Source organism: Engystomops pustulosus, chromosome 5, assembly GCF_040894005.1.
Source record: "Engystomops pustulosus chromosome 5, aEngPut4.maternal, whole genome shotgun sequence".
In the NCBI taxonomy this organism is placed as follows: Eukaryota; Metazoa; Chordata; class Amphibia; order Anura; family Leptodactylidae; genus Engystomops; species Engystomops pustulosus.
The window spans coordinates 174,297,738-174,369,826 of NC_092415.1; the positions used below are offsets into that span (position 1 = coordinate 174,297,738).

At 40.5% G+C, this 72,089-nt stretch overlaps 2 protein-coding genes across 5 annotated transcripts; one reads left to right on the forward strand and one right to left on the reverse strand.

Moving 5' to 3' along the window:
• The first annotated feature begins 393 nt into the window (after positions 1–393).
• LOC140133551 (solute carrier family 22 member 13-like) lies at positions 394–18,182 on the forward strand. 3 transcript variants are annotated; one of them, XM_072153858.1, is made up of 11 exons: positions 394–489; positions 2,214–2,667; positions 4,827–4,930; positions 6,055–6,209; positions 8,128–8,296; positions 10,159–10,279; positions 10,591–10,685; positions 12,763–12,977; positions 15,125–15,233; positions 15,883–16,092; positions 17,953–18,182. In XM_072153858.1, the coding sequence occupies exons 2-11, from the start codon at positions 2,287–2,289 to the stop codon at positions 18,035–18,037; spliced, it is 1,644 nt and encodes a 547-aa protein (XP_072009959.1). In that variant the 5' UTR covers positions 394–489; positions 2,214–2,286; the 3' UTR covers positions 18,038–18,182. The 3 variants fall into 3 exon arrangements, with proteins under 3 accessions (XP_072009959.1, XP_072009961.1, XP_072009960.1); XM_072153860.1 differs by having other exon boundaries at positions 425–489; positions 2,448–2,667; XM_072153859.1 differs by lacking the exon at positions 394–489 and having other exon boundaries at positions 2,194–2,667.
• An 889-nt stretch (positions 18,183–19,071) lies between these two features.
• On the reverse strand, positions 19,072–40,194 carry XIRP1 (xin actin binding repeat containing 1). 2 transcript variants are annotated; one of them, XM_072153856.1, is made up of 4 exons: positions 40,070–40,194; positions 29,799–29,940; positions 28,000–28,039; positions 19,072–26,793 (listed from the first exon to the last, which is right to left on the reverse strand). In XM_072153856.1, the coding sequence occupies exon 4, from the start codon at positions 26,791–26,793 to the stop codon at positions 19,861–19,863; it is 6,933 nt and encodes a 2,310-aa protein (XP_072009957.1). In that variant the 5' UTR covers positions 28,000–28,039; positions 29,799–29,940; positions 40,070–40,194; the 3' UTR covers positions 19,072–19,860. The 2 variants fall into 2 exon arrangements, with proteins under 2 accessions (XP_072009957.1, XP_072009958.1); XM_072153857.1 differs by lacking the exon at positions 40,070–40,194 and adding an exon at positions 35,101–35,204.
• Between the last annotated feature and the right edge of the window lie 31,895 nt (positions 40,195–72,089).

Consider the following 72,089-nt stretch of genomic DNA (forward strand, 5'->3'; position numbering starts at 1 on the left):
GCTGCAGTTGGAGAACTGGGGGAATCTCTTCAATCTGATGTGCTCTTTAACCCCTTCAAGACCAAGTTTTTAAAGTTTTTTGCATTTCTATTTTACACTCCCCTCCTTCCATAAGCCATATCTTATTGATTTTTACAATAGCTACATGTAAAGATGAGTGGATGCGACACCCCATGCGACACCCACATTACATTGACTAGCCATGGCTAGGATTGGCCATTTGACTGCCAATGCAGCATTATGTCGCATGGCAGACCCCGAATGCGGACGTCGGGTTCACTCATCTCTGGCTACATGTTTATATCTTTAAACACAAAATAAACAATAGGGGCACTGTCCCTTTAAACCATTGGTCAGGAGCTACACAAAGAACCTGTATAATGCAAAACAGGATGTAGCTCCTGGTGCTTTCCCACTGCTCCTACTCCACCTGATCGGCTGCTGTTTTTTATGAAGGACTTTTGAATAAAGATTATGGACTTTTATTTGGTGAGTGGTGCAGTTTTAATCATGCTTCAAATGTATATATCTTTGCAAAGCTATATGGGGGCTTGTTATTTATAGGACAAACTGTACTTTCTAGTGACACCATTTAGTATTCAGTGCTATGTACTAAGAAGCTGAAAAAAAATGTCAAATGTAGTGGAATTAGCGAAAATAAATGTATTCTGATGGGTTTCATTTTAACGTCTTTCACTGTGCAGCCCAGATGACACATCCCTTATATCCTTTGGGTTAGTATGATCGCAAAAATACCAAATTTACTTACTATGTTTATGTCTTTCATACTTGAATGGGTCATTTTTTGCCAGGATGAGATAAAGTTTTCGTTGATGTTATTTGTACTGCTGTATGAGGTTGTGCGCATTTTTCATTCAAAATTGTTTTGGGGGTGAAACATAGAAAAAGTGTAAATTTTGGTGTTTTTTTCAGTTATGGCATTGACTCCATGGGATAATAGTTTTTATATTTTGCTAGGTCTGACGATAAAAAATGTTTATTATTTTCTTTATTTTTATATGTGTTCTAGGAAAAGAGGGGTCATTTGAATCTAATATTTTTAAAACTTACTTTCATTATTATCTCAGGCCCCCCTGGGTACATGAACCATAAGGGGGTCTGATTACTTATACAATATACAGCAATACAACTGTGCTGTGTTCAGTGAAGAGATCTCACAAACCAGTGTAACAGAGTGATCCAACTCCAGCTACTATCCTGGAATATAAATGTATTTTTTACAGTCTTTCTGCTACCAACGCCAAACACTATGGTATTGTTACACAGCTCCCACTACTTTTAAGCATTTTATCATCATTTAAAAAGCAAATATGCTTAGATCCTTCTCCACTGTCAGGTGGGGGTTCCTAAATTGAAGAAGACAGCCTGGTAACACCCCCCTGACGCAAGAGAGCGTAGTTAGCATATTGGGGCTCATATACTAAGGGTCCGAATTGTGCACTTTCGTAGGGTTTCCCGACGATTTCCGATTTGCACCGAATTGCCCCGGGATTTTGGCGCACGCGATCGGACTTTCACCGGCTTTCACGCGACAGAAATCGGGGGGCGTCGGATAACCCGACGGATTCAGAAAAAACGCTGAATTTAAAAAAGAATTTGTGTCGCAAGATCAGCACTTACATGCACCAGGACGAAGACAGTGAACTCCGGCGGTCCACGGCACAGCAGTGACATCTGGTGGATATCGGGCGCAAAGACCTTAGTGAATCCCGGCAGACCCGAATCCTCGTCGGAGAATGCGCCGCTGGATCGCGACTGGACCGGGTAAGTAAATGAGCCCCATTATGTTCAGAAACGTATGAGTTTCCTTGCTTAGGAATGGTGAGGGCCAGAGAGAAAATTCCAACTAGAATCAGTGGTGACACCTAATAAAGGATTGGAGTTTTTGGAGAAAGTCCACTTTTACATTAAATTGATGTATATAATCTATGCAGCAGCTCCCATATGATGGCACAAATACACCGTGTACTTTGTCATTGACCAATACGTTATAGTAGCAAAAATGTAATGCTTTGCTGGTAAGGTATTTTCTCCAAAAAAGTCTGGACATTCAGTTACGTTAGACTTAGCTCTACGTATACTATAGAGAGAACATAAAGAAGAATAAATGAATATCTATACAGTGTAGCCATACAATGTTTACAGGTAAATATGTACATGGATTATAAATATGAGACTTTGCCTTGTTACAGGTGTCTTCTGGACAAGGGTTAAACATTAATTTCTATCTGCCTGTCTTGTGTGTTACATGACTACACGAATCAGATGACAATGACGGACTTTGGAGAAATCCTAAAAAATGTTGGGGAATTTGGACGTTTTCAGAAATCTTTAGTCTTTATGTTGTGTTTTCTTAGTTTTTTCAATGCCTTTCACATGTTTGGGCAAGTGTTTATGGAGATCTCTGTACCTCACCACTGTAATAGCAGCTGGATCCTGGAGATAAGCCCAAATCTAACAGAAGAGGAGCAGGTGAATCTAACCATCCCCCGTAATGAACATGGAAGCTACGAGCAATGCCTCATGTACACTCCAGTGGATTGGGATATTGAATCCATTCGGAGGTATGGACTTAATGACACGGAGGATTGCCGGAGTGGATGGGTGTACGATACGTCACAGCAGAAGTCCACACTGGTCACAGAGGTCTGTAAATATTTAATTCATTTGCCATTAAAATGCTAAATCACATGTAATAAATAACAAGATTTGGGATAATGACAAACTACTGGACTAGAAGACACAATGTATGGACAGACAACCTTTGTCACGTAAAGTGCTGAGTAATATCTGACAAACTGAAAGACTGACAAAAAGCAAAATGCACAATAGTGGCAACTAGAAATATGGGGAATTAGCAGTTTTATTGAATTCTTCCTAAATACATGTTGTATTTCTTTAAAAATATTAGGGAAGGCATAAAGCAACCCAATGGGGGAGATTTTTGTCACATATTAGAACAGATTCATCACTGTTTCTGATTCTGGATGCTGTTCGGTGCACTGACTTTCAGAGGCAACAACGACCCATTTGTCAGAACATTTAGAAAAAGTGTCCAAAAAAAAGTTGAAAAACCTTGATTAACGTGGACAGTGTGACCGGCAATAATGTCACAATTCTGGCGCAAGTAGATTGATAGATCTCCCCCATATTATCAAGTATTTGTAAAGTGGGAATAAAATGACAAAAGTTTTTCCAATTTTTTTGTAATTTAAAAAAATAAAAGTGTAACATGCATATGTATTCAATCCCCCTCAGTCGGTATTTTGTATTGCCACCTTGAGCTGACATGACAGGTTTGTGTCAGTTTTGCTCTTCTAGAGGCTGGAATTTTTGCCCATTCTTTCCAGCATCTCTCTAGCTCAGTCAGATTGGTTAAATAATGTTTTTGACAGTAATATTCAAGCCATAGATTCTCAATGTTATACATTGAATCTGCCTTGATGTATGATCTGCCTCGTAAATACATGAATCTGACATGATGTAAACCATTCCATTGTAGCGTTGGTAGTATGTTTAGGGTCGTTGTCCTGCTGGAAGGTGGACCTACGTCCCAGTCACAATTCCACTGAAGCCTCTTACAAGATATGGCTCCATCTATCTTGCTGTCAACTCTGATTAGGTTCCCCGCATAAAGCCTCCCCGCATCATGTTGCTGCTACCACCGTGTTTCATGGTGTGGACGGCATGCTTTGGGTAATGCACAATGTTGTCTTTCCTCTACACTCAGTATTTCGCATTTTGGTCACAAATTTTGATTGTGGAGCCCCTTCTTACATATTCTTGCTCTTTCGTCTACATAGGACTTCTTTTGGTTTGCTTTCAAAAATGTCTTTCTTCTTGCCAGACTTGTAGAGACAAAACTAATATTTGTCCCGTGGACAGATCCTCCCACTTCAGCTGTGGATCTCTCCAGAGTGACGCTGTTCCCTAGGCTGCTTCTCCTTATCATGGCTGTCGGTTTGGGTTGACGCCAATGTCTTGGTAGGTTAGCAGTTGTACCATACTACTTCCATTTACAGATGATGGATTGAACAGTCCTCACATGTTTAGAGCTTGGGTTATTTTTTGAAACCTAATCCTGCAATCCATTTTATAGACTTTTGTTTGGTGTGTTTATTGGTTTTCATGATGCTGTTTGTATACTGATGTTCTCTAAAAACCTCATTGGCCTTCACAAAAAAGCTGCAGTTATATTGAGAATAAATGACATAAATAGTTGGATCCATTGTTAGGATGTTTAGGCTTGATGTACATAGGGTCTGTATACCCACATTGGGTTATAAGTGCACACTTAATTTTTAGGGTGAGCAATTTTCATTGGGTCTCCACCGGAGTATATGCCTTGGGCCAGGTACTACTATTCAATGCATCTCTCTCCTGTTTTCTTCTTTATTTTTCTATACAACATTCTTAAGCAAGGAGGCCTCTCGGGAACCTCTGTGAACTGTAGCATTTCTTCTTCATGTCATGTCAAACTACCATGGACACTATGACAGGAGGCATGGAAAGGGTAGCCGTGCAGGTGAGAAGTATCTGCCATTCTTAACGCATATTACTGAGAATATCCATCTCATTTATTAAATACACTGTACATCTGTTAGAGATTTGGAGAAGTCTGGAGAGTGAGGGAAGCGATCACTGCCTGACTGCTTCTCCATAAATTCTTCAAACATAAGAGATTCACTTACTGGAGATTTTTCATACTAACCTAACACTATGAATGACAATAATACCAATACTTTATACATATGTGCAGCTATTATTACAACTATAAAATAATTTTATCTTGTCTTTGTTTTAAGTTTGACCTGGTTTGTAACAGAAAAGAGCAGACAGACATATGTCAGTCTATTTATATGCTTGGAATCCTTATCGGATCCGTCATTTTTGGCCCCTTAGGAGACAGGTAAGAAGAAACATTTAATATTTATTTAAAACTTTCCATATGTCAGATCATTTACTATTCTGCAGCTTTCAATCGTCAATCATAAAAATCTATCACCTGTATTCATTTACTTAGTGTTAGATAAAGCAGCCCATACTGCATATAAGGTCAACAATTCCCAAAAATTCCCAGAAATTATTACTTTCAAGTAGTCAAGCTTAACAGACCATCCATGAGTAATGAACAACATAGGCTCTGTAGGTTTGTTTTTCAGTTGAATGTGTATGTAAGTTGGAACAAGTATATTTGTCCCTGTTGGATTTTCAAATTTTCATCATGGATTAACAATAAAGCTTCATTGCGACACCTTTGATAACTCTTATTAAAGGTTGCAGCCTGGGCTAAAGTTCTGTAAATTATTGGCATCCAGAGAGCTTTACCAGAGGACACATTGGGCATAGATGTCGTCTGTAAGTCAAGTGCCCTTAAAGGGCATCTAAACAAATGGAAGGGTAGGACAGCAATCCGTCTCTAATGAGGAGCAGTTTATGGTGGTGCCCGCGGCCGAAGTTTCTGATGCCGGAAACCAGGAGTCAATATACTTGAAGGAGGGAGCCACAGCACCAAAGATGAAGTTCAAGAAGATTTATTTACATGTGCAACCAAACATGTTCAGCGCGACGTTTCGATTCGCAATGAATCTTTATCAAGCTTGATAAAGATTCATTGCGAATCGAAACGTCGCGCTGAACATGTTTGGTTGCACATGTAAATAAATCTTCTTGAACTTCATCTTTGGTGCTGTGGCTCCCTCCTTCACTTAAAGGGCATCTACCACCAGGATGAAGGATTGTAAACTAAGCACACTGACATACTAGCATGTGCCCCCTCTGGCAGGATCTGCTCTTCATTTATCTTCTTCTTCCCTTGTTTTTAAGAATAAAAGGCTTAAAAAATTATCCTAAGGGGCTCCAGTCTCTATTAAAACCTATGCAACCCGGAGCAACCTCAGGATCATTTGCATAATTTTAAAATCCTTTTTATGTAAAATGGTTATTTATATGTCTTATAAGTAAGTTATTGTTTATTTTACAGATCTTCAACCTTACAAATGCAATAATTATATCTTTTGTTAATTTTTGAAGGATCGGAAGACGTCCAGTTATATTAATCTCCATTTTATTGATGTTTTCTTTTGGTTTTGGAGCGGCATTTGTCGAAGATTTCTACGTATTTATGGTGCTGAGATGTTTGGTGGGATTCGCTACTGCAGGGATTCTGATAAACAATCTAGTTCTAGGTAAAAAAAAATGTTCAGTGCCTTTTTTTTTTACAGTTTTTTAAAATGAAAATTGTGTTATCAAATAAAAAATAATTTTATGGAGTTATAACCTCCAGATTACTTTTGTTATCCCAACCTCGAGACTATGGTCCCATACTGTAATTATAGTTTCCACTCCTTACACAACGGATTATGTATAGAGATTGTGGGGCACATTTACTTACCCGGTCCCTCTGAGTTCCCGAAACTGCAGTGCCTGTCTACAATGCACTGTGCGCCCGATATCCTGCATCTGTCGCTTCCCCGCTCAGGTCCGCCGGAGTTCACCATCTTCTTCCTGGTGCATGTAAGTGCATTGGTTGTGACATAATTTTAATCTTAAATCCTGCACTCAGTCCAAATCAGTCGGATCGTCTGACGGAACCCCCCCTCTGTTTATGTCCCATGAAAGCCGGCGCCGCTTACTATAATCTGGTTCCATTCGACACAAAACCAGGCACATGTTAAAAAAGCCCCCAGAACCCTATCACAATATACAACAACTGATAACACCCTCACACAATATCACTGGTTCACAGTTGGAAGACTTGGCCGGCTGACTTACTGGTAATGACACTTGCTGAGGGTTGACTTCGAATTTATCATACCATGGAATTTATCATAAATATGATGGAAGCCCTGTCCCCCTCTTTTACACCAGTGGGTGGTTGCCTCTCACTGGGTCAGGCGCAGATTTGCGCAAAAAACTTTGAAAGTTCAATGGTAAATGTTTTCGGGCTATGGAAAGAACGCCCATACCTCCCCACTCTATCACCGTCTATGCCCCCCTTCATGCCCTATCTTGTCTTGGAGGTGGCGTGAAGGGAAAATAATCACAATTAATAGTGGTAAGCAAGTAATCCTGAATATTTCATGGCTTGTATGCCCTAAAACCTGTCCTTAGTTGTCGATACTGCTCTATTTTTAACCTCCTTGTTCATCACAATCACGTTTAATACTACAACTGATGTCACTATGATGTCCCTCATACTGTATATGAAACATAATCTCAATACCAAAATTTACCACATTGTGACCCCCAACATATAAACACCCCTCTCGGTATACTATATAGTATACTGTACTATGCCACCTTATTCTATTTAATTGTATTAATAAGCTGTAAGTATGCAGCATGTACAGTACTATGAAGCCGGAGGAGCATCATTGAAGAGGAGGTGCCAAGAGCTATATAAGGGCCTGTGGGCTGTCAAGTGTCCCAAATCCACCGGACAGGTTTTCTTTAACCCATCCAAGATCCTGCTGGTAGAAGTCAGAGCATCACTGATCATAAGAGACAGGAAATGTGTATGAGTACAGATATTTCTCCTATAAGTCACTAACTACATTGTTATATACTCTAATTATTAATAAGTAACTAGTATCTACCACTACATGGTCACTGTATGGTGGAATACTGGTTGACCTGGGTTAGAGGCCCACTGGGATGGGTTTTGTTCCCCCCCCCCTCATGCTGAACCCCTAGCTATGCTTCTGGGTAGGATAGATGTTGAGTCTCACAGTAAATGTTTCCAAAGGGCAGACCCCAGGATATATTCCAACATGCTGGTCACATTCTAATTTAATAATAAGAAAAATTCCTTTATTTATATAGCACTCACAGATTACACAGCGCTGCATAGAGTTTGCCAAATCAGCCGGTGTCTCCATGGGGCTCACAATTTAATCAACCTTCAAGTATGTTTTGGGGTATGGGAGGAAACCCACACAAACACGGAGAGAACATACAAACTCTTTGCAGATGTTGACCTGGATGAGACTTGAAACCAGGACCCCAGCGCAGCAAGGCTGTAGTGTGAACCCCTGAGCCACCGTGCTGGCCTGTGCTCAGAAAGCATTAGGAAGACCATATAAATGTATCATTTTTCTTTTTCAGTTGCTGAATGGGTGGGACCATCACAGCGGGCCTATGCCACAATCACTGGTCATGTATGTTTCGCAGTAGGACTAATGGTGCTAGCTGGAATGGGATATGCTTTGAGGAACTGGAGGTTGCTGCAGATTGCTTGCTCTGCACCATCTGCTTTGTTAGTCTTCTATATTTGGTAAGATATCCTTATCACATGGTGTATTATGCAATACCCATATTATACAGTCACACAGTCTGGCTGATAAAAGCTCAAGGAGAAATAGTTTACTGAACAGAACTTCAGTCTTGATGACTCAGTTTGTAGGGGAATAAGTGTTGGTGGTTATGTGACCATAGTGCCTCATAAGTGGTCTCCGTCACAGGAGTAAGAAGAGGAACATTAAACTGTTCTTGGTGTCCTCAAAGGACCAAAGGGTCACACCTTAATGGTGGCAGTCAGAGAGAGGTTTCTGTCTTATTTTAACATAACCCTCCTTGGTCTAATCCCTTTTAATATTTAATATTAAAGGACAACTGGTATTCATCAGTTGATAAGAAATAATTATTCTTCTGCTCACTGTCCATAATCTTAAGACCAGAAACAGGTGAATAACAGCTCTTGACACATGTCCAGGGCAAGGATACGATAGTCCAACAGTAGGTCAATGAAGACGAGGGCCAAAATGTAATGGCAAGAGATCAGTGATTAGCACCTGCTAAAAGTGGTCCAAGTTTGAAAAACTATTGAACCGACAGGGACATGGTTGTCTTAGGCTCATGAGTGCACACAGGGAGTGAAGACATGCCCATTCTCTTAAATCACTCCTGTTGTACAAACTACTGCAAATGTTAAAGGGGTTTACTAATGAAGGACATCTACCCCCTTACTACGGATAAATACTGTATATACTCGAGTATAAGCCGGCCCGAGTATAAGCCGAGGCTCCTAATTTTACTACAAAAAACTGGCAAAACCTATTGACTTGATTATAAGCCGAGGGTGGGAAATGCATTGGTCACTGTCTCCCCCCAGAACATAGCTATTTAGCCCCTTGCGCACCAGTATATAGCCAGCTAGCCCCTTGCCCCCAGTAAATAGCTAGCAAACCCCCTGCCCCTCAGTAGATAGCCAGCCCTTTACCACAGTATATAGCTAGCCAAACCCCAGCCCATCAGTTTATAGCCAGCCGGCCCCCTGTATATAAAAAGCCCCTGCCCCTGTATATAGCCAGCCTCCTGCCCCGAGTATATAGCCAGCCTCCTGCCCCCAATATATAGCCAGTCCCCTGTATGTAGCCAACCCCTTGCCCCCAGTATATAGCCAGGCAGCAAGTCCCATGTATATAGCCAGTCCCCTGTCCGCAGTATATAGCCAGTCCTCTACCCCAATATATAGCCTGCCTGCCCAAGATTATAACCAGTCCCTTTCCCTCAGTGTATAGCCAGCCCCTGTCCCAGTATATAGACAGCCAGTTTCCTGTATATAGCCAGCCAGTCCCCTGTATATAGCCAGCTAGCCCCTTTATATAGCTAGCTAGACCCTGTATATAGCCAACCGATCCCCTGTATACAGCCAGCCAGTACCCTACATTTAGCCAGCCAGTATCCTGTATATAGCCAGTCAGTCCCCTGTATATAACCAGCCCTTGTACATAGCTAGCCAGTCCCCTTTATTTAGCCAGCTAGTATATATAGCCAGCCAGCCCCTGTATATAGCCAGCCAGCCATGAGCCTGGGGATCATGAAGAGGACCTTCTAGGGGGGGGGGGGTCAGAAAGGTGAGTGCAGCGTTTGTTTATTTATTTATATAACCAAGTATAAGCCAGGTAGTGCTTTTTCAGCACAAAAATTTTGTTGAAAAACTCGCTTTATACTTGAGTATATACGGTATCTAATCTCAACTGTCAGACTATGCCCCCCATCAGCTATGTGACGAGCTTGTCCTGCACTCCGTAGACAGCTATCCCTGGCTTCCAATACAATGCAAGACATGAGTCAATGGTGGATTTGCCTATTTTTTTAAACTTGTTTATTATCAATTCTTACAATACGACATAGGTTGCTTCCAGAATCTCCCCGCTGGCTTCTGGCTAAAGGCAAAAATGAAAAAGCTAAAGAACTTCTCCAGAAGGCAGCACATATGAACAAACGGGTGTTATCTGAAGATGTACTGCAGCAGGTAAAAATATAAAGATATAGAGGGGAATTCAATATGGGTTGTGCACCACAATAATCTATTACAGTGTGGAAGCTGACAGCTAGTTGGAAAAACCACAGTCATATCCTATGACACTTTGTAGAATTAATATGCCTATCATTTAGGTAGAACAAAACTGTTTTTTTACTCTAAGACCTAACTACGGCGTATAAACTATTGTATAATATGGCAGGCATACAGAAAGGAAGCAACTACTTACCATAGACACAAATGAGCATAAGAGAATGAAAAATTATACAAATTTTATTATTATTTCCTATTTTAATTTTAAGCTTCAGGAAGAAAAACAGACGAAATCTGGCAACATGATAGATCTCTTTAGGACTCCAACTCTTAGAAAACATACCCTCATTATGTGTTTGGTGTGGTAAGTTCTGGACAAAACTGAAATATAATTGTGAAAGGTATAAAGTGACTACACAAATACCCTTTAATCAAAAACTGTGGTGGATATCCAGAAGAAAGCCAAGGTTGTTGCTTAGGTTTCTGGATTTTCATATCTATACAATGGAGATTATCTACACTTTGTCATCTGTCGCGGTTTCAATGGTGATTCCCACGCTGCCACCACTGTAAGATAGAGCAGGAAATTCATTGATTATTACTGGAAAGCTGAGACATTTTTGTAGGATGATTTTAAGACCACCTCAAAATACAATCCAAATTCCTCATTGTGAACAGGACCTAACAACACGAATTCTAGTGTATTTAGTATTTTAGACACCATCATGGCAAATACTTATCCATAAGTACACGCAGAGTCTTAACTACTACTGAAATCTGAAAAGGGAGATTTAGCTTTTTAAATGACAATGTTGTTAGTTGAGAATATGTGAACATGAGTTTGGATTTATTAAACAAGGGAAATTGCTGGAAGGAGCCTTTGACAACAATTCCAATGATACCTGTATCATGCTGCTGGCTACCTCCTAGCCTGAGATATATCTGGCATAACATAATTTCTTATTATATAATCGAGTAGATGCCAACCCGAGTATAAGCCGAGACCCCTAATTTTACCACCAAAAAGTGGGAAAACCTATTGACTCAAGTATAAGCCGAGGGTGAGGTTTTTCAGCACATTTTTCGTGCTGAAAAACTCTGCTTATAGATGAGTATACACGGTAAATCAGATTCAGCTATTCCTGATGTGGGTGGGTACTTCCAGCTCAGGACACTGAAGCCAAAACAGGACAGCATGTTTATAATTGTCTCATCTGAAGCATGTGATTAGTCACATGCTTCAGACATCACTAAAGGTCCTCAGCCCCTCTTAACAAGCCTCCTGTCATCTCTAGCTGTTCTATATGGTTTCCCATGGTTACTAGAAAGCATGGCAAATGGAGATTAGCCTAGGGGGCAAGGTAAAACCTCTGCTAGCTGCTAACTCCTGCAGATAGCTAATTAGAGTAAATTAGAGAACTAATTATTTTTGCTTAGTGCAGAGTTAGGCAAAAGTTTTTATACTTTACAGTTGTACTTTAAGTAGTAATATCTACTGGAGTCTGTTTTGCCTCCAAAACTCTGGGATTTCTTTCAGGGGGAAATTTTGAAGGTCAAATTCTGCCATCAAACAGTTACAAACTTTTTGGATTTATTTGTGTACAGTTGTGGTTTCCCAAGTGATGTGACCACTACAGGAGAAAACTAGAATTACATAGACATTGAAATACAAGTTCTAATCTAAATCTAAAGCTGTCCATACATATTAGCTTTGGGCCAAGTGGCTTACCATCTAATGTGCATGTCCAGCGTAGCCAAAATTAATTTAGTACAGGCGGTCCCCTACTTAAGAACACTCGACTTACATACGACCCCTAGTTACAAACGGACCACTGGATATTGGTAATTTACTGTACTTTAGCCCTAGGCTACAATGATCAGCTATAACAGTTATCGAAGGTGTCTGTAATGAAGCTTTATTGTTAATCCTGATTCTTATGACAACCCAACATTTTTAAAATCCAAGTGTCACAGAGACCAAAAAAGTTCTGTCTGGGGTTACAATGATAAAATATACAGTTCTGACTTACATACAAATTCAATTTAAGAACAAACCTACAGACCCTATCTTGTATGTAACCCGGACACTGCCTGTATATCATCATTTATTATTATTATCATGTCATGCCAGATGCTTTGTTTCCCTAAGATACCACTTTTCCCAATTGAACACCCAAAAGAACTAGACAGAAATCAGTTGCATGTGTGTAGTTCATTAGGAATAGCAGTGAACTAAATTAACAGCCGGCCACCAATAATTAACGATGAAAGGTCAGTGCTTGGAAAAAGTTCTCCCTCTGGTTAACAGAAGAAGGTTGCAAAATGAGGACCCTACTATGAAAGAGCAAACAGCTTCGATTTACTGAATGCACCACCTCAGATTATTCTTATTGATTTACTTGACTATGTAACAAGTAACAATGGTCTTTTCAATTTTCTAGGTTTGTGAATGCTTTAGTGTATTATGGCCTTAGTTTGAGTGTGGGAAACTTTGGGTTTGACATTTATCTCACCCAACTAATATTTGGAGCTGTTGAAATCCCTGCTCGACTTGGATCCATGTTCTCAGTGCAATTCTTTGGAAGAAAGTTGAGTCAGGCAATATATTTATTGCTGGGAGGAACTGCTTGTCTCATCATCATTGCAATACCAGAAAGTAAGTAATGTAAAGACTCATATAGGCCTAAGCATATAGCAGAATGTACCAGTCACGCTACAAATCAAGACAAAACATGTACCACCACAATATCTGGTACATCCTCTCTCCTCGATCACCCTGGTGGAACAGTGTACAGCATTGGGGGCTTAACATTTTCTACTTGACCTAGGGAATGTGGCTCTAGAGCTTTAAATGGACCTTGAAAGAACAATCCCTTTAAATTTATCTTTAGCCCGACCCCCACCTCTTCATGCAGGCAGGTTTCGGTAGCAGGATGGCTACTATTATTGCTATTTCCCTTGTTACCTTGTAGTTAGTGCTTAAGTTGCATCTATGATGTATGCTCTTGCTTAATAGAAAAAATATTATGCCCATAGCTGATCATATTCTATATATTCATACATGACAGGTACAAAGGTATGGATATTACTTCCAAATAAACACATGGAACACTTTAAATTTCAGAAGACTAGACGTGCCAAAGCTATGACAAAGATGAGCGGACCCAAACTTTATAAATAGAAAAAAAGACAATAGGGGCACTTCTCTGTGGCCACTTCAGGGACCTTGAGCAAACAAATAGGTGGTGCTCTAACTTGTAGGTAAAGTCTTTTTCACAGTGACTGGATTGCCACAAGAAAGGAAAAATTCACCACTAAAAATGTCCACTTTTTATTTTATGTCTTCTTAAAAAAGGTACATTAACGGTCCAGGGGGGTGTACGAGCAGGGGGATTCGGGATCGCCGAGTGTGACAGATGTGTCACGCTTGGAGACTTTGTCAATTAGGCTCATGGAGATTTATAGCCATTGACGCTCCTCTAGGGGATTCTGGGGATGCTGATGTTAAGGGGACTGGCTTTCAAGGTAGCAAAAAAAGGCATTGTTTTCCTGGTCCCACCATGAAAAATACATTTGCATATTTCCTCTGAGAGATCTGTCACGGCCTGTAATACACCTCCAATCATCTCCAATATTGCCATTTACAAAAATATAGTATAATGATACATGGCAGGCATATTCAGACTCCGTAGGGTTAAAGTTCCCATTTGGTGTCTATAAATACAGTATAAGGCCACATGCACACTGCCGTTACCCGCTGTACCGTAGCACGGCAGCGCGCGTGGAGAGGAGGAGGAGGTGAACGCTGCCCCTCTCCATAGGAACATATGGTGCACGGTGCCATAATACGTGAAAAGATAGGACATGTCCTATCTTTTCCCGGGTTACGGAGCAGTATGGTGCCAGAAGTGGGAGGCAGCGTACCGCTCCTGTAGGGCGCCATGTACCCATTGCCGTCTATAGAGGACGTATATCGCCCGTATATATGTCGGGCGTATATACAGCCCCCATGTGGCAGTGTGAATGCAGCCTAAAAATGGAAAAAAAACCCTAAAAATTCAAATCACCCCCCTATCCCTAGAATACATAAAAATAATAAACACGTTAGGTATTGCCGTGTCGCAAATGTCCCAATCTATCAAAATAAAACTATTTATAAAAACTGTTGTTTCTGGTGTTAAATCCCATAACAGCAAATAGTGCTCAACCTATTTGCTTCTTTCTTGCTGCTTTGTAATTCATAAAAATAATATTAAAAAGTTGTACAATTCAAAAATTCATCATGTCCCACAAAAAATAACACTTTCTACAGTTCCATACACCAAAGTTATTTGCATCAGCTTATGGCAATACATAGGAATTTTTTTTAATAAATTAAAAACTGATAGAAATTTGGTATCCAGGGGATTAAGGGGTGGTGTCATTTAGAGCGCACACTAAAAGCCGTACAAACATTGTCCCCAAAACTGGTGCAAATACATTTTTGTCAATTTTATTTGGAATGTTATTCCTGTCTTCCGGTACGCGACATGGAATATTCAATTATAGGAAGTACAATTATAGGAAGAAAACAGGCCTAGATAAAGCTTCGTAAATAAAAAACTAAAAAAAAGTTAAAGACATTTAAAAGAGGATAGTGACAAATGGAAATTCAATACTAAAAAAGGGATTATAGAAATATGGCAGTAGAATTGGACCCTTAATACTTTGCACATTCTTATTAATGTATCTGCCCCTTATATTTTACTTAAACAATCTCCTCATATAAAACCGATGTGTAAAATATAACTGTGTCGTTTTTAGAATTGTCTATCGTGATCACGGTGCTGGCAGTAATTGGAAAATTTGCAACTGCATCTTCCTATTCAGTTTGTTATATATACGCAGCGGAGCTGTTCCCCACTGTCATCAGGTAAGCTGTATATAGGCAAACATATCCATGGTCTCTTACCTTCTAAAATCAACTTTTAAAATTATGCTAATGAAACAGAAGGGTGTTACTCCCTGCGTGCTGCAGCTCCAAAGGCTGTTTCACTGTCTTCCCTCTGCCTGTACTCTCACACATTGAGCAGGGGGGACGTGCATGCTGTAACACCCACAGTACCCCATTTGGCTCATAAGCATAATTCAAAAAGTTGATTTTAGAAGAGAGGTGACCATGGATAACAAATATAAGAAGATTACCACAGTCATGGTGTCTGGATCTATGAGTAAGTGTCCAGGGTTTATCATGATGGATTTTGATGGTAGATTTCCTTTAATAAAGGTTATTAGAAAATGTACTATTTTTAGTAAATATTATTATGGTACATTAATATTATACATTTACTATCAGCTGTATTATTGATTAGTACAATTATGTTAAAGGCCTTGTTATCATTTATGGAAAATCCACACATATTATCTGCTCATCTTGTATGAATTCCCCAGACATCAATCTGTGGCTCAAGAGCTCAGGGAAACATTGCGGAGCTACATTATTAGTGTTCACTGTAGATGTATTCTTGACTATGGTTTACACATATTTTGTATTACCTTTACAACAACTCTCCATATTCCAGGCAAAATGGAGTAGGACTTTGCTCTATGACATCCCGATTAGCTGGAATAATGGCTCCACTTATTAGTATTTTGGAAAAATATCACCCAGCTATACCGATGGCCGTTTATGGAAGTGGTCCCATCATCGGAGGTCTTCTTTGCTTCTTTTTACCAGAAACACAGGGCAGAGATCTTCAGGACCATACATTTGAAGACAATGATATTCCAAGGTAATAAAATTTTTATGTTTCTAACCTTCTAAAAGACTTCCCATGTTCAAGGAGTTGTCCACATTCTTCAAATAATTGATATGTTTTGTTTAAGGAATAGTTGACAATATACTCTCTGTATCAATCCCTCACGGTTTTCTAGATCCCTGCTTGCTGTTGTTCTATAGAAAGCTTTTAAGTTTACTTTCAGTTGACAGAAATCTGTCCATGATCATGTGATGGGCATACAGGTGCACAAGCCATTAGTATCACACAGCTCTGATTACTTACTGTGATATTAATGGCTCATGAACCTGTCCATCCATGACCAAGGACAGATCTCTATAGACTGGACGTAAACATAGAAGCTTTCTATAGTAGGTCAGCAAGCAGAGATCTAGAAGACTGTAAGGAATTGATGCAGAATGTATATTGGAAAGTTGAATAACAATATTAATTGCCAATCACATATTATCAAGGGAGGTTAAAGGTAACCTATCAAGCCCATTACACCTGCATTGCAAAGATGCCTTACTATGAGTATTTTTTTTTATTACAATATAACTGTGTATTTTAACTTACCGGGCTTCCTGCCAGAATCTTTGGCTGAGTCTCGGGGAAGTTTTTGGTTTAGATGCATTTAAAAAAAAACACTTTGTGCTCAATCCCTTCTCCCTCCATTCAGCCTCCTCAGCTCTCAGCCCCCTACTTTCTGCTCATTTACAGCCTTCCCTATACCACTAATGTCAGCTCACCACACGGCGAGCTCCGTCCCTGTATGAGCAGGGGAGAGGATTTAAGCGTGAGCAGAAAGGATGGAGCTTAGGAGTGTGGATGAGGGAGGAGGGATTGAGCAGAGACAAGATAAGTGTTTTTTAAATGTATCCAAACCAAAAACCCCTGGGACTCACCACAGGATGCTGGCAGGGAGCCAGGGAAGTTAAAGTACACAATTATATTGTCATGAAAATGTTTAGAGAGGGGACAAATGCATCATTGAAATGTAGGTGTAATGGGCATTTGAAAACTGTGTTTAGTGAAAATGAGGTCCCTTTAAGGATTGAGATCTGGAAACCTCAGGCCTATCCTTCACTTTGCTGTGGAATTGTATTTTTTACTTTGAACCTTCCAGAGTTCCTTCCTGGATTCATATCAGTGAAATACATCATCTAAGCCTAGCCCTGGAAACAAAAATGTACTGTTTATTCATTTAAAATATGTACAAAACTCTACAGAAAGACTAACATGCAAAAGCCGGATGATGCTCCAACGGATGGGATGTTCTTCACAAATCTTGTAGATACCCAACTTGGCATAACTCGTTTAATAGTGATACGGTGCATTTATTGCAAGTACACTTAAGGGAGGAGATTTATCAGGCTTGATGTTAACCCTGCCCCTTTGCTCGTGCCTTGGCCTCTTGATATATCTGGTGCCCAACTGGGTGGCCATACAATTCTACGCCAGATCCTTCCCAATGTAGAATTGCACTATAACCTTCGCCAGGTTAAAGCTTGTGCGCAGGTGCAGGAAACCCCCTCCTCCCATTGCCCAACTGTGTGGCCAGGAAGGGCTCAATCGGTGTTGAGGTGGTGCATAGGGGGGAAATAGTTGCAACTCCTGGTGATTCGCCAGGAATTGTGACTATATCAGGGTTTGAACTCCAGTAGAAGGCGTGATAAAGCCCCCATTAAGGGCTGTAAATAGTTTCTAGTCTTATTTGATCAATAACTATCATTCTATTATTACAGGCTCTTAATTGTAATATTGGGAGCCCATCTATATCACTGTAATAATTTAACATTAATATACTGTCATTTATAAGGAAAGATAATTTGATTTCTTTCACCAATGTATAAAAAATGTTTTACTTTCTTTTAGGTCAAATGGCTTGCCAAAGAGTCAATTATTAAGTGATTCACAGACACTTCATGAGGGACCGGATGAAAAGAGCACTCGGCTATAAGCTGGATGACGGACAGCCATCTTCATAATTCTTCTTCTGAGTCTCAATAAATCCACTCCAGAAACCTAGGAAAAGGAAACCATTCATTGACACATTTTTTTGCTGCAATATCCTCTTTAAGCCCTTCTGTTCAGCTCTGCTACATTTGTTGGACATTTATAAAATTTTATTGTAAATAAATATTTACATCAACCTTTTAATTTGCCCAGTTGGAGTTAAAAATTTGTTGGAGTTTGGATTTTGTTTATAGAAGAGGACCTGTCCTTTACTAAAGTAAGCAGCTCCTAGCGCTACCGCATTTTTAGCAGTGTTAATACGGCAGTCACCACCTCCTTGTACCGCCCCTTCATGAATACGCCAGACCACTGTGAGCTTGGCCCGATGTTCCTATGGTACGGGGGCTGCAGTGTCTGCTAGATTTATCAGAGGGTTCCAATAAAGCCAGCAGTTTATCATTGCTACATCTGGGGTAGCGCTAGGAGCTGCTTACTTCAGTAAGCAGCTCCTAGTGCTTTTCTTTTTAGTGTGTCGCAGCTTCTTACTCCCTGACTCAACACAAAATTCTGCTGATAAAGGAGCGTGTTCACATCAACATGAGGCCCAATGAGTGGAGAAATGGCCTTCATTTGTCTGCAATATAATACAGGTGGTCCACTATTTAAGGACACCTGACTTAAAGGCGACTCCTAGATACAGATGGACCCCTCTGCCTACTGTGACCTTTGGTGAAGTTCTCGGGTTTCTACTTTAGTCCCAGGCTGCAATGATTAGCTGTAAGGCATCTGTAATGAAGGTTTATTGATAATACTTGTTCCCATTACGGCAAAAAAATTTGAAAATCGAATTGTCACTGGGACAAAAAAAATTTGTCTGGAGAAAGAATTATGAAATATAGAGTTTTGACAAACAAATTCAACTTAAAGAACCTATTTTGTATGTAAGCTGGGGAACTGCCTGTATACTCAGATACCATACAATTCCCTTTCTATATTCACTCCATTCATGGTATACCTCTCCAAAACATGAAATACCAATTTAATGCAAATACATATTTTATTAGGCAACATGAAAAACAAATGCCGTGTCACAGACAGTGGTGTATAAGGTTTATAAAAGAATTTAATGACAACTAATATACAAAGGTAACATTTCTAAAAAATGCCCCATTTTAACTATCGACTAAAAAAATCTTATAAATAATAAATAGAATCTCAAATATTTTAACATTCTAAAATCTGATCATTTTTAAGAAAAGCATACAAAATTGTGTAGCTATGGTAGATTTAACAAAGAAATATAATCAGTGCCACATCTTCTTCAGGATTGTCTTCAAGATTCATCAGATATAAGACTCCCCCAATGAGACCCATCATCGAGCTGGATTTTTGAGGCAATAAATATATGCCTAGCACTAACCAATGTATAAAAATAGATGGCCAAGAAGACAATTGCTTGAGGTCCCTTAATGCATCATGTAGATATATCTATATTATGATGTCCTTCTACCCAGTTAAGTTGAAACCTGTGTAAGTTAAGTGTATGCTGGGTCAAGCTGACCAAAGGTTCCTCAACAGCAGATTTCACAAGCCTCTGACATACTATTGCCACAGAGGTTCTGTACAATTGATACAGTTTGTTTGTTGACTTGCACTTGTTTCAGATGCTTAAGAAGAGTACAATGTCTATACTCAGACAGTCATGGAATAATACAGTATTTTGTGAAGAACTAGGATGTATTTGAATTATTAGCATTGTTCATTGAGATTACAATGATCCATGTTGTTGGTCTTGTTGTTATTTCTTGACTTAGCCTTACATGATCATCATTTTTGGGATGGCTTTGAATTTCCAAAAGTAACAAATACCACACCAGTCTCATTTCCTTTGGTGTCTGCAGATGAGTTTACGTGTCTTTTAAGACGAGGAGAAGCAGTCACCTCATATCGAGGAGGAGCAGATACAAACTCGAATGTTGAGGAACTATGAGTATCTGATTGTTTTGTGACTGTTGTAGATGTCTTGGACCTTACAATTTTGTTTCCATACTGATCAGACTCTTCATATTTTTCAGTAACTATTGTTGTTCCAATGACTTTAGGAACATCTGCCCCAGTTTTTAACTCTAAGATACTTTTTTGCCTTTGAGAACTGGGACTTGATGGTGAGATAGAGTCTTCATAAACTGCTGGAAGGGCAAGTGATCCAGATGATTGTCCATTGTCACTTGCACTCCACTGATGAAAAGGATCTACAGACTCAAGAGAATTTATCCCATTTTGGTCTTTACCACTAACACCTTTGTTCGAATCTTTGGATATGCCTCCATTCTGGTTTGAAACTGCAGCTGCTGGTAGAGAACTGTTATTCTGCTCGGAAGTCTTTCGGGCTGCAGACTCTATGGTAATGTAAGAGGGAGATGTAGGAGAAAGTCGACTGGAGACTCCAGCAGTCACCTCAAGTTCTGATTTTGTATTCCCTGTTTTTGTGTTTTGATTTGGTTCAAAAAGTTGTATTGGTTTTTCTGGTTTTGCTTTACTAGAAACAATACTAATTTTTCTTATATTGTTTGAAGTAATAGTAGATGTTCCTAAAGATTCACGAAATAGACTTGAAAGACTTACAATATCAGAATCTGATTTTAAGTTGGAAACAGCATAAAGGGCTTTTTTAACAGTTTCTTCAATGTCTAAAATTTTTGCTAAGGTCTGCTCTTTTAAATGTCTGATTTCAGAACTTGCCCTTTCAAGGTCCTCAAAGGCAAGTTCCACTGATGAGACACTTTCAGTTTCATCCTTTTGCATCTCAACAATTTCATCTTTACGGCTTTCTTCTTGAGTCGGAAGAGTGCATTCTTTTTCTTTTGAGCTTACTACCCAATCTGGAACTGTCTCAAATAGACCTTTAACAGACTTCACATCAACAGTGCTAGTCTTTTCTTCCAACTCTTCAACTTTTTTCAAAATCTTCTCCAACTCATCTTGCTTTTTCAAATTCTCAAAAATATCTGTTGCTGTCTTTATATTGTCCTTCATGATTTCATCCATATGAATTGATAATCGTTGGCGTCTTGCATCTTCTGACTCCCTTTTCTGCTTGACCCTCATGACTACATTCTTTGTATCGGCATGATTGGTATTTGTCAAACCAGGTGACATTTTTAATGATACTTGTTCACTTTCTAAGTTTCCAGATAATTTATTTACTGAGTCATTTCCTGAAATGTGTGTTAAATTGTCTTCTGCCACTGTATATGCAGTTGGACTGGAATCTAAAGACAATGTTTGATCAATGTTGAGCACTCTTTCTTTTTGGAAGGTCTGATTTTTACTGGAAGATGCATAGCTTTGGCTACATAACTTATGTTCTTGGTGAAGAAGTATTTCCTTCTCAGATTCAGAATTCATACTTGTAGATGGGGTCGTGCAAGCATTTGTCACTTTGCTTGGGGGTTGGACTTGCATTGTCACAGGATTAGGAGTTGGAGGATTAGAAGTTGGAGATGAGGGTGTAGTTGTTGAGGCTTTGTTTTTGGGTCTTTGTGGTGGACGCACACCTGGTAACAAATGCTTCGGTTTTGGTGGAAGTGCTGGCTTTTTCCTTTGTACTATTTGGCTTGTTTGGGAGGCATTAGCATTTTCATCTACTTTATTTCCACTTGGGTTTGCAATGAAATCTTGACTATTTGGTAGAAGATTGTTAACCTTTTCGGAGTCATCTTTTGTTGCTTCTACATTACTTGGGTTGAGAGCTTGGCACCTTTCTTGTTCAGTCACAGGAGCTGGAGAAGGAGGAGAGTCATTATCAGTTGGTTGCATTGACTTTGCTATAGCCTGATCTTTCATGTGCTGATCAGAATTCCTTTTACATGTAGCATAAGATTGCCCTGCGTTTCTGTATATCATAGCTGCTTTAAAGTCACCCTTTGATACATTTACATTAGATTTTTGAAGGGATTCAAGGGCAGATGTTAAATTACCTTTTATAACTTCCTCCTTTTCTATTTCTCTCTGCTCTTTGGAAGCATTCTGCAATGCTCTGATGGCTGCCTTCACATCTCCCCTGACAATCTCTTGGTCCCTTTCTTCTTGTTCTATCTGTGTCTCAAAGTCACAATCGCTAAAGGGGTTTAAGTATTTTTTTGCTTGTTTGGGGGTCTCATCATGGTCTTTAATGTTGCTAGTTTCTGCCCTACTGATTTCTTTATTTCCTTGTGTTGTTTTCTCATCCTCAGAAACACTGACCTTTTTGGTAGATGAAGAAGATGCCTGGAGACTTGCATACGATGTCCTTGCATTCTTAACAGTGGTCATGACACTTGCTGTCTGCTTTACTGTTGCGTGTTCTTGATGTAATTTAGCTTGAACTGGTTGGCTTATGGATGTCTTTCTTTCTGCTTCCTTGCTGGAAACCTGGATTTCTTGAATACAATGCTGTTTCTTGCTTTGTACGTGTTTTTGGATCGTTCTAGCTTCAGCTGTTGCCTGTCTCAGATCTGACATTGCAGTTTGTAGTTCAATGCTCATGGTGCTGTCCAGCATAGAGTTGTTCTGTTCCATAGAAGTCTTCTTGGCGTCTGTGCTTTTCTGTAATGTGATATTACTATCCATTGCATTACTTAGACAGATGTTCTTTTTTTCTATTTTGCATCCAGATGAAGCTTTTGGGGCTTCGGCATTTAGTCCTTTCATTGATGTATCCATGGCACTTTCTGTGTTGTGAAGTTGTACAGGCTGAAACACAGGAGTAGAAGTAACATACACACATGCTGAACCTTCTTGGCTGTGATCGGTTGACTCCTTACATTGCTTGTTATTTACCTCTTTCTGCATAGATTCACCCTGAGAGCATGTAAGAGCATCTAATTCTGATTCTGCTTGGAGATTTTTTAGGTGTTCAAAATCACCTTTTTCAATGCAGCTTGTGAACAACTGGACATTTCCTTTTTCGTTTTGCTCCCGACTGACTGCATTTCTTGCTTTATTTTCGTGGCTACACGCAAGGAGATTCCCAATTGTGGATTTGACATTTCCTCTAAGAATATCCCCTTGAGCCATATTAAATTTGCAATATAATGACAAAGCATAGATGATAATTTTTACTGAACCACTTTCTGATTCTTCCATGATTATACCAGTCTTCAGAGAAGTTTCTTCATTAAGTAATATTTTAAGGGCTTTGGATACATCATCTCTCACATGTTCTTCATCTTGTTCTGTTGACTGGACAAGATTCAGAAGACTCAGTTTTGTTGCAGTGATTTGTCCGCTGCTATTTTCTTCAACCAGTAGACCATGAGGCTCTACATCAGTTCTGTGGAGAAGCTGTAAGAGAATTCTTTGCAAGTTACCTCCAACAATTTCCTCCTTCTGAATTTTGGTCTCTGTCTGTGTTGATAACTGATATTTTATCATCTTCACATTTCCTCTGTTATTGTTTTCGATGACTATCCCTTTATGCTGAATAATATTATGGGAAAGGAAAGCATCAAGTGTATCTTTTACATCTATTTGTTTCTGTTCAACACTAGTTGAGTTTTGAACATCAAATCCATCTAGCGGTGTACTCTCAAACAGCCAGGTCGTACTTTTCACATTGGCTTTGGGTATTCCTTCTGTGGTTTGAGGTGATACTGGGCTTTCATTATCTTTAAGGCTGTCTAAGGGTTGAGACTCAAATAACCATGTACATCGCTTAACATCACCTTTTTGATTGTCTTCTCTTTGTACTTTTATGATGCCACTGTGTTCTTGATCATTTCCTTTCAAGGAATCAATAGGTTGGTTTTCAAAGAGCCATGTGGAAGTCCTGACATTTCCCTTCTGCACATCACTGACACTAACCAATCTAACATACTTCTTCTGGTTAACTTGTTGTGACTCAAATAGTTGCTTATTTAATTGAACATCCCCCTTCTCTACATTGTCTACTGTCCTAGCTTTATGTTTTTCAGTGTCAGTAATGGAATCCAAGGGTTCGGTTTCAAATCTCCACCGGGCAGCCTTGACACAGCCTTTTTCAATATCTTCCTGGGTCACTGCTCTAATAACAAAAACTTCTTCATCCTTATTAATCTTATCAAGAGGTTTTGTTTCAAACAGCCATTTTGCTCCCCTCACATCCCCCCTTTGGATTTCTTCTTTCTTTACTGATGTCACCTCATGGTATCTCCCTCCTTTGTCCTGGATTGCATATAATGGTTTGGTTTCGAAAAGCATAGTACAGGACTTAACATCTCCTCTCGTAACAGCTTCTTGTATTTTGTTTATCTCTCTCTCATCGAAATCATGGTGGATCTGATCTAAAGAATATGTCTCAAAGATGAATTTTTTCCCACCAACATCTCCACCCCCTATATCTTTTTCAGAAGGTAATTCTTGAATTTCATCTTTTTCAGTGGTTATTGAATCCATTGGACAATTTTCAAAAAGCCAGGTGAATTTATTTACTGAACCAGATGGTATATTTCCTTCTACTGGAATATCTGCCTTCTCTATTGGGACAAACTCATGTGGCGTTGACTCAAAAATCTCCTTCACCCTGGAGACTTCACCTGACTGGATTTCCACACGGCTAGAATACCTTATAATTTTTTTATGTTCTTTTGTAGAGGAAAGACAGTCTAGAGGTTCAGTCTCAAATAGATGCTTGGTTGTTTTTACATTAACACCTTCTGTTTTTTCAGGAGAAGTCATAGTTACTTTTATATAACGCTCTTCAGAGTCCTTTATGGAGTCAAGTGGTTGAGTTTCAAACATCCAAGTGCAGGATTTAACATCACCTTGAATCGGAGTTTCCTTCTCTTGTTTTTGCTCTGATTTATCATATAGAACATCCATAGGTTGGGTCTCAAAGAGCCATCGACATTTATTAACATCACCTTTTTGGGAGTCGTCTCTTTGAGTTGTGCATTGTGTATCTCTTACATTCTTATCAGGATGAATGACGTCAACTGGTTGTGTCTCAAACATCCATCTGGCCGTTCCCACATTACCTGACATTATTTCTTGCTTTGTGATTCCTTTAATGATATCTACTTTTTGAATACTTTCATTGAATTGGTCCAATGGTTTTGTTTCAAACATCCATTTGAAATTTTTAACATCACCACTTACTACTTGCTCCCGACTGACGGATGTAACTTCATGGTAATTGCCCAAACTATCTTCTATGGCATACAGAGGTGTGCTTTCATACAAAGCTTGATTTGCTTTTACATTCCCCAACTTTACTTCATCCTGATTGGAGACTTGAACACTTCTACGGCTCTCAGTGCTCTCTTGTGGAAATGCTTCGAATAAATTTTTGAATGACTTTACATCTCCCTTTATAATTTCTTCTGTGCCTGTTACATATTGTCCTGTTGAATCATCCTCCTTGTTGGTAATTTTGTCTAAAGAGCATGTCTCAAAAACATGTTTCCTTTGCTGAACATCTCCTCTTTCCTCATTTAATAGCTCAACTTTTTTTAATTGTCCGACTTCTAAACTTCCTTTCAGTGTTTCCATTGGTTGTGTTTCGAAAAGCCACAGAGTTGACTTCACATCTCCAGGCAAAATTTCTTCTGTTCCAGCAAATTTACCATCAACATTATCATTTATGGAGTCAAGTGGTTGCTTCTCAAAAATACTGCACTGCTTGCTGACATCAATAGACTGAACAGGATCTAAAGAGGGTTGAAACAATCCTTCATCTGTGTTTTCTTTAATGGTGTCTAAGGGTTGAGTTTCAAATATCCATTTGGTTGCATTTACACCTCCTTTTGCTATCTCTTCCAATGAAATTCCTCTAATAATCTGCACTTTAGATGTATCTTTATGAATAGTGTCCAAAGGCTGAGTTTCAAACAACCATCGTGCCGTTTTTACATCGTTGCTCTGAGTTTCTTCCCTACAAATAGATTTGATCTCATGGACATTTCCAGTTTTATCTCTTAAGGCACACAGTGGCTCGGTCTGAAAATATTTTACTGTTTTGTTCACGTCTCCTTTCACTTCTTGTATTTCAGATTTGAGCTGAAGAATGCTATGTTCTTCTACTGAGTTGCAACGACCAACTTCATCTAGTGACTGTGTCTCAAAGAGAATTTTGGTTCCCTTCACGTCACCTTTTTCAAAAGGGTCTTTTAAAACTGCTTGTTGTACATCAGCATCTTCAGGATAGATTTTATTTAATGAATCAAGTGGTTGTGTTTCAAATAACCACAAAGCTGTCTTCACATCACCCTTCGTCTGACCTTCAGTATGTAGGTCAGAAGAAGACCTTTCACCAACATTACATTTTTGGCTTTGAAATATCATAGAAGTGTTTTTAACATTGCCGCCAAGTACAGTTTCTTCTTCTGTGAGTTTTCGGTTACCCTGGTGTTCTCCAATGGTGTCCAAGTTCCAATTTTCGAAGATCCAACGCATGGACTGTACCTCTCCAGGCAAAACTGCATCTAGACTAACTGATGCTTGTGGATTGGGCTCGTCATTGCTTAATAGGTCCGAAATGTCTCTGGACACAGCATGCTCCAAGTTCTTTCTTAGCTCTGGGTGCATATGGCGATAAAGTCTTTTTAACTCATTTACTTGTCTCTGCTCATAGAATTTGGAAAATGACTCTTTTGGTGGTGGTGGAGGCATAAAACACTGCTCTGGTACTCCAGTTACTGTTACAGAAGGTTGTCCTGCCTCGGGAGGAGGTGGTAAAGGTAGCTCAGCCTCATGTTTCTCCTCTGTGATGACAACCTTTGATGATTTCTTGATGTCTGCCATCTTAAAAGAAGTAAATAAAAAATATAAAAAAACATGCAGATATATGGTAAATTTTATTTATCTTTAATAAGAATAAAATGAGGCTCTGAGCAAAAATTGAAATTTTCCACAGTGACCTGATATGAACGTGTGTCCACAGTAATGTTTTGTGCTCTGCTTTCGAGATTCCCATTAGGCCAGCAGTACACGACTATACTCATTCTATGGAAAATGGACTGTGCGCTGGCCAGATTTCCTGGCTCAACTACAGTATCCTAGATGGGATCTGTGCATCATATCGAAATTTTTATGAAAAAATAAATAAAAAAACAAGTTTAAAGAAATATGAAGCAGGGATCCCCTTCTTCTCTGCAAAAAAGCAGTTCCAACTTGATATCACTATAATGAACACAGTCCTGTCGCAAGCACTGTGGTTGGTCCATGAGATATGGCCATTGTACAATGCTAATTCTGGGGAAACATGAAGGTTTTTTTTTTTTTACCTAGACCACAAATTACACATTTATATCCCAGAAATCAGTATAGTTTATTTTTTGTGCCATGACACATTAAAAACCCATTGAATCTCCACATCAATGTGACCCGGATAAATGTGAGGCATTTCTACTCAGGGAAAGTATGAATTTTATCTTCTGTCTGGAGGATCACTTTATTTAAAGTTTATCATATTACGGTATATAATATGCTATGCTTAAAAACACTAAAAATATAACAAATAAAACTAAAACTGGTGAATCCAATTAATTAGGTTATTGTATAGGCAACACAACATAAAAGAGTTAGGCCTCATGCACACAAGCGTAGCACTCCCGGGATAGCATACAGTTGGCTGGAGAACGTGGACCAATCCTCACCTCTCCCCTCTCCATAGGGAGGCGTGTAGCCGGTCCGTACATACGTTGAAAGATAGAGCAGGCTTTTATCTCTTTTCCGACTATGGTACGGTATGGTGGCCGCATGCTAGCTGCGGTTTGTACGGCTAGCATATGGGCCTTCATATACATTTGTGTGCATGGGGCCTTATACTGTATATTTATGTGATTCTGTTAATAACATTGAAATTGTGGTCCATATGGTTCCAGGTTAAATATGTCCCTAGAATAAGTGAGCAACTTCTTGTACTATAAAATTTTAACATTTTATTAGATGTTCTTAGCCAACGTCACCAACATTGGTTAAGAAAATAAGGATAAAAGGAAACCCTACCTTCTTGTGTGTATCAGGATATCTTCTTCTGCCTTCTCGCCTGTAAAAACATGAATGTTAAATTTAGAACTAAGAAATTCGAGCTTAAATTGTATGCATCTGTTTTACCTCCAGTTAAGATGTATAAACTACTAGAGAAGATACATATTTCTGGAACAAAAAAATCTTGTATCTAATATTAGACAATAGCCCATATTTATCAAAAACAATGCAGTTTGTACTATGTGCAATTTGCCTGTGTAGTTTGCAGGGGGCGCCAGATTCAAGATTTCTGACACCTGTTCTTCATGAATCTGGCTTCCCCTGCACTGATCTGGAAAAATGCACCAACTTTTTTTGGTGCATCTTTAACATTTCACATTTCTCCCGGCCACTGCATGATGAATGTGTGTACTGGAATGCCCCTTTTAGTGCAGAATTTTGTGTTATGACGGGTATAGTGCAGCCGCGATACAAATGAGTCGTGGACACTTTACAAATACATGTACAAGCGGTTTGCACTCTTCTCGGACCGCCAGCTGACTTTAGAAGACCACTGCTCCTGGGCTAGCCGCGGTAGCAGGACCAGGTCTTCAGGTGTCAGAGACTCCCTAGGGAGAAGGGAATTAGACCCAGTACAGCTCTGATCAGAATCCACAGTCACAGGTGGTGGTTTTCCTCTGTAACTGAGGCCCTTACAGTTAAAACTTGTAAAGTAAAGTAAAATTAATAGAAAAAAAAGTGAAAATGTCCCCCATTGGTCTTTTATGACCTCATGGGGGACATATAAAGTAAAAACACACACACAAAAATATTAATAAATATTCATAAAAATACACGCTTACCCATATAAAAAAAAAAACCCCGTTACAAAAAGCATCGCCATAGTTGCCCCGTTTGCCCAACACTTTACATATAAATCAAAATGACGGAAACAAAATAGGGAATTGATTAATAATGTTAATTTTGCCACTTTTAACCCCAAATAAGAATATAAATGAAAAAAAAAAATTTAAACTTTTATTCCACTAGTAGTAAACATAGAAGCTTTCTATAGAAGGACAACAAGTAGAGATCTAGGAAACTTGGAGGAATTGATATATAAAGTATATTGGAAAATTGTATACATTTTTATAATAAGAAGAATGACATTAATTTGCTGTAATGAGAATACTCCTTTAAGGAAATGAATTTTTGTTCCAAAATCACAATTTTAACACTCATATTTTGTTGGCCAGAAGCGATAGCTGTGTAAATTAGCTTTTTTTCCCCTTTCTGTCCTCTTTTTTCCAGATTCAGGGTGTTGCCAGGGCACTAGGGCTGGAGTTGATACTTAGAATACAGGCAGTCCCCGGGTTATTAGGTTGGTTCTTTAGGTTTGTTCTTAAGTTGAATTTGTATGTAAGTCAGAACTGTATATTTTAAAATTGTGGCTTCAAAGAAAATTCAGTGGCAATTGGATTTTCAAAATTTTTTGCTGTAATGGGACCAAAGATTATCAATAAAGCTTCATTACAGACACCTTACAGCTGATCATTGCAGTCTGGGACTATAGTAACATCCAGAGGTCACAGTGGGCAGTGGGGTCCGGCTGTAAATAGGGAGTTGTCTGTAAGTCGGGTGTCCTTAAGTAGGGGGCTGCCTTTATATGCTTGAATGGATAATAATTTATTCTTATTTCACTCACAGATAAATCATAGATTACACATAAAGAGACAACCCCTGAATAAATGACGTTCTGTATGTCCTCTCATGGGTGAGTCACATTAGTATTAGATGAAAATAACAGGTTGCAGGAATTTGGGGAATGAAATACATACTGTTTTATATTTGTGGTACTGTCCGCAGTGGGCTGCAGCTGTCTCCTCAAAGTGTAGCTCCCTCACGGAGGGTAAGATCCACTTGTCCTTGATAAAACTTTCCAGTGACGTATCCTCTGCTATCAGTGACAGCTTTCCTCATCTGAAAGAGACAAGCACATTACTTATTAGAAGTTATCATTAGTCTGTTTTTATTCTTTCTTTTTTTTATCTATAATTACTCTTTCCTGAGTTGTAAAAGAGATCATTTAAACCCTGGCCTTTTTTAGTTTTTTCACTTCCATTTTTCACTCACCAACTTCAAAAACTTTATTATTTTTCTACATAAAGAGCTGTGTGATGGATTGTTTTCTGCGTAACAAATTGCACATCATAGTGACGGTATTTAATATTCCATGGCGTGTTCTGGGAAGCGGGAAAAAAAATTCCAAATGCAGTGAAAATGGTGAAAAACCACATTTGCAACGTTTTCTTGTGGGCTTGGATTTTACAGCTTTCACTCTGCGTCCCAAATGACATGTCTACTTGATTCTTTGGGTCGGTACGATCACGGGGATACCAAATTTGTATAGGTTTTATAATGTTTTCATACATTTAAAAAAATTAAAACCTCCTGTACAAAATATATATTTTTTATTTTGCCATCTTCTGGCACCAATAACTTTTTCAGACTTTGGTGTACGGAGCTGTGGGTAGTGTCATTTTTTTGCAAATTTTGATGGTGTTTTCATTGCTATAATTTTTGGAACTGTGCGACCTTTTGATCACTTTTTATGAATTTTTTTTATATACGCTATCTTTGGACGCTATTTTCCGTTATGGAGTTAAACACAGTGAAATACCTAAAGTGTTTATGATTTTTACTGTTTATTTATATTTTTTTTTAAACTTTTTTTATTTTTACTTTTACTATTTTTCAGACTCCCTAGGGTACTCTAACCCTAGGTAGTCTGATTCATCCTATCATATACTGCCATACTACTGTATGGCAGTATATGTGGATTTTACTCCCCATTCATTACAATTTGCAATTAGCACATTGTAAAGCATGGGTTAAAACGAAGTAGCCTCGGGTATTTGGAACACCCGAGGCTATCATGGCGACAGATCGCCCATGCAGCGCCATCTCTTTGAAGCTGCCGGCAGCATTGCCAGCGGCGTTCGAGGTGAAAGCACCCGCGATCGGTGCTAGCAATATGCAGCAAAGACTTACCGGCTATGGAGAGGGCTCGACCCGCGAGCCCTCTCCATGCACCGCGACCCGGCGGGAAGGGGTTAAAGGGAGCAAAACAAGCAAATGTTAATTTTACTTTTGTTTGTAAACTGTATTGTGGGACATGACCCATAATTTGGTTATATTATGTTTTATTTTATTGTATTTTGGGTTGGCTATAGTCTAAATTATTTATGTTTACCCAGGGCAAAGTGATTGTTATTATAGCACTGGACTATTTGGGGGTAATTTATTATCGCCTTTCAAATGGAAAACTGGGGTGTTTTTTTCCCCTTTCTCCGCCTCTCATGCCTTAATTTATGAAGTGCTGGTGTCACAATATTGGTGTTTTCCGACACTCCCAACTTGTCCTATTTCTGGCATTTCTATTTTTCCGCCTCTTTTTGTGGCACAATTTGTGGCACAAAATACAAGTAGCTAAAAGCAAGTCTTGGGAGTTCTAAACCTTTTATTTTGTGCGCCAATTCATTAATCCCTTGCACCACAAAGTTACATCCCACTGAAAAATATAGCACGGTTCATGAATCACCCTGCACCCAAATTAATAAATGCTCCTTTGTGTGTAGAAAAGACAATTAATAGACTCCTGGACCAGGATGCAACTTCACTCTTTGTACATCCTCAAATATTAGTGATTTCACATTTTCCGCTATGAATTAGCAGAGGAAATACCAGAAAAATATTAGGAAATATTAGCAGGAATATCACCATTTATAAGCCGCCATATGTAAAAATCCCTATTATGTGGACACTTTGTTGAGGTCTCTGCTTCCCTTAACCATGTTTACCCTTAAATCTGGAACCTTTTTTGGCTCTGTGTTGTATTAAATCTGGGTATATCCACTTGGAAAGTGTTGGGCTGAAATGAGGACAGCCACATTTTCCTTTGACTGATGTGGTGGATGATCCTTACATCATTCTCAATCTGCTCAATCGTGTTTCACTGAACAGAATAGAACCAGCTCATAACAATTTATTTTCAGGTTTTGGGCATGTGCCAGTCCTAATGTTTGTTGTCCTGCCGCAGCGGTGCAGTTGAAATACAGGCAGTCCCAAGATAGGTTCTGTAAGTTTGTTCTTAAGTTGAATTTGTATTTAAGTCGAAACTTTATGCATTATAACTGTGACCTCAGTATAAAATTGGGTTGTCATAAGAACAAGGATTAACAATAAAACTTAATTACAGATACCATTGATAACTATTATAGCTGATAGGGTTAAAATACAGTAAATTACCAACATCCAGAGGTCCTTTTGTAACTAGGGGTCGTCTGTAAGTCGGGTGTTCTTAATTAAGAGACTGCCTGTACAAAATTATTCCTGTTCTCAGAATAGAAAAAAATACAGTATTGGGGTTGTTTCTTTGGTAAGATACCCTTATGCAGATTTAACAAATTCAACTGTAACATGGCTTGGACTCCGTTGAGAGTTGAGATGGGTGCGTTCTCCTAAAAACAGCTCCACTGTTGACCATGGGTGCAGGTGGTACTGCAGTGAAGCTTCAGTCGTATAAAAGAATTAAGATTATTTACGGTGCTCAAGAAGGTTTAGATTTACCTGGAGTTCTTTTCTATAGCTATGCTATGGACAAATAATTAATTTATTAATGATTTTTTTCCCACTAGGAACCTCCATTTTCCCTTAATCCGCATACAAATCCTGCACCAGCTGAAGCAGTCAAAAATACTAGTGATAGAAATTATTTATAGACCATCTATAGTATAAGAATGCAGAAAAATGTAGCTCTGTGGAGCTCATGGTGTTTGATACAATCTTTACTATATTTTACATGTCCTAGCTTAGTTTGTGCCTTTATGTTATCACTGGGTGGTCTGATTCTTTTTGGTTTATCAGCTTGTCCTACATAACATTCTTCCAGTTGGAAAAACACATTTAGAATGGCTTCTTATCTCCATTCATAAGATAAGTATACCTAAAATAAGCAGCATGTGCCTTTAAAATATTCTAAATATGCATTTCCCCGGCCAGGATAGCAATGGGAAGCTCTAAAACAACAGAATTAACTCAACTGAATCGTAGTGAAGTGGACATCTGCTCTTTTACTGCAGCCTTAAAATACTAATCTCCCTACATGGACTGGGGTATTGTCTGGCCAAATATTTCTACACTCAAAAACATGGACCACAGACACAAAGGAGAACACTCACACGGAAACAGGAATTATGTAACCACCATCCAGAGCTGCTGCAGTAGGATGTATTTACTGCAGTCTCTACAAGTCTCCTGGTATCCGTAAAAACATTTTTTGATAACCCCTTAGCATGTCCATGCACTGCATTAGCACCTTGGTTTCAAATTAGACCCAGGGAACTTTTGCATAAAGTTTGAGAGAAACTTTTACACTTCACACTTAAAAATATTTCCCACTTTCTTCGAGACAAGATAATTTTATAAATGAAAGTGTACTGGCAATATACACAGTTGAAGTGACACAGACACTGTATTATAATGACATTTTGTAGTAATTTGGTGAAGCCGTTCACAGTTTTGGACTGGTCCAGTGGAGAAGTAGAGGTGGACCCAATACATCAGTAGACTTCTACTAAGCTCTATTTTCTAAGAGATCAGGAATGACCCAAGGAACCCCAGTCCAACACTAACTGTTCATATTGTTTTTCTGGCAGTTTTTGGTGCTGGCACAAAAGGATAAATTACAAAAAAAGTTCCACTTTTCCTTCTGCGTACACTGACTTAAAAATCTGACTTAAAAAATGCATGACAAACTTCAACAATTTCGATGGATTCATGAACAATAATGCGATTTCTAACATTTAAATAATGTAAAAAATGTCTAAAATTATGTATAACATATAACCACAAAGATAGATGATAGACATATAGATAAACTGTCTACATCATGTATACACACAGGTACATTTCTTTTATCTATGCTATTATGTGTTCTTCCATCTGTTAAGTATCTTACTTATCAATTATTGTATCAGTTTATTTGTCAATATTCCTCCTATCTATTTGTCTCTTTGTGTAGTTATTTATTTATCAATCAATCAATCATCTATTACTTTATCTCACATCTGTATTTATAACCTTCTACCTGTGTACATAGCCATCTTTCCCATGTCTACTGCATCTTTCCGTCTATCTTTTATCAATTATCTTTGTAGTTACATAGTTTGTGCAAATTCTTATGCAATTCATTATTTGCATAGACCGGTTTGCACGAAACTGAACTGAATTCATGATTTGCTATTAGGCGCAATTTTTTTTGTTGACTTCAGTCATCCTCTGATGTAGAAATAGGAGAAAAACCCACTACCAAATTTACCAAGACATCAAGAGACATGTGCACCAAAAAAAAGAACATTTTGCGACAAATGCAAAACAAAACACTATTATGAGACAAACAAAAAAAAAAAGCCCCAAACAAATACAACAGCATACATAGCTCTTTGGCAAATGCAGTTTTTTTGCGCCTTATTAGGTGCAATTTGTTGTGCAAATCACCCCATTACCTTTCCTACGGATGGTCAGGACTAGCGTGTTATTGGGCAATTATTAGCGCCCATATAGGCGCAATACTATAATAAATAGGGCGCAAACATCTGTAACGAGGAGCTATGTTATGACAAATAGGGTGCAGCAACACACGGCAAACTGAGGCATAACATTCCAAAAAAGCACAAAATAGGCCCAAAACAGCCTTTATGCTGCCAAAAAGGCGCAAAAACACCAACGCAAGGAAAAGATAAATGACCCCCAATGACTCACTTGATCAATTCAGACAAAACAAAAATGGAAGTGAACATAGATGACCAAGTCAAAGACAAGTTGTAATGATGAATTCCCCCCAATGTCTGGGTAAACAATGTCTAAATTCAATAGTAAGAATATATGTAGAAATAACTATTCAGTATTAAATTCACAGTGTCATTCTAGCTGATGCCCAGGATAGGAGCCTTAGTAAGCACCAATTGTTAGAGAATTCATCTTATTCTGAGAAAGTAAGTGCAGTAGAGCCGGGTGCCTGGTCCTGCCTATAGCCGCTCATTGTACTGCTAAATATTCACATCAAAGCCATCAACCCACCTGTTTGGATCCATCACAGTCCTGTGTTTTTGGAGAGATACTAAGAACACCGTCCGCTGTGCCCTGCCTGTGTCTATAGAGCAAACTGCAAGCTCAGCACCAGCCCATCCAGACTGGGCAACTAGAACCAGTCTACAGTCAGCTCCAGTAATCCCCATCTCAGGGACTGCACACAATGCAGGCTTCACCCTGAGCACCCAGCGTTTTATTATTCACATTTTTCCGTCAAATTATTAGTAAAAATACAGTAGCCAATACTGGGACTGGGATATCCGGAATCTGGGATATACAACCTCTTCCTTGTGCTGGGATGACTAGAGTGAGATGGAGATATAGCAATTGTGGGTGAGCGGATGCCACAATATATTGGAAATATACCAGACATATGGATTCAACCGAGGCTGTCACTACCCCTGACATGTCTGCTTACTATCCCCATAGAATAACCATCTTGAAGAATCTTTTCTAGGAACTGTGCAATGGTCTGTCCCTCTGTTACTCCTCCAAGAAATTTATGGACAAACTGCATGTTAAACCTCAGCTAGTCAAAGGGGTGTGTCCCTACACAATATGACACTGTCAGATCGACAGATTCGATACTGCTCTGGCGTGTGAGGACAAAACCTCAACTGTGTATTAACCTACAAAACATAGAAAAACAACCTTTCCCTTCTTAATTTGTTTGCTCTCAAAATAACCTTAAACTGCTAACAATATATTAGCTGCTAAACCTTACCAACGCTACGCACGAAAATGTGCTTTCTGCCAGTTAGTGTATAAAAAGTTCTCATCGGATAGTTGTATGTCAATAAAGATTTTCAATAAAATGTTTACACTAAAGATTTTTTTCAGATATTTTTATATAGTAAGTTGTGAAATGTAAATTTTATGATGCATAATGTTTGTCAACTTATTCATAAGTTCTAGCAGGAATAACAGAGGAACAGCACAATACACAGTCCTGAGAATAAACTTATATATTCTATAAATGTTATTTTATGGGGAATGCAAGTATTTACCTAAATAGACATATTAGGAGAGGGGTTTGTATAGGGGATTGTATAGAGGTTGAAAAACATGGTTACCTTATTTCAAATACCGTGTCACACATGACCATGGTTTGTGCCGGTACTGCCAATCAGCTGTTTAGAGATGAATGAAGTTTAAAGGGGTTGTCCAGAGGTGGAAAAACGATGGCCACATCGTTCCATGGTTTGTGCAACTCAGCTGAATAGATGGACCTGCGTTGCCATACTGGCACTACCCATGGTCAGGTGTAGATCTGTTTTTGGATGAAAGCAGGTTTGTTTTTCAACCTCTGAAGTGACCCTTTTGAACAGCAATACCATGTAATACCTATGCTCAGGAGAGTAGCTGTTGTTGGTAGACATTTGGCATGTTTTCCAACTTCCGTACAACCTGTTTAATTCCCATTAGGATAAACGCGATTTATAATTTAAATGTTTTAAAATTTAAATGATCACAAAATGGAAAGAAAACCCTCTATTATCTTGGGAATATACAGACTAAACTGAGAAACATTGTCCCACATTTATTATTAATGGTTTGCACCAGTTTTCTGTCTGACTTTGCACTGAAAAGAACATGCAAACTGCTTGCAAATGTATTATGTGCATTTCCTCTGGGTCCTCAGGTTTCCTCCTACACTCCAAAACATACTGGTAGGTTGATTAGATCGTGAGCGCCATGGGGACAGGGACTGATTTGGCTGCTCTGTGTAGCTCTGCGTAAGTTGTGCGTACTATATAAATAAAGGAAATATTGTTATTATTTATGAAGTGTTTGCGCCAGTTTTCTGTTGTAACTGCACTGTGTCCGACAAGACAAAAAATTCTGTAACTAAAAGGGCGTTCTCAAGAAGATTCGGACCATGCGGCATATTTATTATTGTGACTCGATAGAATTGTGTCACACACTCTATTTAAAGGTGCACCAAAAAAAAGTTGGTGTGTCCACTGGCTGCACATCATACTTTTAATAAATGTGGGACAATGTCCTTCGGACTGAAATGTAAGAGTAAACAGCTGTACATGATACATAAAATGTGCTATTCTTAGGAATTTCTATATTTATAGGAAGTCAGAACAACTGTTAGTGCCAGGGGTGAAAGAATGACAACATTTACCCTATGTAATATATAGACACAGACCAATGACCCGGTCCCTGACACTGAATGAAAATATCTCCGGTGACAATGGATTGGTAATCTCTGGCGCCTCCGATGTGCCCTGTCCTGTGGAATTCTCATAGATGGCTAGGCACTCATAATAGCCGGATGAGAAGCCAGTGTGTTTGTCTATTCTATCTGACTTTATGTGTGTCAGCCATTGACGGTGAGGCCAATCCATGGATACAGTATCTATTGTACAGTGACTTGTGTAATTCTGATGTCTGTTGCCAATAACTCATGTCAGAAATTCCACAATGAGATTGAGTTTTAACTGTGAAACAATTTTTAAGGACTATTGGCATCTATATTGATCAGTGAGTACATTCTGAAGCTCAATACAAAATCATTAAATTGTGTTAAAAAATGTTATTATAAGAATGAATAAATCATGCTCAGATTAGACATTACTGTGCTTTTTAGAAATTTCCCCTGTATCCAGTCCAATAGAGATGAGCGAACACAAACTTTAAGTTTCGGCCTGGGGTTCAGGTCCATCCCACGCGACCCAGACATATTGCCGGATTTGTTGGCCCTGCAGCCAATCCGGCAATATGTCTGGGTCGCAGGGGATGCACCCGATCCCTGACCGGAACTTAAAAAGCATTACGGCACATCTCTACTGTCCAGTACTATGTAACATCTCACCATTTTTAGGTGAGAACATAACATTTAACTAGAACACATAATACTGTAAGGCTATGTTACATCTGTTCTGGAGGATATCAGGAGACAGCAATGGAGGGTAGTTGTATATTACTTTCCTGATCCATTTGTTTTCTCCTGGAAGGAGACTTGCAATTATACATTAATAGTAAAATATCCACCTGATATTCTCTTCTATTAGACAGAAATCTTTTGTGAATGTTGACTTGTTCTAAAAGATAGATAGATCGTACAAAACAGCTACTGGCCTAAAATCACTACAAAGTACCTTCCATTATGACAGCAGCTCCAAACAACTAGAGGTAGGTGGCTCCTTCTCATGACAACTGGTGTCTGTCTGATAGTAGCAAAATAGATCACACGATGTTGTATTTTGGTCATTGAGGAATTATGTCTGACCCAGGAATGTGGTGAAGTATTCTAAGAAGAGTATTGTGGTGCAGTCCTGTGCAGCTGTCCCACCCGGCACCAGAAGCAGACCCATCTACCAGCAGCCAGCTGTCTATAGCAGGTCTCCTCTTCTTCAGGGAAACATCTCAGGCATGTTAAACAGAGCTTTATGTCATGGCCCCTAGTGCTGTATTTACTGCACCCCTGCCCACTTCAGATTTATACTCCTGCCCAGTCGCCTGGTGTGAAAAACAAAATAGCTGGAGATGACCTTAAGTGTATCCTATGGGGATAAAAAAGGTCTGAAGTATTCGGAGGAATCTTAGATATTTGTAAGTGGGGCTTAACAAAAGATATATCAGATGGACTGCAAAAATAAAAACACAAAAGTATGTACTAATATATCTTATCATGCCAAAGTGACCAAGAGTAGAAAGAGAGGGTCTATCTATTTATCTATCTATCTATCTATCTATCTATCTATCTATCTATCTATCTATCTATCTCATATATATCTAATATCTATCTATCTATCTATCTATCTATCTATCTATCCATCACTCTCTATCTTTGTATATACCGTATCTATCTATCAATCTAATTCATCAACTGTCTTCACTGAAAAATATAAGCAACACAACATGTTAGAGGCACATCCTAGAGCATGGACCAATGCCCTTCTGCAATAAGAAAAAATGAATGGATGGTCAAATCAAAGCTTAAAATATATAAATCTATATATTGTTATTTAACCCTGAAATGGAGTCCTTTGTTAAGGTGGTAAGGGGTGATACGGGGTAAGGGGTGATACACGCTGTACAGATGTGATTCTAATGGATCAATTCTATCTATCTATCTATCTATCTCATCTGTTTATCTATCTATCTAATTCAAAGAAAAGGCAGCACAAAATAGTAAAGTTGAAAAAACTTTGTTTTTTTAATCCATAGGTGGCGACGTTTTGGCTCTTACAAACACTGAGCCTTTCTCACATGTTACCTGTTTTCTGATATGGACATTTGTTGTGCTTCATTTGGATTTCTAATGAACTATCTATCTATCTATCTATCTATCTATCTATCCAACCCTCAACAGATTCATTTTATAGGCCTGAATACAAGTGCCATGCCGAAATTCATACTGTAGCAACCAGTTGAATCTTAGCTATAACTAATTTATCAGATGAAAGAAATTGGTATTTTTATATATAAATTTTAGGACACATTAAACTTTGTAGACTTAAAATTGAAACTCACTGTGAGGAACATATATATGTAGAAAGAAGCATAGAAAAACCATATACCATGCTTTACCATCTACTTTTCGATAAAATCTGTTCTAGTAATCCTGTAACTACCACAGCCCTTTATTAATCTTAAGATATCGTTACACTAGCAAATCAAAAAGACACCATTCAGGTGTAGAAATAGTTCTGTACATAGGAACAAAGTAATAAATTTCTCTTAGAAATTGATCTTCTTTCATAATTAAAAACACTTCTATTTCTCAAAAACACCACAAAAAATGGTCAAAAATCAATCTTACAAAGATAATACACCAAAGCCATGTCATATCTACATGATTCTCCTATTCTGATGGAAGGCCATATACACTACTTCTAATAGCAATGTATTAGACTTGGTGGCCTATGATAATGATAAGTGACCTTTACCATACAATAGAAATATTACATCCAGAGTTATAGAATATATAGAATTAACTTACACGAAAAAAGTCGTCCTAGATTGTGAGGAGAAAGTCCCTCAGTGGGTTGCTTTGATTCCCTCTGTCCCAGGCAGGACCTGTGTCCCTCTGTGTCTGGCCGGAGCAAGTGGCAGCTGTTTTTATCAGGGAGCTGAGCTATGTTGGGACTATGAATCCAGAGGTCTATTTTTAGGGAATGGCAAGTGCTACTCTATTCATTACTCTACTCAACCATTACTGTGCTGTGTAACCATAGGAGGGTGAAACGTCACATCTAGAGGTTGCAGTAAGTCTACGAGGCCTTCGGCTGAGTCATCGTCAGACACCTTGGTAAGTGAAGTCACTCTTCTGCTTGGAACACAATGTAAAAACTTGGAAGACTTCAAAAAGTTTGCAAGTGAGTGGGTGGGATTTATAGTCATACCCTGTTTTTAGGATTCATAATTCAATATGTGAAGTTGGAATCTACAAAATGTAACTAGTGATAAATCATTGTAATGTCATTTCTCCTTCTATCTTTGCTTCTTATTCTGGATGTCTGATGGAGTTGAATGGAGTATCAATGTACTTGAGAGACCAAAGCCGAAACTGAAATGACCAAAATACCAAATATCTTGTCATTGGCAAAAAGCCCCATATTCACGGGTTTCCATATTCATGGTGGTCGGGTACAGTGTGTGAAAAAAGAACATATAATTACCCTGCTCAGGTTATCGCACTACTTTGGGACTTCTGGTTCACACGCCTGCACCTGGCTGTAAGTTTCAGGTGGGTCACTGGACTTCATTCAACAAGTGGATGAACAATGAGATTCCACCTCCATTTCTAGGACTTAACTTCCTTTTTTGTCCTCGGGTCTAAGGAAGCCTCTTATTGGAGGAATCAGATCCTGTGACCCCTTTAAAAGTACTGGTTGGACACAGGCCAGAAAACTTTAAGAGTAACTGTTAAGGTTTTTTTTTCACAAATCAATAGCTCTTGGGATGTAAAACAACGTTGTCTATTATTTTTGTTACCTATATGCAGCAGTTTCTTTTCTATATCTTTCAGATTACCAGTTATTTGGGTTCTGCAGTAAGGCAGGAGTGATGCTACATGTACGAGTGATGTTACAGGACATGTAAATTGTCCCTGCAGGACTACCAGGATGATGTTTTCCATACAGTGCTGATTGAATACATCCCACTATATAAGCCTTAAAGGAACCTGTCACCACATTTTCACATATACAGCCATTGACAGGTTCCTATAGAGCCCCATTAACTAAGTGACACCCTTCTGTTAGCTAAAAATTGTTTCACTTACATCCCCATAAATCACCTTTTATCTTATATTACCTGGCATCAGAGGGGGTGTGTCCTGTTTGGCCAGTCTCACTTATCTACTCCTCCCCATGCCTTATGCCTCCTTACTATTTAGCAGTTCAGGTCATGTGACCAGGGTGACATCTCAGGTTCTTTAGCCTCTGAACAATAGCAAACTGTACCCTGCATGTATGCATGTATCTGACCACATGAAGTCACAGCAGCCTCCATGGACTTCTACTCCTCTCCATCCTCCATGGAGGCTGCTGTGATTTTATGTGATCACATACATGGTGTACAGTGTGCTATTGTTAGAAGACTAAAGGGCCTGCGATGATGTCACTCTGGTCACATTATAAGAATGTAACACAAGGCACCATGTAAAAAAATCGACACAATATTTGCTATAAGTAACTAGAGCTTTATATGTCTGTATTAGAATATTAGCAGACAATCCCTAAGTACAAGGAGAGGGCTTAGCTCATGAACTTTCTTCATTCACTCTTAAAGGCACCATGGCCTTCAGGTACGCCATGTTCCATTAAGAGATAAACAATGTATGGTTATCAACCCTTTAATCAAGTTTAAAAGCTCTATGGAAACTTGACTTTAGTTATTTTGGCACTAGGTAACTATTCCTTATGGATTAAGGGATGAAATAGGAATTTTAAGTGGAGCCCTGGTGGGAAGGGATTTGGCTATCATGTTGTTGATGTCTGTCTCATCCCTGATTGTTTAATCATAATGACTTAACATATCTCCAAATGGCAAATACAGAGGTTATGAATAGTAGCGGCTCTCTGGACTCTTTAATACTTTATTGTGTAATATCCCCATGGTATATTTAATTAAAATAGCATTCCTCAATTAAAAAAATAAAATAACACATAAGACTAAGAGAAGCAACTAATGGTAATGCTAACTTACCCTCAGGCTAAGTTCACACTACTGTTCAAACCTACGTTGCTTAGTTCCATTAAAAAAAGGGAGGTTTAATGTTCTCTTCAGTTATCTGTCAATCGTGGTTTTTTTAGATGGAAAAAATGACGGTGGCTGCAGCACTTTTTCTCAGTTTCAAAAAAATGCATCTATAACGGATACCTGCCTAATGGACCATAATGGATAAAAAAAAAATTTACATTGATGTCAATGGGATTTTTAACTGATACATTAAATCTCTGTTCTTTACTTTTTTAACAGAGGTAAGGGACGGAGGATTAAACTTAGCCTAAGGGGGTAAGTTATCATTACCATTAGTTGCTTATGTTCTGTTCCCATCTGTACATATGACTAGGGCCAGTATTAGGGGCGCAAACTGGGCATTTGACTAGGGCCCCATGTTCTAAAGGGGCCCTCTGCATGTGGACTTTTGTAGGCAGAGGATATATTGCTCCTTTAATACCCCTTGGTTGAATGCCCGGATGAAGATGCTTATCATCTATCTTCTGTCTTTATATCTATCATCTATCCTTCTAGTTATCTATCTCCTATAATTTGTCTATTTATTATCCATATATCTGTCTATCTAACAATGTATCTATCTATCTATCTATCTATCTATCTATCTATCTATCTATCTGGCTTGACAAAGGCTGGGATACAGCTGAAACGTTGCATAGGATGGAATAAAACACTGTTTTTTTCACTTGAATGGAGTGCTGCTGTTTTCTTATTTTTATCTATCTATCTATCTATCTATCTATCTATCTATCTATCTATCTATCTATCTATCTATCTCCTATCTATTATCTATGCAGCTATCATTCAATCTTCTATCATATATATATATATAAAATCTACTTCATCTATAAATCTATATCATCTTTCATATTTATTTTGTATCATCAATCTATCTATCATCTGTCTATCTCCTATAAAATTCTCCTATAGTCCCATATTACAGATACTCACCATACTACTGTTACCACAAAGTGTTATTACTGTGCAGGTATAAAGGAGCCTCTTATTGACTGTGACTGTTCTTAAAATAGTTATATTATGGGGCCCCACTGAGATGATTTAAATATCCCTATTTTTATCTAACCTTGGGGGTCATGAAGGCTTTATGATCACTTTCATTTTTTGTGAAAGATAACAATATGGGATTCCGGCATTGTTTTTCGTCGTTCAGGATAAATATGATAATTGTCTAGCCTGGGTTGGTATGGGTGTGGAAGTACAATGTGTGCTTTTACTTTTTTGTAAAAGCTTTATATTTGGGTTTTATTTTTTCACAATTTTCTCCCTCATGGGGATTCTGACATGTAATCACTAGATAACTTACATAATACACTGCTCCACCTATGTACTATACATTGTATTAGTGTATTATACAATCAGATACTGGCAGGCAGGACTTCTACCAGGAATTTTGGGCCCCATACAAACACATTTGTGGGGGAATCCCTCCCCCCAGTTCCAGAACACGTGTTACAGTTTACCATCATGAGCCATATGATAAATCAAAGCCACTCACATTAAAAGGTTATTCAGTGACTACAGGTTTGACCAGACACAGCTCTGTGCCGAACAATTGTGCAGATATACAGGCGGTCTCCGACTTACAGACAACCCCTAGTTACAAACGGCCTATGGTAATTGGTAATTTACTGTACTTTAGTCCTAGGCTACAATGACCGGCTGTAACTGTTATCAAAGGTATCTGAAATTAAGCTTTATTGTTATTCCTGGTTCTTATGACAACCCAACATTTTTAAAATCCAATTGTCACAGAGACCAAAAAATATTAAGTTGGGGTTACAATTATAAAATACACAGTTCCGACTTAACATACAAATTCAACTTAAGAACAAACCTAAAGAACCTATCTTGTAAGTAACCCGGGGACTTCCTGTATCATATATACCCCTCACACCACAATTTACCACTCTGTGCCACCAACAAATATCATGTATAACCCTGTGACCACAACTGTCCCCACTATGCCCCCCCCACATACATAATATATCCCATAACAGTTTCCCCATAATTATTTTTATAGAAATAAAAACCTACCATAATAAATATTACTATATATCCCCCCTTAATAAATTGAGACCTTCCACTAATGGTCCATTATGAATAAAACTGTATATATTGCTCCTAAAATAACTTTGCTAATACTTTATTGAGCCCACCATAGAGTCCTTAATTTATTATGGGTGCAATATATTTTGTTATTCATTATATGGGGGTTTCTACTATTGGGCATATAGTCACAGTTCCACTGTAGTCAATATAGTAGTGCCCCTACAGTAGCCAATATAGTATCAGTGTCCCTCAGTTGCCAATAAAGTAATGGTGTCCCCAAAGTAGCCAGTACCAGTCTCCTACAGAAGCCATTATAGTCACAGTGCCTTCACAATAGGCAATAGTTACAGTGCCCTCACAGTAGCCAATAATTACAGTGCCCCACAATAGCGAATAGTCACAGTGCCCCCTCAGTAGATAATAGTCACAGTGCCCCCTAGTAGCCAATAGTCACAGTGCCCACACAAATAGTCACGGTGTCCTCATAGTAACCAAGTCACAATGTCTCCACAGTAGTCAAGTCACAGTGTCTCCACAGTAGCCAAGTCACAGTGTCTCCACAGTAGCCAAGTCACAGTGTCGCGAAGAGGTTTTCCAACGAAAGTAAATTCTCACATTTCTATCCCATATTGATTTTAACGCAATAAAGATCATTTCACAATGTGACTCAGTGTTATTGCTGTTTTAGCTCCTATCTCTCCCTCAGCTGCTCAATGCAAAATCCCAGGGTGTGGACGGGGCCTCTCTAAGCAGACACATTATAACCCATCTAGTTTTGTGGGGTGAAAATGTGGTTAGATTATCAGGGTTCAAGGTGTATATGCACTTTCATCTGGTTTCTGACATTGTACTAACACATAGAAAGAGATGAGACAGATCAGAGATGCATGAGATGTTTACACAGAGGCTGATAGACCATTATACTGTAACACTGTGAGATCTGCTACATTACACAGACATGTGCCTGCCTCCCCCTTCCCCCGGATCACTTATCTCCCTGTAGCTTGTAGTTTGCAACCTCTCTCTCTGTGATCAGTGTCTCTGAGCACCGTGCAGGGGGCGTAGCTACAGGAACACAGCATAGACAGACAGAAATATCATCTGCACAAACTCATCCAAGTCAGAAGGGGCAACTGTGTAGGGGCAACTAAAATAATGTACAGCCGGACTGATAGACAGGTTGGACTTATATCTGTGAAATGCTGGATTTTTATTAATGTGTTTCTTTGTTAACCTGAGTACAAATAAGAAACTTGTCTTCATGGAATACCCCTTTAAAGACAATGGTACAATTGATTATTAGTTACACTCCTTTAGTATTTGAATGTACCTGATTATCAATTTTTTGTGCTTTTTTTGTGGACTTATACTACAAATATAAAGGTATAATCATACCTTTTCATGTGATCCTTGATGAAATCTCAATAAAAAAAATCTTCACACATAATTTTTTTGTAAAATAATTTTACAGTTTTTAGTGTAGTTTTTGTTAACCAAAGACAAAAATAGATATAAATGGAAGAAGAGGTTTAAAGGAATATCATTAAATCATTTAAAGGGTGCGTGTATTTAAGAGTCCTTTATACTCCATTAGGCTACATTAACACAACCATATGGGGGGGCGTATGTGCGATATCAATTTGCCAAGCTCTGTGTAGTGCTGCGTAATATATATAATATATATTAATATTTATTACATAAATAAAGGAATTATTATTATTATACGGTGCCACGGTGCCGCTTCCTACACTGGAAAAAGGTGGGACATGTCCCATCTTTCTACGTGTTACGGCCCATAGGTCGTGCATTTCTATGGAGAAGGAAGGGGTCATCCCTCCTCCTCTCCATGGCGGCGGAAGTATTCCTGCCCTGCTACGGCCTGGTGGGCATATGTTTGTATAAATGTAGCCTTAGGAACCATAACTGATTTAATGAGCCATTCGCAGTTTCACCGTAAAGAATAGTAGGTCACCTAGAGTCGCCAAGTCTAATACTATAGATAAATATCAGCTACTTCTTTGGTCTCCTTCAGTTGGTGCTCAATTATTGTATCAATATTATTACATTATCACTACTATATAGTCTGTCATTTAATATATACCAATTCTTAACCCTATATGGTTTCCGTGTAGGTTAAACCATTCATACTTATTGTATAGTGATACTACCCCACTGATCACATGACATCATGTAATGCGCTTCCAGGATATAAGTAATTCTACGGTCACAACGCACTGAGTCACGGTGGGGAAATACTCTGTCCTACCCTTCTAAATAAGTCTCATGTTTGCTGGCTGAGAATACACAGCATCAGGGAGCTATATTTAGAAGCCACCTTAAACTTGAATTGCTTAAGACAGAGGAAGGATTGTTGCCGGGAATATTCTGTGAAAGTAAACACCATGAAATGGATGGAAAAAAGTAGGTTTTAATGTACAATTTTACAAGAATAATTGTAACCATTGGAATTGCTAGGATTACTCTATAATTTATCTCATGTACACTTCAGTAATAATTTATGTATATACTTCACTATTGTTCTCATTCATCGTGCTATACCATTGGGTCTTTGGCCCATGGTTGGCTTTCCTATAATGTACTGTCACAAGATGCTAATTGGTAGAGGGACCTCTACAAATTGCAAGAACTGGAGTCCATTAAGCAAATCAAGCATCTGTGCTACCACTCCATTCATTGTCTATGGCGCTGACAGGAGTAGATGAATGCCATAAAGATGAAAGGAGTAACTGGGGGCGATTTATCACGGATTGTTTGACAGTTTAGTTTTCTTTCCAATTATTATCTCCTTTAAGCCTGCTCCATGCCAAGGGGCATTAAAGGGGTATAATCATCGGTGTAGAGGGCATGGTGGGCTCAGCCACTTGCCTAGTGGGCCAGTACAGTGCGTTCCTGTCCAGTGCCTGTGTACCTTCTAAAAACCTGCAAAGATTCATTCACAGGTTTTTACACCCAACAACGCCAGGTCAGACCAGGCTCAGTTATGCCCGGCGGTACTGCCACCTGACGGGTACATCAGGTCGCCTACGCCTCTTGATGTATCTTCTGCAACAGGGAAGACATGGCCTTTATCATATTTTTCAATGTATTTACACCAGACAGCAGGTAAGTACATTGATAATGCACTTTGGTGTACTCTGTGGAAAAAAATTCTGCCATTTATTTCTCTATTTCTTCATTGAGTTTTTGAATATAAAACATGATTTGGGTCTGTGGTTGTAACTCTACTGACCTGTAGCATTGATATAGGTAAATAATTTTTTTTTTTTATATACAATGCTCCTGTGTGTTCTAACATCTTTATTTTTATTCTTCTCAATTATCCTTTTTCTGTATCATGTATATGTACGAGTATTATGATCATAACATTCCCTTCCTTCCCTGTATCTCCTTGCACATTTATTTTAAATAAAGCAAAGGACACTTCTTGATGAAAAATATCACAAAATGTCATGAAATATTCGTGTTCCTGGTTAATCTTTATTGTAAGGTCTTTTCTCATCATTATAGCGCCATCTGGTGGGGAAATATAATTACATGGCGACCACATAACTGCAATACATTGGGGCACATGTATCTGGCTCTGTCTGTCTGTGTATCTGTTTTATTTTTGTTTTATTTTGTTTGTTTTTTTGCGGGGGGGGGGGGGCTTTTCTGCTGGTCAGATGTACTTTAGTGGTTCTTCCTTAATGACACATTTGGTGCTTGGTCTTGGTGATTTTTAATTTTGGTGATTTTTAATTTTTTTTTAAACAAACGTAGAAAAAAGTCTTCAAAAGTCTTCCAAGATCATTTTTTGCCTGGATTCTGGAACTAGACAATCGCAAACTTTAAAGAGAGAAAATTTTCACATGCTCCATGAAATGTCACCAAAATAAAGTCTGATACATGCCAGCAGATCTGCATCTATTGGGGCACATTTACTTACACGGTCCAGTCGCGATCCTGCGGTGCGGTTGTCCGACGAGCATTCAGGTCTGCCAGGATTCACTAAGGTCGTGATATCCAGCAGGCGTCGCTGCTGCGCCGAGGTCCACCGGAGTTCACCTTCTTCTTCTCGCTGCATGTGAGTGCTTGATCTTGCGACACAAATAGTTCTTTAAATTTCGCAGTTTTTCCGAATCCGTCGGGTTGTCCGACGGCCACGCCCCCGATCTCTGTCATATGCATGCCGACGCCGATGCGCCTCAATCCGATCGCGTGTGTCAAAAACCCGGGGCAATTCATGTCCTTTCATTTGGATTTGTCATAAATACTATACATGAGAATTCCCCTTAAACCAGTGATGGCGAACCTTTCGGAAACAGAGTGCCAACTACAACCAAAGCCCAAAGTGCCAACATGACAATTTAAGCAGCAACCTATTGATCCCAGCTGTATCACAGATTTCAATAGTATTGGCATCCTGAGTTCACCAATACAATAGAAATATGATGAAGAAATTTGGATTTTAGGGGACCCAGAGCAGGAGCTCCAATGACATTCCATCTCTATCCACACCTTCTTGCTCCTCCTGTAGTCCTGGCAGCCAAGGATATCGCTTTAAAATAGCGCTGAGCATGGCACATCCTGGGCTGCATTGGACCACAGGAAGAAGCTTTGAGTCCTGTCTGGAAAACTCTGTGTTGGGGTGAAAGCCTGGGTGCCCATAGAAAGGGCTCCGAGTGCCACCTCTGGCACCCGTGCAATAGGTTCGCCACCACTGCCTTAAACCAAATAGTACTTGTGGGTGGTTCTGTAGTTCAGGGGATAAAGGCAGAAAGGGACCCCTAGCACATACACATTGGATATAGTCCCTCATTTTGCCCAACATCCAAAACCGCTGGTTCCTTTCCCTCAAATAACTACCTCTGCTGAATTCAGGCATGCTTGTGGTATAGGGTCCAAAAATCTAATGACAGGTTCCCTTTAATGCCACCTAATTATTTTATATGCATGGCAATGCTCCATCAAGGGTTCCCCTCATAATATAATTGCCCATACTGTAATACAGCCATTTCCACTTATAAGTATCCCCCATCCCTTTAAAATAATCAACAAATTTAAGTGCTGCGCTTCCAATAAGAAATGAATTACCCTTCATTATTTAAAGAAAATCAAAATCCAGCATGATAAACCAGGGACACTTACTTATACTTCCCAGCTTTGGCCAAATGGACCTGTATAACACCTCCTAATGTGACTTTGCAACATATAAAACCCCTCTTTAATTTTATTCTCCCTTTACATTTAGTTTTACACTTTTATTTAATCTCCTCAAAGTTCGCAGTACATACTTTCTGTACTCCTACCCCTCCTCACATGGTGTGGTCCCTGTGGCCTACTGTCCTCTATCCACCTTCTGTGGCTTCCTGTCCTCCAGCCTCCTCCTCCAGCATCCTCCTCCTATCCTCTATACTCCTCCTGTCCTCCATCCTCCTCCTCCATCCTCCTCCTCCAGCATCCTCCTGTCCTCCAGCCTCCTCCTCCAGCCTCCTCCTGTCCTCCAGCCTCCTCCTGTCCTCCAGCCTCCTCCTCCAGCCTCCTCCTGTCTTCCAGCCTCCTCCTCCAGCCTCCTCCTGTCCTCCAGCCTCCTCCTCCAGCCTCCTCCTGTCCTCCAGCCTCCTCCTCCAGCATCCTCCTGTCCTCCAGCCTCCTCCTCCAGCCTCCTCCTGTCCTCCAGCCTCCTCCTCCAGCATCCTCCTGTCCTCCAGCCTCCTCCTCCAGCCTCCTCCTGTCCTCCAGCCTCCTCCTCCAGCCTCCTCCTCCAGCATCCTCCTGTCCTCCAGCCTCCTCCTCCAGCATCCTCCTGTCCTCCAGCCTCCTCCTGTCATCCAGCCTCCTCCTATGATCCACCATTTCTATGTTTTGTGTGGTGCATAAGGAAATTTAGAATTACTAGAAGGGGGTTTCTCTTGGCTAGAGCAGAAATCCTTTACAGCTGAATGTGTGTGTATGTATGTATGTATGTGTGTGCATGTATGTATGTATGTGTGTGTGTAGGGGGTTGATGGGGCTATCCAGTACTTATACACCTTGCGATTGACTTATTGTCAAGGAATCCTTGTAACAAGTAGGGCTCATTGTCCAAAGCAGATATCCCCTTAAATGGATACACAATTCCATTTCACATTCATAGTAGCGTCGCAATATATCAGCTGAAGCCAGAAAATGTAGGAATATTGCTGAATTTCAATCATGTTGGGTTACATTGGCATCATATAAAAAATGTCTAATTTTTCTAATACAGGATTTGTTCTTGCTGTTGAAAAGGATTAAATGAGGCTTCTGACTTTTCTTTTAATGCTGCCGGAGATAAGTCATAGAAAGTACATGGAAGCAGATGAGCCAATTATTGCAGTTGCCTAACCTCTATATACAAGAGCTCATACATAAAAGATTTCGGCTTCTAGTTCATCTGTCACCTTCTTCCGAGCACCTCATCTATCATCCCTATGAAAATGTACCATTAGCTTTCCAGAGTCATCCAGCCCTTTGTTTATGACAATCTCGGAAAAGCGTTAACCATTTCCTGGCTGCCTTCTGTGACGAGCCTATTGTGTGACTATTGCAGTGGATCAGAGATTGATGTCGCAGAAGGCAGCGAGAGATCTTCCAGGATTTATCAGTTTGTAATTAAAATTGAACACGGTTCCTCGCTTCTGTACAAGGAAATGTGAAATAATTCTGCGTCTGGGTGGTCTGATTTATCCTAATTGAAACCAGACAGATCTAATATTACTGGGGTGTCAATATGAAGACAATATATGACCAGCTCTTAGCCGTCAGATAACAGAGGCTTATATGTCAGGGTATCAGTCAATTGTTGAGGGACCACATGGCAGCTGATTGTATTGGAGATCCCTCATTATGACTTCTTATGAATTTACAGAACTGTGTTTTAACCAGAACATCACATTTTTCTCCAAATCCAAATATTCTTGTCCTTAATCCCACCATAGACGGAGGTGACACAAGTACAAGGTGAAGCTGCTATCATCCTTCCTGTTGGCTCTTTGTCATCAGCAGTTATGGGGATGAGATACTCAGCACTAAACTGTATTGGCATCTTTAGATTGCTAATTCAGACTAAAGCACTGAATGCAGTGACCAGCGCTGCTCTGCTCTCTATAGTACTACATGTGTAACAGCTGTGGGCATACATGTATTACCATGTACCATTCAGGACCTGGGAGTCCTCCAAGAGTCCCCAAAGGGTCCTGAAAGGGCAGCAGTGCACAAGGAGGGAGACACATGAGATGTGTGAGCAGGGCCGGCACCAGTACTGGACATACCTGGGCAAGTGTTGGGGCCCAGAGATGCTGGGGGGGCCCACATAAGGCTGTACATAAGGAATCCATGGAGGTGAGGGGGGCTGTATCTAATGAATACATAGGGGGTGAGGGGGCTGTTTCTAAGGATTCCATGGGAGGCTTTATATAAAATAACCATGAGGGGCTGTATGATATGATAAACTAGGGAATATTTTAGGGAACAGGAGACTGTTTTAGTTTCAGAATTTTTAATGCCACCATGTCAGTTCACTGCAAAGGGGCCCACTGGGGCACTGTCACCCAGGGGCCTACTCAAACCTGGAGCCAACCCTGTGTGTGAGGTTAGTATATATGGTGTGTGTGTCCCTGTGTCTGCGTGTTTGTCTATGTCTGTCTATCTGTATATGTTTGTCTCCTTTGTCACTCTTTTCCTACTTTGGGCATAGTAAAGCACTACTACATACCCCAGCTATTGTGGAAGGGAAGAGGGGTAAAAGGAGATGTCTTTCCTTTGTATCTTTTAGAAATGTGGACAGACTATCACTGGTACCCCAAACCTATATATCTGGACATAGCACAGCGCTACAACAACTTTCCTTTATGTATGAGCACAGTACTACTATTTCTATCCTGTATATATGAGCACAGTACTACTACCTCTATCCTTTATATATGAGCACAGTACTACAACTTCTATCCTGTATATATGAGCATAGTACTACAACTTCTATCCTGTATATATGAGCATAGTACTACTTCCTCTATCCTTTATATATGAGCACAGTACTACAACTTCTAACCTGTATATATGAGCAAAGTACTACAACTTCTAACCTGTATATATGAGCACAGTACTACTACTTCTATCCTGTATGTATGAGCACAGCACCGTACTACTACTCCTATCCTGTATGTTTGAGCACAGTACTACTACTTCTATCCTGTATATATGAGCACAGCACCGTACTACTACTCCTATCCTGTATGTATGAGCACAGTACTACTACTTCTATCCTGTATATATGAGCACAGTACTACAACTTCTATCCTGTATATATGAGCACAGCACCGTACTACTACTCCTATCCTGTATGTATGAGCACAGTACTAAAACTTCTATCCTGTATATATGAGCACAGTACTAATACTTCTAGCCTGTATATATGAGCACAGTACTACTACTTCTAGCCTGTATATATGAGCACAGTACTACTACTTATAGCCTGTATATATGAACACCATGGATCATTTGCTTTGACTACACACATTGGATATCTCATTTACTAATAGATATGCAACACCCTCGCCGATGCAATGGCGAAGGAGTGCTTGCGAATAAGCCCCATAGCATGTCACCACATCACACAGGGGACATTGCAGTGGTTAATCCTGCCTGGCAAGGCAGAAGTTAATCTGTGTATGATGTAAGATTCTGTCATCCAATGATCTGTGTTACATCCTGTCTCTGTGAACTGAGAGGTAATTGGAGGAGCAGCCACCACCTGACCAAGGGGAGATAATAAAACCCCTGGCCAAGAATATTCTAGAGAGCAGTTAGCTGAGCAGTAGCTCAGAAGCAGAGACTGGAGTCTCTCCAGTACAGACTCTTCGGAGTCTGTACAGCTAGCACACCAGACCAGAGCAGGAAGAGCCTAGCCCCTGCCTGAAGTGGAGCTAATAGCTAGGTAGTGAGGAAAGGGGTATCATCCTACCTTTAAGGGTGATACCTGAAGATATCCAGGATCAAGCTGAAGCATCCTATTAGGACACAGCTGCCTCCCAGCCTTCCATTGCATCCAGGCTGGTGATCTACATCCTGTGGCTCCCTCCAAATCCCTCTCCAGTACTCCACCATCTTGTTAAAGGCACGTTGCTGATGTTCCTGTCGGTTCCAATAAAGAACTGTAAGTGTTTCTGTTCAACCTCTGCCTCTGTCTGGTCCCTGCTACTACAGCTGCCATCATCACAGGCACCCTGTCCACCACACAGAGACTCATACTCTAGACACCAAAGGGTTGCCCCAGGGAGAACCGCTATAGCAGCCTCTCCCTCATCATTTCTTGCCAACACCACCCTGCTGGAGACCTGCCAGGCTGTAGGACAGCCCTCCGGTTCCCCATAGCAAGCACCGTGACAATAGCGTGCTTAGGCCGCAACCGCCAGCCACTCAGGTACTGCGGGCCCCGGCTGTCTCCAGGCCTCACCTCAAGAGCTAGGCCCCGGTGGGGGATGTTGCAGATACTTCTCTGGATTTTGTGCAGCCTGGGGAGTGTGATTTCAGGAGGGAGAGCTGGTGGTTTGTAGGGGTGACCAGCACTATCATATGCTGGTGATAGTACTACTACTTCTATCCTGTATGTATGAGCAGAGTACTACTACTTCTAGTCTGTATATATGAGCATAGTACTACTAGTTCTATCCTGTATTTATGACACAGTACAGTACTACTACTCCTATTCTATATATATGGCCATTGCACAGTACTACAACAAGTATTCTATGTATGTGGCCACTGCACAGTACTAATCCTCTTAGCCTGTAAATATGGGCACAGCATAGTATAAGTACTCCTACAGTCACCACATTATTATGTACTGTTATTTATAAGATGTGTAAGCGCTGAGATGAACCAATATCTACCATATATGGTAATTGTACGATAGTAATATTAGTATACCAGGATTTGGGAACCTATCAGGAGGGTTTTACCCCACCCACCATGCTGAACTTATAGATATATTATTTATGGATAAAGCTTCTATCGTTTTTAATCAAGCAATTTTGCTTTTATCATAGAAGTCTATGGAGAGTGGAGCTAAGGTAAACAGTTCCTGTAAAAGAGCCATATCACATATGGCCACATATGCCCAAAGTCAATTCTGGCATTTTTGCTGCCTGGGGTGAAAAGTGAAAAGTGGCCCCCCTCCCCTCTCAGCAACCCACCCTTGATCCATTTCTCACTGAAGTTGCAGGGATATCTTTAAAAAGACACTACACAGGCTGTTGTTGTTTCACACACTAGTAGGTCAGTCAGTGACACGTACATTAGTGACATCTAGTATCTTACAGGATACAGTCTACTCCATCAGGAAGAGAATTTCATTACAATTTCTCCCAGCCATGGTTTATCACTGTTGAATTCACCGCCAGATATCATCAGCTCCATGCAGCACATCTCTACACTGCACCCCTAAAAATACCACAGTCACTTATAACATAATGGATTTTGTTCCTAAATACTGTATATACTTGAGTATAAGCCAGCCCCCTTTAGTATATAGCCAGCCCCCTATAGTATATAGCCAGCCAGCCCCCAGTAGCATACAGCCAGCCTCCTGTAGTATATGGCCAGCCAACCCCCAGTAGTATACAGCCAGCTCCCTGTTGTATACAGCCAGCCTGCCCCCAGTAGTATACAGCCAGCCCCCTTTAGTATATATTGCCAGCCCCCTTTATTAGCCAGCCAGCCCCTAGTTTGCCCAGCACTTAAAAAAAATAAACTTAAATACTCACCTTCAGGTGGTCTCCATGTTCATCGTGGCTCCCCGATGCTCGGCACGGCTCCTCTTCTGTTTTCTCCGTGATGCTCCGGTTCCTGTAGCTCCGCTTCTCTCTGCTGTGACAGCCAGCAGAGCCGCGGCCATGCGCTCTGCCAGGCGGCGCACACTATGATGCGGTCGCTGATGACGTCATAGTATGAGCTGGCCAACAGAGCGCATGGCCGCGTCTCTGCCACTTGTTACAGCAGAAAGAAGAGGAGCTGGAGGGACCGGAGCATCACAGAGAAAACCATGGATTAAACCAAATGGATTAAACCAAATCACCTGCTTCAGCCAGCGCGGGAGCTCCTTTTTAATCAAGAAGTAAAGTTCAAGTCTGTACAGCTTTGTGGAACCCCTAAGGAGGGGGAGGGGGTGCAAAGCCCGCCAAGGTCCTGGCTTGGTCCTTAAGCAGATACAAATTGGAAAAAGCGATCAGCACTCCAGAGGTAGAATTCAAAAGTTGGTGATCTTTATTGAGGCAAGTGGCAATGTTTCGGTGTTGGACACCTTTTTCAAGCAATTTGACAAGTGAACCACACAGGGTATATAAAGGAAACATGGTGTGCAATGCAAATAAGGGGGTGTGTCCTTAAAGTGCAAGTGCAGCTGAGATCGTGAACATACATTACTATTTCATCATAAAATTCATATACAATAAAGTGCATAAGTAATACAGATGTGCACAAAAGGACTAAAATTACCCAGTATACTTGTGGGAGAGATCACCCAGGGTGGAAGTGTTGATTTCACCCATTATTGGATATCCGCATCAAGATCACACTTATGCACTGTTTGCTTGGATGGGCGCAGGCAATGCTTGTGGGGGTGGCAGATTTTGCATAGGAGCACTACATCAGCGAGTGCAGTGCTGCCATCGGACCACCGGCAGCACCACCCGGACCTGGCGCAAGCATTTAAAGTGGCGCGATAAGGTGAATAGTGATTCACTTGTTTGCTGCCCCCCTCAGAGTTTGGAAATCTGCCGCCTGAGACGAGATTCTCAACTTGTCTCATGACAAATGTGGCTCTGCTGTGGTACTACATCTTGTTATATAATGCTTTACCACTGTTCAGAGTGAGGTAACAAGCCACTTGCCATCTGGTACCTGTCTGCTTTTAGCCCTCCCAATTTTATAGCCTGAAAAGCAGAAAAGGATGCATAATTCTTTATCAAAATATATAACAAGGTACTATTCATTTATGAAAACATGTTTTATAATTAGAGGTACAATGTCACAGGGCCAATTTACAATACAATACATGGCCACTATACAATTTATGGCGCTGTGCTTGGTAAGGAGTAAAGATACTCCTATAATGCTGCGTCATGTAGGTGCTAGTTGTCAGGCCTCTGCTGATTTTTCATATATCACCTATACTAAGGATAGATGATCAATAAAAAATACTGAAATCTTTCCTTACATCACATTAATGTTGCATGAAGAACATCAGAAATCACTTTGGGTTTTGTTAATTGACATTTTCCACAATCTTCTATGCTGCGTTCCGCTTTACATCTTTTCTATAGGGCAAATATATGAAAAATGCATTACAATGTTTTATATTAAGAGCAGACAAGACCAGAACTTCTTTCTCCATATAAATCCTTGACGTCTCTCATCTAGATCAACAAATGACTTAACACAGATGAATAGAACGCTGTGTGTATTAGCACATTAACAGACTTCTCTATTTTCTGCTTTGCTTATTTCATCTTAAAGGCTTAAAATAGTTTCAGTCATTAGTGAGTCACCGGATAGTGAACGACTCAATCGCATTTTAGTGATTCATTTATAAGCGAACGTCACTAAAAAAATGGTAGTACAAATGAATGCACAGCAGAGGGCGCTAGTGACACGCGTGTACTACCAGACAAGACACTATTCTACCAAGTACTTACAGACCCTAATGCTGAGGTTCTTACAAGAACAACTCTACACGTATGGATATACTGTGTAACCACTGGCCCAAATATTTTCTTGTGTCTAGAAGTGGGTGAACTTATTTGTTGGCTCCCGGATTCAGGTAACCTGTATCTTGGCTTTTCACTACTCCTGTAAGTTAGGACTTACAGTATAGCCTTATATTGAAAAGCTCAACCCTGTTAATCACCCATATAAAGTGTGAAAAGAATTTTAAAAACTTCACAAACAATCAGGGGCGGATTAAGATGGCCAAGGACCCTGGGCTGAAGAAAATTTTGGGCTATTACAAGTCTAATTATTTAATGGCATTTACTTCCTTCATATGGTACTAGAATCAACTATCCACTTTTAGTTCTGTGGTTTCAGTAACTTTAGAGGACCTTCAAAGGTCCTCGAAGGACCCCTGTATACATATGTGTTGAGAGATTGAGGATTTCATGGCTGGAAGTCAAGGCGGCATCAATTTGATGATTGATTCAGGTGGCCATGGGCCCCCTAGAAGACTTGGGCCCTTGTGGTCTGCCCAAACTGCAAATTTTAAAAACCACTACTGCAAACAATAATCAACTTTGGCAGTATTTATGAATATTCATACGTCACAAATTTCAAAAAGAGCAAAGAAAGTTGTGCTGGGGTGTAAGGCACATACCTTTCTAGGCCCTTACCTGTAGTGTGCCCACAAAGTATAATGCCATCTTAATAATTCCTATATCATATAATGCCCCCTTCATATGCCATCCTACCCAGAATAATGCCTCCATAATAATAATTCTTTATTTATATATAGAATTATTATTATTATTATAGGGCACACAGGTGGGGCTCACTATCTAATCAACCTACCAGTATGTTTTGGAGTGTATGAGGAAACCGGACGAAACTTACGCAAACACGAAGAACATACAAACTCTTTGCAGATGTTGACCCTGGAACTTGAACCCAGGTCCCCAGTGCTGCAAGGCTGTAATGCTAACCACTAAGCCTTTGGCTCCCAACGTCGGTCATCTATATATCCATCCATCCATATTTCTACCCATGTATCTCTCTATTCATCTTTTTAGCCTATGTAATAATTTCCCTTACGTTCCCTAGTTTTCTATACTTCATGCTATTATATATACGCTCTATCCTGCATCTCCTACATTTTATTAGATGACAGTGAGATACATATCAGTGCGGTTGCCAGTGTATAATACTTGTCAGACTGCTCCACGTGGAATGCTGCTTGTTGTGACTAGCGCCCCTTTATTATCAGCAGATGCCGAGTACGAGCGGAGCTTCTTTTCCACAGAATTCCTCCGGCTTCTACACTGGAGACTTGTCATGCAGGGAATCTGTTTATCTATTAGTGGGTGGCTGCCCCAGGAAACTTGTCACTGGTTAAACAACTGGGGCCAGGTTATTTACTTACAGCATTGTCCCGAGAGCAGAAATGTTATACCACTAGAATAATATACAGAACCACAAGTGTTTGTTATTACACTGCACAGCTGTAAGTCTCACAATGTAAGAAACTGTGCAATCCTCCGACCCACCTAGAAGTCCTTGTAGTAAACTACGGTATATAGCAGGTCTTTGTAGAGATGCTGCTCCTTGTGGTGCTGAGGTCGTGGCTTGGGTTATGTCCAAGTTACCACCTGCATCATGTAACGGCAATGTTACTGTCTCATCCTGGGGGTGGAAGAAGCTTTTTCTTCTTTATACTACAACTTCCCTACTAGCTCAGTGAGTTTATTCACTAGTTTGAATTGAGGAGCAGCCATGAGATTTCTAAAAAAAACAAACAGCATCACCAGCTCATGGATAGTGATCTCTCGGACAAGAAACTTGCCAAACTGTATCATGTTTGTGCCATAACAATTTCAGTCTGTCCATCCATCCCAAAGCCAAGAGGTGCCAAGGCCAAATATTGCCATCACAAGTTCTATTAGTTCAGTGACAGTGAGGTACAGTTACTGGTTTGACCTCCATAGTTCCCAGATATTATCCAATCGAATAATTTACAGGTGGAGGTGAAGAAAAAACTGTATTTGTACCCAAGTGAGTCCATCAGTATGCACCAACGCTGACAACATGTAGAAGAGAACTGGGGTCACATTTTGGTTGAGACATGCTTGAATCTGATAAAGAGCTTGATCAGACTGTGTTGCAGGCCATAGGTAGATTTAGAAATTACTAATTAAAGAATAAAATAATTACATTTATGATTTATAGGTGCAAAACAGTAACAATTCAGTTAAATGACAAAAATGCACATAACTCAGCATATTCTAAATACAGGCAGTCCCCCACTTATGGGCACCCAACAATCGACCCCTAGTTAAAGACGTAACTATGTGACCACTGTGACCTCTGGTGAAGCTCTCTGGATGCTTTACTTTACTCCCAAACTGCAATGATCAGCTGTAAGGTGTCTGTAATGAAGCTTTATTGATAATCCTTGTTCCCATGAGAGCACAAAATTGTAAAAAGCCAATGTCACTGGGACAAAAAAATTATACAATATAAAAGTTACAATTATAAAGTATAGAGTTCCGACTTACATACAAATTCAACTTAAGAACAAACCTAAAGAACCAATCTTGTACGTAACTCGAGGACTGCTTGTAGTTGCAAATGAAATTTGTATGAGATAGCCAAGATGTCTATAAGATGTCTCTGTCTAAAATAACGGTATAGCTATACAATTGGTGTTCTGCTGGGGAACTTGATCTGTGCTCAAGAAGGCGAAAGGTGGTTTATTGGGTGAGCTGGAAAAAAGAATTTTCCAATATAAAACGATGGTAGCCACATTATCAAACCTGAAGTGGATGTTGAGATGGAAATCCTGACAGTCAAAAGTTCAAAACATTGTTACCCTGTTTTTCTCGTCTTGTAAAGTGAATTGTAAATATGAGGTGTAATGAAGAGGCGTTCACCACAAAATACATTGAGGGGCATTTATTAATTTTGGCACAGGGTGGCGCTGGAAACGTGCTATATTTTTCAATGGGATGTAAGCAAGCAATTACCGTATTTTTTGGCCTATAAGGCGCACCGGACTATAAGGCGCACCTCTAATAAATGCCTGCTAAGACATCTAGGTTCATATATAAGGCGCACTGGAGTATAAGGCGCAGTACCTAAAAATGACCAGCAGGTGGCAGACCTGTGCACAGTTCAAGCCAGCTACACTTCCCGGGAAACTTGTCTTCAGCGTGTCAGAGAGCTCCGATCTCAGAGGTATGGCTGCTGGGGGTTAATGCAGGGTGATGCAGCAGGGGTTAAGCAGTCTCCCTCTGCCCCTTCTCCTTCCCTCCTCAGCCAGGGTGTTATTCCTGTGGGGTTCCCTGTGGCTCCTTCTCTTTCTCCTGTTACAGGGCTGTCAGGTATGGGGGATTGTTTACTGATGATGATGATGATTGCCTCGTGGTTGGCACTATGGTGGCTCCGGTCTCTCCGTGCTAGGGGAGGGCAGGGTGGGCACAATGTTAGTTGTGGTGCCAGGGCACTTCAGGAGCTAGAGACCCTGTATACTGTGTGGGAAGGTGCAGGAAATTTCTGGGGATGGAGCTATTAAACACTGGTAAATGTACAGTACATCTTGTCTGTAGTACATTTCTGTATAAGTTCATATATAGGGCGCACTGGCCTATAAGGCGCACCTTTGATTTCTGAGAAAATTAAAGGATTTTTGGTGCGCCTTATAGGCCGAAAAATACGGTAATGAATTGGCACACTGACTAAAAGGTTTAGAATTCCCTAGACTTGCTTTTAGCTGCTCTCTTTTTGTGCCACAAATTACGTCACAAAACAAGTTGAAAAAATAGAAGTGCAAGAAAACTGTTGGATTCACAAGCGCCACCACAATTTTGCACCTAAAAAAAGAACAAGTTCAGAGTGTCGGAAAACACCAATATTGTGGCGCCGACACTTAAAAAATGAAGGCACGAGTTTTCAGTTTGAAAGACGATAATAAATGGCACCCAACACCTTTTTCTGGTCCGCTATTAGGAATTTTAGGACCCCATATAAGTGGAAGTGGCTTAACCCACTGAAGACGCTTATACTATTGATTATTTAAGACCACTCAAACAGTACTCCGGTCACAGAGACAGACCCCCATTTCTTACCACACGTCCCACCCTGCCATACTTTGGAGATGATTCCTGCATCTGTGCCAGGTCATAAAGTGCAGCAACTAGCAGCTTGTTGCTGGATGTGAAGGATGAACACAAAGCTGCTCGGATTCTGCTTCATACACAGGTGTTCAAAAACATCTGTCTCTTTCAGTCACATATGTCTCAGTTTCCCTCACCAAGTATAACCATCTCTTTGCATATTCATTTCCTGCTATCAGTTTCCTTTCCAGAAATTTGCAGTCAATACTGAACTACAATAATATCAGACACAGTAGCACGAGATACAGATGTGCAATGAATAATTTATCTTAAAACACGCCTTATAGGCCTTTATAAAATCACCTTAACCATAACAATAGAGCCAAAGTTATACCTTATGATTCCCAAGTCTGAAGACATTGGGGCAGATTTACTTACCCAGCCCATTCGCGATCCAGCGGTGCGTTCTGTGCAGTGGATTCGGGTCTTCCGGCGATTCACTAAGGTCGTCCACCAGATGTCGCTGCTGTGCTGAAGTTCCCCGAGGTCCGCCGGAATGCACGAGCCTATACCTGGTGAAGGTAAGTGCGAGTCCCGCGACAATTTTTATTTAAAAATGCGGCGTTTCGTTCGGCCGCGCCCCCCGATTTCTGTCGCGTGCATGCCGGCGCCGATGCGCCACAATCCGATCGCTTGCACCAAAATCCCAGGGCAATACAGGGAAAATCGGCGCAAATCGGAAATATTTGGGTAACACGTCGGGAAAACGCGAATCGGGCCCTAAGTAAATGACCCCCACTGTGTCCCATGCTTATTGTCTGCTTCTATCATCCATTGTGGTAGAAAGTGACATCTCAGGATTGTGTTGTTCTGGCATCTTAATGTGGTGTTTTATTAAGATGGAAAGAAACAATGGAATAATGTTATATTTAATATAAAAGGTCATTACCTTCAAATAGTATATGCAAATAACTTTTCCTACATGGAAAAATGAATGGAAACCATGATTGTAATACAACCTTTAATGAGAACAATAAGACATTGAGAACTTTTTTCTATAAGTTGCCTATAAGACTCCACACACCTAAAGGAGACATATCCCTCTCCTAATCCATTGTTTACAAAGTAATAAACAAAGAATAATCACAGAACTCAGTTATTGCCTTGTTCTTCCTTGAATCCAAAAAATACAGGTGGTCCCCTACTTAAGAACACCTGACTTACATACGACCCCTAGTTACAAACAGACCTCTGGATGTTGGCAATTTATTGTACTTAGGCTACAACAAACAGCTGTAACAGTTATCACAGGTGTCTGCAATGAAGCTTTATTGCTAATCCTGGTTCTTATGACAAACCAACATTTTTCAAATTCAATTGTCACAGAGACTGAAAAAAATTTGGCTGGGGTTACAATGATAAAGTACCGACTTATATACAAAATCAACTTAAGAACAAACCTACAGACCCTATCTTGTATGTAACCGGGGGACTGCCTGTATATTGATACCTGTGTGCTACCAGTGAAGAAGCTAAATGATTACACTGTCTGACCAATGCCGATAGTGAAACATGCCATATTGACACGGGAAATACTGTATAAACATCCAGTAGTCAAAATTTTCAATAAATATTTGACTTAAAGAGTCACTAAACGTTTGCAAAAATTGTATAAATGAATAGTCTAATCTGATCAATGAATGAGGAGATGAATTAAAATATTTTTTAGGTATGAAAAGAGTTAATATTAAGTCTCCTTATCTATCTGAAGGGGTCAGGTCAAATATACTGCTCACTACAGGAGAAAAAGGAGAAAAAAAGGCACAGAGAAGCTGTTTATCACCCAAGATATTAATTTCTTCAAAGTTTAAGTTACACTTTGACCCATTTTTGACCTATGATGTGTGCAGGACCCTGAAGTAAGCAATTTCTAAAATATTCTGCCTTGTCAATGTGTTACGGTTGAGGTTGTCCCATTAATTTTGATGATATGGTATCTCAGGACTGTTTGAATAAAATACTCAAAGGACCATATTTCGTTTGAGTCTAGTGCTGAAAGGACCTCACTGTGACAAAACGTTTGAATCAAGAACGCAACACGCATAAAGGCCTTGTCACTGTGATCTAGATGCGAAACATTTCTCTTTGTTGAAGACACACAAAAAAATTACACTACAAAACCAAAAACATGTGTCATTTTCAAGATTTCAAAGACTCTGTAAGTTGGTTTATCAGGAAATGAGGTGAGAATGTGCTGAAGGCGGCCTTTGATGGAGTGCCAGATGAAAATGCTTTAGTTAAGCTGCCGAAGCTCTGGGAAGAAAAATGCGGATCAAGATGAGCTAAGCGAGGTTTTTATATTTTTCATCTTATGTATCCTGGAGATGACCTACCAATTGACTGGTAAAACATGTAAAAGGCAAAAAGGAAACCATTTATGAAAGCAAATAAAACAAAATGAGCTGTTTATACATTCACTTAGCTGGTAATGAAATGACCCTAAAAGATACCAAAACTACTTTCTACAATGAAGAAAATATCCAATGCTGGGTGTTGCCACTTTTAAGGGAAACCTGTCAGAAGATTCTTTCTGGCTTTCGCTCTGTCTACAAATAGCTATGTTTAACTCCAGAGAAAACAACCCAGAATTAGGTAGTATTTTGGTCCGGGTAGCTCTCCTCTGGCTTTTCCTTATCTGTTCCGTCTTGATTGACAGGTTTTTTTTTGTATACAAACATGAAGTGACCTGTAAATTCTACCTGTTCTACCACTCTTCTACCTGTTTCTGCGATCTGAACCCACATATACATACAAAAATAGATTAGTTTATTCCAAGTTAAACCGCCCTATAGAATAGAGGGTAACTCTCTGATCATAGGGGGTCTGCCACCAACCATGAGAACAGAGGACTTTGTACCTCTGCATGCACTGAACACATGTATAACGGCATTTTCACTGCTGGAAATGTGGGAACTCTGTGGTGTGGGGTTGGGGGTGGAGCTTTGGATTAGAAATGAGCAGACACGAATTTTAGCATCCTCCATTTGGCAGCTCGTCCTAACTTAGACATGTTGCTTGATGGGCAGAGCAGCCAATCAGGCAGCTTTATGCCACTAGCAACTAGGCATGGCTGTGATTGTCCAGGTGTGAGAACCAGGTGTCTGCGCCCCATAAAGCGACATGTCTGAGGTTAGGTGGAGCTGCCGAATGTAGGACGCTCAACCTAAGATTTGGGCCTGCTTATCTCTTCTGGGGACCTAAAAATGTACCGCCCCTCTTTCTACATCTAAAAGATTGGTAGGTATGCCAAAGGTCCAGCAATTGCCTTATTAGCATATGGACTAAAAACATTAATTTTTCATATATAGCATAGTGGAGAGGAATAATTGAATAAAGGTATAGGAATAAAAAAAAAAAGGTATAGTGCATTTGTCTACAGCACGCTGCTAGCAGATTATTTTTCTTGGTGTAGGTGGTAGACTCTCTTTAAAGGAGGTTTCCAAAGTGTTGCTGATGCTGTCCTTTTAAATGTTCTTATCTTGGAAAACTGCTTTAAAGGACCTGTCACCCATAAATCAGCATGTCATGCAGCAGTCACCGCCCCTAACCACGCCTCAACCCCGCCCCATCATGAATACATTGGACAGCTTTGCGAGCGGTCCGACAATTACACTGTACCCTGCTGCAGTGTTAGATAGCGTTACCAGAGGTTTCCGGTAACGTTATCCTTCTAACACTGCGACGATTGTTCAAGCACTAGGAGCTGCTTACTTTAGTAAGCAGCTCCTAGTGCCGAAATTTTGGGTGACAGGTCCTCTTTAAGGAAATAGTTCAGTCAACAAATCAAATACAGGCAGTCCCCGGGTTACGTACAAGATAGGGACTGGGGGTTTGTTCTTAAGTTGAATTTGTATGTAAGTCGAAACTGTATATTTTATAATTGAAGTTCTAGACAATTTTTTTTTTTGCCCCATTGACAATTGGAGTTTCAAAATTTTTGCTGTAATTGGACCAAGGATTATCAATAAAGCTTCATTACAGACTCCTTACAGCTGATCATTGCAGTCTGGGACTGTAGTAAAGCATTCAGAGAGCTTCACCAGAGGTCACAGTGGGCAGAGGGGTCCGTCTGTAACTATGGGTTGTCTGTAAGTCGGGTGTCCTTAAGTAGGGGACCGCCTGTAGTCTCTTATACAACTTAGATCTGTAGTATTTGATTTGTATCTCCAGCCCTGATTTTTCTCGAGCATGATGTTTTCACAGTTTTTGGCTCAGATTACCTTCTAATTAGGTCTTTATTAAGTGTATATTGTATTTGTAGGGAAACATGAAATTATTTCTATAAAGCTTTTGATGTACTTCTTCATCTGAGGCCAAATAAACTACAAGAATCAGGTTGTTGCTAGGGCAAAAAGTCAGTGACGGCTCAGAGCAGAGATTGGAAACCTTGGAGGACAAGTGAGGGCATGAACAGAGAGAAAGCCTGGGGATTGTACGAGGACACGAGTGCACAGTGCAGAAAGTAAGTGAAACAGCTTTCTCTCTTAGTGAAGGATCGTATGTTAAAGCAAGCATGTCAGATTATTATGCTGCTCCATGTCGCTGCAGAATATTTCAGAGACAGGTGTATTCTGCTATTAGCTTAATGGCACAAAAATTTTGAAAATTGATGTGATTAAGACCATTTATAGGAGACTCTTCAGGATTCTGACATTACATCAAAACTCCTCAGTGCTTGTTACAGTTCACACTTGGCCATGCTTGCGTGTATTCTGGCTGCTTATATATGGTATGTACTGACCCTATAGCTGGTCTTCTTTTTGGTACTTTGTTTCAGACACACCTGGGCACATTTACTAAGGTCCTTGTGTGAGGGCCAAAGTAATGATTATATGCTTCTAATGATTATAGGCCTTGTGATTGTATACATGTGCCCTTTGCTCTATATTTTGTGCTTTGTCTGTTGAGAAATACAGAGCTTTTCCCTTACATCAGCTTTAACCAGACATGCAACTGTCAACGGAATTTAAGTCTTGTGATGAAAAGCAGAAGATGGAAGAGCAGATGTTGCTCCAAAGATAGCACCAGGGTTTTGGAGTAACGGTCAACTTCCTAATCTTCAGGCTACAGAAGATGACGCCTGCATGGCAACCATAATCTAAGTTGGAAGACCAATCAGCAGGAGCCTATGGACCAGACATATATGCTTGACTATAACCAATTATAATGATTTTAATGTATGTAACCACACCTTTCCCTAGGGGTATAAAAAGCTATGTAATCAGGAAATAAACACAGTTCATCTCTCTTTTCTGTTCGGCAAGTTAAGAGCATGAACGTAAGATAAAACAGAATTTCAGTCTTCTGTCTTTTCTTATCCAAACGTGCACGCATGCTCAACTAATTTGGAGTGTCTGAGAGAAGAGTGTAAGGCGGGATTGGCCCGACCCTGACAGCTGGCGTCCGAACGTGGGGCCATCCCCGCTGATACCGTACACCCGAGGACCCGAACCAGAGGACGGAGGACGAACGCTTGTCCACACCAATAGAGGACCGCGCGGCCTCACTGAATCACGGTAAGTTAATGCATATTATATATGTGTTGGACTTCCCTGTGATCATTGGTGTGGAATAAGTTAGTAGCTTCTGATACTTTCCGGGTCTAAGGGCTGATTGTCTGAGTGGTGAGACTCATTTTCTTTACGGTGATCGCTGGGATGGTTCAGAACTGATGTATAGTGACACTTCCCTATGGTGTGTCACTGAATAATCACCACGCCTCATTCTCTCAGGCACTGAGTCAGACCTCTGGGTGGAAAGTGAAAGTAAAAGGCTTCATTGTGACATATAGAGTCTCTGCCCCCCTTCTGTAGAAGCTGGGGAGGAAGTTTGCGGACTGAGAATAGTACAGATTGACATCCTCTGTTCTGGGGATATTGGGCACTGGTTACGTGTCCGGATTGTTTTTGCTGTTTGTATTGTTTTATTGTTTTATACGGGGGGGGGAGGGAATTAAGGTGGTCTAGGGTTAGAGACTGTGAAGATAAGCATTGGCTCACTAGGAGACCGGCTGATTGGGGTACCGAGGGAAGCACAGTTTTTGAACTTTAAATAAGTTCTAACGGGTGTGTGTTCAGTGGTTTTTGGTAGGTTAGGGACTTTGTTATTTTGCTGACACACGACGGTGAGCTGGGGCCCCTGCGTTGAGTGAGTAGCTACACCAACGTGTACCTTGTGGAACATGATGTTAGGTGTGTTTAAGAAAAGGCATACACTCCCCGAGGGGGCAGAGACTGCAGTCGGGCTTGTTGAAAAAAGGGAAGGAAAAAAGTACGTTAATAATTGTGCGAGGTTGTACAAGTATGTTGATATGCCCTCAAAGGGAAGGCTGCAGCCTTCAGTGTGGAAGCAAATTCTAACCACAAGTAGAGGTGAGTTAGAAGATAAGGGCATACTGGAAGCCGCTCAGGCTCGCTCACTACAGAGTGGTCAGAGCATTGCAAGTTGAATGATGGTCAGAAGTGCGAGGAGATGGTAGTTCAGCAAAAGCAGAAGTGCTATATGGATATGTGAAGTTTTTAGATAGAGATGTGAAATGCGGAACCAAAATGGCGACAGTGCCATGTGCCCAGCCACAGCCCCATAATGGCGGACAACCCGGTCCGGAAGGGTGGACCTGTAGAGTGTGTGGTTTATAAAACCTGGAATGGGCGGAGTCATGATAAGAATTAGAAGAATTAGAATTAAAAAATCAGTGAGGGAAAAAAAAAAAAAAAAAAACTTGATCAGATTTTTAAATAGACACTTAGAGCCTCTGACTTTGACAGACGGACACCAGGACAGAGTGACAGGAATCCTTCAGAGTGCCCGTTGAGAAAGAGACAGGTGATAAGGGACATTTCAGAGATTTTGATGTGTAGAGAATTTGAGAAAAAGAGATTTTTATTCCTTGATGACTAAATTTCTCCATAGCTGCTTGCAATTTGTGTTTGAGAACTGGTCTTGAAGCGATCTGTGCTGTGCTTGGGAGAGAACAAACAGTGACAAGTGCAAGTTTACAAGGAGGGGGGGCGATAGAGGGAACTGTGATTGAAAGACAGAGGGAAATAAAGACTAGTGTTTCACACACCACACCAAAGCATGACTGACAAAAGTTTCGATTCCGGAGGAGCCCAGCTCAAGGGGGCGTGCTTCCACTTGCTGGGAGGAGACATTACTGAAGTGACTAAAGTGAGTGGCTATATTCTAATATAGGTAACTAACAAGGACGTCAGCAAGTACATTCCCCCCCAGACAGCTTCTCTTATTGTCAAACCCTCCCCTGCTAGCCCAGTGATGATTTTAACCCATTCACAGTCAAGAAAAAGACCCAGAAAGAACAACATACATGTAGGATGGTCCATGATCTCCAAGCTGCTAATGAGTGTCCCACACTGGCAGCAGTCCCTGAGAGTGACAAATTATTCACTGTTATTGATTTGGCAAATGTTCTTCTCTCTGTGCCCCTGCATGAAAATTGCCAGTACCTATTTGCCTTTACCAGTTCAGTATTCCAGTATACCTGATGTAGACTCCCACAAGGGGGGTAAAACTCACCCAGCAAGTACCCCACGGCCCTACAGGGAGTAGACTGGCAGACTAGCCCCTTACTGGGTGTTCTCCTTTGTTTCAGTATGCGGAGGACCTACTGTTTGTTTGCCAGGATGCATTTATTGACCTTATGTGTTTTCTGTTCCAGAAGGGTTGAAAAGTTTCCAGAGATAAACTCCAGTACTGCCAGGAGAAGGTGGTCTTCCTAGGCCACTGCTTCTCAGCCACAGGCAGACACCTGACAGAGGAAAGAAAGCTAGCTGTCCAGAATATGCCCCTGTCCTGAGGCCCTGAGCCTCTTTACATGTTTTTAGGACTGACCAGCTCCTGCAGGCCTGGGATAAGGTCTGCTGCCTCCAGCCTGATGTTGTCTCTTGATAAACTGAATTGCCTCTTCCCCATTTGCCCTTAGTCAGGAGGCAATTGATGCATTCCATAGCCCTAAACTGGTAAATTTTGTCTGCCCCGGTAAATTTTGTCTGCCCCGGTTCCACTGAACCAGACATTTTATTTTATTTCGCTTTGAGTATTCAGTCCATGCCATAGATGTTTTAGCCCAGGAATATGGTGGCCTCCCCAGTGGCCCACTATTAGGCCCGGTTAGACTCCGTTGTGAGGGGAGCCCCTCATGTGTTAGTAGCTGCAGCCAGCAATCTGCTCAGCAAGGCCAGTGAGCTGATCCTAGACCCTAGATCACTCAGTTACAGTGCAAACCCCACTTACCGTGCACAGTGTCCTCACCCAAGTACAGCCTAAACATCTGAAGAAAGGCCAGACAGCTAAGACTCCAGTGTGCACTCCTGATTCCCCAGGATACACTGATAAGGTGCACAGCTCTGAATCCTTCATTCTATAGCCAGTCTTCCAGGATTCAGAGAGGGGGGAGAGAAGGGTGATTAACCCAGATGTTGAGTTTTTTTCTCATAGATGGCTCCAGGTCTGCAGGAGAAGACAGACGGTTCTACACTGGATATACAGTGGTCAGTGGTGCACATGAGGTAGTACAAGCAGAACCACTCCCTCCACACAGGTCAGCGCAGGAGGTGAAGTGATGGCACTCAGGGAAGTGCTACAGCTGGTGGAAGGTAGAAGGGCAAACATCTATACTCAAGGTATAGTCCTGGGGTCTAAACACGACTATGAACCCTTATGGAAGGCTAGAGATTTCCTCACCTCTGCAGGGACCCCCTTTAAGCATGGCACGCTGGTTATAGAGCTCATGGATGCTCTCTTACTTCCAAAAGAGGTGGGGATAGTAAAAGCAAAAGCACACACAATTTGGTAACTCCACAAGCCAAGGGCAAGGATGTGACTGACGGGATGGTGAAGGCAGCTGCACAGATGGAGCCCAGAGACTGTCCTGAAGTCTCAGCGGTGAGTTCTGAGCTAAAAGTTTGATCCACAGGTGTTCCAGTCCCTGGTGGCCGGAGTGTCATCAGAAGTGAAGGAAGTGTGGAGGAAAGCTGGAGCCCAGATGACGATGGGACCTGGATGCTGGGAGAGAGGGTGTGCCTGCCAGGAGCCCTGCACCCGACAGTAAGTCAAGTAGCCCACGGAAGCACACACACATATCCAAAATGGCCATGCTAGTGCTCATAAACCGCAAGTGGTTTGCCCCGGCATTACTACCCCTGTCACTAGACTAGTGAAAGCCTTTATAGTCTGTGCCCGCCACAACCCGGGTAAGGTGGAAAAGACCCCACAGAAGGTGACACCCAAGCTGCTGTATCCCTTCCAGAGACTGCAGATGGATTTTATCCAGCTACCAAAAAGTGGTATGTAGGAATACGTGCCTGTGTGCATTGATCTCTTTCCAGGGTGTCCAGAAGCTTCTGCCATGACCAAGGCTATTGCCAGAGCCGCAGCCAAGAAGTTGGTGAGTGAGATTTTTCTGCAGGTTTGGACTTCCAGAGACCATAGAGTCCAGTCGCAGAACCAACTTCACTGGACAGGTAAAGACCTGAAACCTTGTCCCTCCTGGGTGTAGAACAGGCGAGTGCTTTCCTGCTGCCCACCATTCAGTTAGGACCACCTCCAACAGAAATATGGGATTGCCCCCTTTGAAGTACTTTTTGGCTGCGCACCCAGACTAGGCCCCTACTTCCCACAGACCCTATAGCTGATGGCAGGAAACCAGGTGGAACAAGCCACACAGCTGAGCCAGGCCTTGGAAAAGGTCGGCAAAAGTGTTTCTGATTCCTTTTTCAGATCCAGACAGAGACCTCAGGATGTATAACCTGGAGCCTGGAGACTACGTGGTGGTAAAGAGACACTAGAGAGAGAGTCTGGAGCTTTGTTACGACGGTCCTTTTTAAGTCCTGCTGACCAGTGCCACGTCTGTGAAGCAAGAGGGAAGTCAGCATGCTTCCAAGCTTTCTATTCCATGTTACTTATTCTTCCTGCTAGCTGGTCTCTTCTGACTGACTGTATGCTCAGGGACACCCCAACCATGAGTATTATTGTATTTGTAGGGGTGACCAGGATGCCCCCAGGGTAGGAGACTTTACCTACGGTTGGTGCAACAAGACAATGACCTTTTTTTGACATTGACAGCACAGGTAACCCTGTATTAGCAGTGTCTGATGTACTGTATTTGTGGGGATAGGAGAGTCAGGTCAGGCCTAGAGGCTGGGAAGGTTAGTGTACGGTGATAAGATTTGTGCATTCCTTCCTCGTGATCCCCAGGGATAAGGTTGATCAGACACATAAGAAAAGGTAGAGAATCCCAAAGGATTCTAAAGGTCTAAGAGAAGCACCTAGATGACAACGTTTATATAGATACACCAAGGGAGCCACACATCGGGGAAAGAACCAAGCCTATGCCTGCATCCAGAGAATCTACTATGCCCCAGGAATCACACCTGCCATTGCTGCATACAATCAGGTCTGTACCGTATGCGCCACTTGCAATCCCGCCCCTACAGCAAAGGTACCCCAACAACACCTTGCCAAACCAGAATACCCATTTCAAAGGATCCAAGTGGATCACATCCAGTTACCCAAGGAAGGAAAACACGAATATGTACTTGTAGTAGTAGACATGTTCTCCGGATGGCCAGAGGCGTACCCAGTAGCTAACATGACATCAAAAGCTACAGCAAAGAAACTGATCACTGAGACAGTTTGCAGATTTGGAGTACCACAAGTTATAGAGTCAGACCAAGGCCCTGCTTTTTCCTCTCAGATATTCAGAGAGCTATGGAATATGTTGGGAGTAGATTTGGGCCTACACACACCATACCACCCACAGAGCTCAGGAAAGGTAGAGAGGATGAATGG

Coding starts and splice junctions, on each gene's coding strand:
- XIRP1 (XM_072153856.1), bottom strand. CDS start 26,793: ATGGCAGACATCAAGAAATCATCAAAGGTTGTCATCACAGAGGAGAAA.
- LOC140133551 (XM_072153858.1), top strand. CDS start 2,287: ATGACAATGACGGACTTTGGAGAAATCCTAAAAAATGTTGGGGAATTT. Junction 2,668..4,826: donor AGTCCACACTGGTCACAGAG/GTCTGTAAATAT, acceptor CTTTGTTTTAAG/TTTGACCTGGTTTGTAACAG. Junction 12,978..15,124: donor CATCATTGCAATACCAGAAA/GTAAGTAATGTA, acceptor TGTCGTTTTTAG/AATTGTCTATCGTGATCACG.